Source organism: Musa acuminata, chromosome BXJ2-9 (assembly GCF_036884655.1).
Source record: "Musa acuminata AAA Group cultivar baxijiao chromosome BXJ2-9, Cavendish_Baxijiao_AAA, whole genome shotgun sequence".
Lineage (NCBI taxonomy): Eukaryota > Viridiplantae > Streptophyta > Magnoliopsida > Zingiberales > Musaceae > Musa > Musa acuminata.
In genome coordinates this window covers 46,967,401-47,029,787 of record NC_088346.1, presented here as the reverse complement: position 1 = coordinate 47,029,787, position 62,387 = coordinate 46,967,401, and the positions used below count along the sequence as shown (strand labels likewise).

General features: G+C 36.0%; 5 protein-coding genes and 2 non-coding genes across 9 annotated transcripts in view; 4 read left to right on the top strand and 3 right to left on the bottom strand.

The window, feature by feature from the left end:
- Positions 1–2,535: 2,535 nt before the first annotated feature.
- LOC103999142 (uncharacterized) lies at positions 2,536–7,406 on the top strand. Its single transcript, XM_009420801.3, has 6 exons — positions 2,536–2,876; positions 4,112–4,261; positions 4,526–4,784; positions 5,041–5,259; positions 6,270–6,412; positions 6,885–7,406. Exons 1-6 carry the CDS (start codon positions 2,598–2,600, stop codon positions 7,182–7,184), a joined length of 1,350 nt encoding a protein of 449 aa, XP_009419076.2. The 5' UTR covers positions 2,536–2,597; the 3' UTR covers positions 7,185–7,406.
- Positions 7,407–25,444: 18,038 nt separating this feature from the next.
- On the bottom strand, positions 25,445–28,856 carry LOC135623696 (small ribosomal subunit protein eS19z-like). Its single transcript, XM_065126941.1, has 4 exons — positions 28,681–28,856; positions 26,491–26,581; positions 26,193–26,376; positions 25,445–25,750 (listed from the first exon to the last, which is right to left on the bottom strand). Exons 1-4 carry the CDS (start codon positions 28,777–28,779, stop codon positions 25,678–25,680), a joined length of 447 nt encoding a protein of 148 aa, XP_064983013.1. The 5' UTR covers positions 28,780–28,856; the 3' UTR covers positions 25,445–25,677.
- A 688-nt stretch (positions 28,857–29,544) lies between these two features.
- On the top strand, positions 29,545–33,400 carry LOC103999140 (pentatricopeptide repeat-containing protein At4g18975, chloroplastic). The gene is made up of 6 exons (XM_009420798.3): positions 29,545–29,797; positions 29,891–29,937; positions 30,156–30,249; positions 31,505–31,648; positions 32,285–32,497; positions 32,778–33,400. Exons 1-6 carry the CDS (start codon positions 29,690–29,692, stop codon positions 33,015–33,017), a joined length of 846 nt encoding a protein of 281 aa, XP_009419073.2. The 5' UTR covers positions 29,545–29,689; the 3' UTR covers positions 33,018–33,400.
- A 7,581-nt stretch (positions 33,401–40,981) lies between these two features.
- LOC103999139 (protein CANDIDATE G-PROTEIN COUPLED RECEPTOR 2) lies at positions 40,982–49,510 on the top strand. Of its 2 annotated transcripts, XM_009420797.3 has the most exons (7): positions 40,982–41,452; positions 46,645–46,836; positions 48,300–48,462; positions 48,556–48,658; positions 48,744–48,825; positions 48,957–49,051; positions 49,303–49,510. In XM_009420797.3, exons 1-6 carry the CDS (start codon positions 41,144–41,146, stop codon positions 49,032–49,034), a joined length of 927 nt encoding a protein of 308 aa, XP_009419072.2. In that variant the 5' UTR covers positions 40,982–41,143; the 3' UTR covers positions 49,035–49,051; positions 49,303–49,510. The 2 variants fall into 2 exon arrangements, with proteins under 2 accessions (XP_009419072.2, XP_009419071.2); XM_009420796.3 differs by lacking the exon at positions 49,303–49,510 and having other exon boundaries at positions 48,957–49,208.
- Positions 49,511–54,526: 5,016 nt separating this feature from the next.
- Positions 54,527–54,600, bottom strand: TRNAI-AAU (transfer RNA isoleucine (anticodon AAU)). The gene has a single exon. It is a non-coding gene; the product is annotated as a tRNA-Ile (tRNA).
- A 4,422-nt stretch (positions 54,601–59,022) lies between these two features.
- On the bottom strand, positions 59,023–59,095 carry TRNAR-ACG (transfer RNA arginine (anticodon ACG)). The gene has a single exon. It is a non-coding gene; the product is annotated as a tRNA-Arg (tRNA).
- A 1,061-nt stretch (positions 59,096–60,156) lies between these two features.
- LOC135623693 (transcription initiation factor TFIID subunit 8-like) overlaps positions 60,157–62,387 on the top strand; it is a 7,980-nt gene continuing 5,749 nt past the window's right edge. For both annotated transcript variants that reach the window (XM_065126939.1, XM_065126937.1), the window contains exon 1: positions 60,157–61,843. In XM_065126939.1, the coding sequence (XP_064983011.1) occupies positions 60,645–61,736 (1,092 nt within the window). In that variant the 5' untranslated portion in view covers positions 60,157–60,644 and the 3' untranslated portion in view covers positions 61,737–61,843. The remainder of the gene's footprint in view (positions 61,844–62,387) is intronic.

Here is a 62,387-nt window from a genome sequence, read left to right as displayed (position 1 = left end):
CACATGTCTAGCAAAAAAAAAAAAAAAAAATTTATCCTCAATTTTTTTAATAAAAATAATAATAGTAGATCATAGATATAAATATAAAATGATAATCTTACATTCTCTATATATTTTAATCATCAATCAATCAAAGATCAATCATAAATTTAAACACGAGTTAAATACATGATTGATTTGAGTGTATGATTGAGGAATATCTAAATTTAAACACGAGTTAAATGCATGATTGATTTGAGTGTATGATTGAGAAATATCTTTCCCTCGAGAGTAATTCAAGTATTTCATTTAAATAATGTATGATAAGTTGATTAATCATGAAACATATTTGAAATAAGAAGAGAGGAAGACAAGATCAATTATCATAGTTCAATTTAATCAAATATCTAAATGAAAGAATAATAAGAGTAATAAGAACTTCGAATAAGATACCTCATAAACACATAGATAACACAAAGCTATCATCCTTTGGTATACTATCAACTCTTCCATCATAGTTTTAACTTTAACCCAAACTAACTCAGAAAATAGTTTCAACAATAATCATTACAATTATCAATAGTTTTAATATTTCTATAATAATAATTAATAAAAAATTATTTGTTAGCTCTACGATAAAATTGGATATATAATAAAATTTTATCGGATCTAAATTTACTAATATATTCGATTACACTCAATTAAATATTATAACTATTCTGATTACTTATCCAAGTAATTGGATTGATGACTCTAGTATTTTTCATTATATTACTTTTGATTTATAAAATTTATTCATCTATACTAAATATAATGAAAACATTAATATTGATGATGATAATAGAATCTCTATCAGTTCTATAATACTTAATTCATGCAAAAATGCTTTTACACCTCTCAATACTTAATTCACTCACACTATATCTCTCATTAAAAGAAAATTTATTTTTATCTCTTAATTTTATAAATAAAATAATATATTTATTGATTTTTTTCCGACTCATTATTGGAAAGGATACGAGCAAATAATATCAACTAGAGCAAAGCAAGTGAAGCAATCAACATTGAAATCATCAATATATTATGACATCACTAAAATATCATTAACTAAATTAAGGAATTCATATGGAGTTTTCACCCAAAGAACAGCTGCGTTAATCTCAACATGAATCCTTAGCAATCCCCCTTCTTTTGAATTGGCATAAATGTTTTACTCCTTTTGGATCCTCAGCTTGTTTTTATTGAGTTACCTATTAATACATAGAGTATTGAGGGGTTATATATGTAACATCAATACATATAAGAAATTTTAATAAATAATAATAAAAATAATAAGATTCAGATCTGTATAAAGTAAATAATAAACAAATTTAATAAATTATGATTGTATTTTGAAAATTACATTAGAAATATTGATATATTAAGATAGAACAATAAATTAAAATGTGGATATTGTTAGTCTCATATAGTAATAAAATATTAAGATTCAGATTAGTTGATGGATAAAAGAAAATAATAAATAATTTTTAAAAAATATGATTGTATTTAGAAAGCTGCATTAGAAATTTTTGATATGTTAACATAGAATAATAAATTAAAATATGAATATTATTAGTCTCATATGGAAAGTGGTCTAAGATTTATATTGATATGTATATTAAATTTTCATAAATAGTAATAAAAATATTAAGATTCAGATCAGTTGATGGACACAATGAAACAATAAATAATTTTAACGAATTATGATTGTATTTAGATATATTAATATAGAATAATAAATTAAAATATGAATACTATTAGTCCCATATCGAAAGTGAGGTAAAACTTGTATCGATGTATAATATATTAAATTTTAATACATAGTCATAAAAATATTAATATTCAGATCAATTGATGGATAAAAGTAAATAATAAATAATTTTAACGAATTATGATTGTATTTAGAACGTTGCATTAGAAATTTTAATATTTTAACATAGAATAATGAATTAAAATATGGATATGTGTAAGTTGGATTGCGACTTAATCCAAATAATAAATTGTGTATGGTTGGTAAATGAATAATGCTAAACAAAATTCATAGTCATGCATTTTACATTGATATCGTTACGCATAAGCCCAGTTAGGATCCCATGGCCCATTACACCATCGGCCCATATATAGTTGACTGATGGCAATTAACCCCATATATATATATATATATATATATATATATATATATATATATATATATATATATATATATATATACTGTGTGTCCAATTAGGGCAGCCTGTAACCCTTTGATATCCTTAATCACAGAACTAAGGTAGTGGATAATGATCACATCTCGATCGTCCATTGATCAAATCATCGCATCTCCACCGCTCATCGTTTAATGGTCGGCCAATGGTTGGTCTGGAACATTCTTCGTTGTTGTTTGGCAGCAGAGAAACTTCTGCCCTTCTCCGGCCACCAGTCCGCTCACCATTCTCGATCTATCCACCGATGGATTTGCCACGTGTCGGTCTTCCATCCACCAATTCGGATCCACTTGGCCCAGATAACGTCTTCACCGTAATCGAATCACAACTCGCGAGCAGAGGTCGAGGCGAGAGAGAAGGAGAAAGAGAAGAACGATGGCAGCAGCTGCCGCTGCTACGCTGCATCCCAACACTGCCCTGACGCAGAATTCGCTCTCGTTTCGGAGCCAGAGCCGGCACTCCTTTCTTGGTGGCCTGCCGAAGAATCTGTTCTTGGATCGGAAACCAAGTCGGAGCGGAAGAAAGGGTGCGGCCGGCTTGGTGGTCGCTGCGGCGGGGGAAAACGACGGTGGCTCCGGGAGGTTCTATCTCAACTTCACCGGCTTTCCCTTCCCGCTCGGTCCCTTCCTCAACCGGCGCACCATAAGGACTGAGGTGAGTCTCTTGTCCTCTCATGTACACTCCTCTGTGTGATTAGATTGGACTCTGGAGGACTATGTGTTGGCTTTGAATCTCTGGGTCTGTGTTAAATACCATGTCATCTTTGGATCTTCGATAGATTTAGTGCCTTCTTGGATTGAACCCCTTTCCGAGGACCATAAATTTGCTATGTATTGTATCACTGGTGTGCTGAATCAAGATAAAGTTCTACTATGGCTAATGTAACATGGTATCTTTTCACCATCTCTAATCATTTGGTAACAGGTTCTGGACCATAGACAGAACCTATTTTTCTCCAGTATTGGGCTTGCAAATAATCCCAAGTTATTGAACTCAATAACAATTGGGTCCTGTAATGTTTAGTTTCAAGGATCTCAGCCTGAATGGATTGGAGAAGATTCTCCAATTTCCTAATATTATAATGATCCACTAAATCATGTCTAACGGGAGAAAGCTTGGACCGAGTACTTTAAACTTAATAGTATGGTTACAACACTTATGGAACTTAAAGTGTTTAAATTTGATCTAAGATGACAGCATGCAGTAATTCTGCATTACCTAGGAAAAAAGGAACAAATGTGCATGTCCAATTCAATTGTATTTCTAGAGGTGACATAATGAAGAAAAGAGTTGCTTCAGAGATTATAGTCACACTTCTCAAACTCTTTTAATTATGCCTGATCTATTCAATTACAAGTTCCATTCTCCACCTAAAAATGAGCTGAACAGGAAAGTACAAACCACATTAGCTGCCTCTTTTGTTGTGAGAGTTATAGAGAGAAAAAGCTAGAATGCCAAGTGTTCTGACACCACGTCTTCTTGTGTATAAACATTTGTTTGTTACACACATTCCTACATTTTTCTCTTCCTCCTTCAGAAAACACTCATTCAATGAACCTTCAACTTTTACATGCACAGTGTCCCATTTACTCTAATTCTTGCATGTCATTTTTGAGTTATTACAGGTTAGGTTTGTGTTTCTAACTGCTCTGTATGCACACTTATTATTCAATTGCAATCACATCCTTGTAATGAAAGAAAAATGAAGAGAAGGATGATAAACTCATTTTATACTCTAATCAAGATGCATTTGTTTTCATAGTATAGATTAGCACCTATATATTTGTGCTTCATAAGTATATATGTATCTCTATATAGATGAATGGTTTCTATAAGAGTTATGCTTCTTAGAGAAATATGACTTTGTTGACTATGTTTTATTTTCCAAGGCTGTCAAAGACTGTATATGGCTTTTTGAACAAGAGCAAGCACTGGGTTTCAGTAGTGTCTCAACAAACATTAGGATGACTGTCATCAAATTGAAGTCTGGAGGACTATGGGTTCATGCACCTATTGCGCCAACTAAGGAATGCATTGAGGTTTGTGCATCATACGACTCTCCTCAATCTTTTATTATTTTTGTTGCTGTAGTTTCTTTTTAGGTTCAGTTTTGTTCTGAAATCAAAGTTTAACAATGTTAGACAATTTCTATCTGTTTGTGTTCACCAGATCAAACACTTATTTCCCAGAGTTTCGATTGCTACCCATAGTTTTAATAGATTATTTATTATGTTATTTTAATACGCATGGGTTAGCTAATGAACTTAACATAGATTTTCTATTTCATTTTTTTGCAATCACAGCTCCTAAAAGAGTTGAATGCTCCTGTGGAATACATTATACTCCCAACTTTTGCTTATGAACATAAAATCTTTGTGGGTCCATTTTCAAGGAAGTTCCCACGTGCACAAGTGTGGGTGGCTCCTAGGCAATGGAGTTGGCCAATTAATTTGCCACTTGAATTTTTTGGAATTTTCCGTGCCAAAGCTTTGAGAGATGAGGATACTTCTACTCCATGGGCTGATGAGATCGAACAAAAGACTCTTAGCTCACCTGAAGTAGGTAAAGTCACTATCTTAAGTATATTACTTTCCAAACCTGCATTTCTTTTTATTATATCACTTAATCTGAAAATATATGTTAACTACTAACTCTTGTGATCTTAGTATTCTTGCAAATTTCTAGATATCCTATTGCATCCATGTATTTGCATATCTTATATAATAGTTTATGGTGACCAGAATTATTATACTCTACTTCCTTGATCAGAATAATATTTAGACTGTTTCTTCTGATCATGTGATTTTGCTTCTTATAGGTATTGGTCCCTACGTAGAGGTGGCATTTTATCATAGACGTTCACGAACTTTGCTAGTGACAGATGCTGTCATTTATGTCCCAAGGCAGCCACCAGCATGTATTAGCAAAGACTCTTTGTTAGCATCTGCTAAAAATGGTTTGGCAGTCAAGATCCTCAGCAAAGGAAAAGAAGTTCCTGATGAACCCGTTGTTGATAACAAGTTAAACCGCCAAAAAGGTTAGTACTCATAACACAAAGATAAATGATGTAACTGATCTGTGGAACAAGGGAGAGGAAGTAGGAACCAAAGGGACGATGAATATTACCTTAAGCCACTTAGCTAAAACTGTAAGAAAACAAAGCTCCAAGATTCATCTTTTGACAATGGAATGATTAGAATGAACTTGTCATTATATAGTCCTTCCGTAAGGGAACAAAGTAACAAACAAAAAAGGTAGAAAAGTGAAACAAATTGTCTAAATATTTCTCATTTTTCATATTGTAACAAATTGAACAAGCAAATCCAAATTTATATGTTTGAAGAAGTTATTTTCTAATATTCGATCATCTTCTTTGGAGAGAACTTTGTCATGGTCCTAGATCGAGTATTGTTTTTTGATTCTTCTCTCACATTATAGTCATTGACCATCTACATAGTTATGCTTTTTTGCTATAAAATGTGGTTTCTGTGATAATGCTTCTCATTTTATATACACGTTGCCTCTTCTTGGATAGATTTGTAGCTATTTGTTAATTCTATGTTGAACTATTTATTCTTGATATAACAAAGGTTTCAGATCTTTAAAAAAAAAGATATCTGAGAAGAGCATTCCACAAATAAATAATAGGACACATTTTCATATTCCTGAAATGGAATGTTAATTCAGTGTCAAACTAATTGTGCCTTTCTTTTGATAAAGCAGAATAATTAGTGAACATTAGTAGCTGATGCATCAGAATTTATGCTTTCTACAATATTTGATAGTGGATGGAATGCAAGGCTGTAGAAGCAGCCATTTGGAGAGCAGTTCTAGCTATTAAATTATATTACAGTTGTTATTTACATACATAATGTTGCAGTCATTGAATTTAATATAACAAGCAGAGATTTCTAAATGCTATTATTCATGTGGGCTGCATGATGGATACAATATTTTGCACTTGATGTAGTTATCTTGTGTTTAATCCTTATAATTTTTTCGGGTGACTTGAGTTTTGTAACCTTTATAATGAATTTGTTCTGTCAGGTTGGGAACGGATGGTGCTGCAAATTTTGTTTTTAGGCCCTTCAAATTTGTTGGAACCCACCGCCAGCTTTGCTCAGATGTCGCAGAAGTTGATTGTTTCACCTATTGTTAAGACTTTGGTATTCAGCAAAGTACCAGAAAAGGTGTGTTCTGACAACTAGATGGGTTATTTCTAAAATCTCTAGGTATCAATCAATCTTTTAGGCTGGCATGTGTTCTGGCATCAGTCACTTTTACCAATGAATCTAGGCCTACTCGGACACCTAATCACCTTATAGATTGCATAATGCTGCAGAGGGTAGTAGCTATGAGTTCTTCATGGAAAATACTTCATTATTAGTGAGAGCTCCACCTTTAATTACTGACATCTATTGTGGTCCTTCGAACTAGACAAGGAGCCATGACCTGCTACTGGAAATAATCAGCAAGGTGTCTCTCTCTGTATTTGGCTTGAGAAGCATCTGTTTTTAGCAGCCTCTCTGTTTTCCCTATCCAATTATGCATAAAATAATTTTTAAATTGAAATTAATGAATCTATTTTAATGCTATTGTATATTTTCTCTTCAACAAGCTTTCATCTATAGTGCCATCCTGTTTCCTGTGCATAATTTTCAGGTAAGAGACTGGGTTGATCGGATTGCTAAAGACTGGCCATTCAGACGGATAATTCCTGCCCATTTTGCTGCTCCAATAAATGCCAGTAGGTCAGATTTTTTGGCAGCCTTTGGTTTTCTAGATGAGCTCCTGGGCGATCGCTTCACCACGAGGCCTTCACTGTCTCTTCTCTTTGCATCGGTTATGGGAAAGGCAGCTAGTTACTTTCCACCGGATGATATGAAGACCTTGTCATCCCTTGATCAGTTCTTGGTCTCAGTTGGTGTTGTGAAGAAGACTGTTTCTGGAAGAAAACAGTAATAGTAGGAAAAACTTGTACATTCCCATCTGGCCCCTCAACCCTTCAGTATAGCCAACTGTTTCTTTAGAGTACCAGATCATACAATTACCTTAGCACATATGAAAAGAAGAAAAAAAAAAAAATGAAGGCTGCTTAAATAAAGTTCTATCGTCAGCGGAAATTCTACTATTGTAACGTCCACTGTTTTTTTTCCTGAATATAATGATATTTAAATTAAAGAACTACTGTCTCGTGTGTAATTCCATAAAAAATATGATCTAGTATGTAACTAACTATTGTTTCCATGTATACCATACTAATAATGCAACATATGTTGTTAATCTTGTTCTATACTTATATCAAAATAAAAATTATACGTAGCATATTTTGTAGTAAATTATATTTTCTAGGTGCAAATTTTCTTCATATCCAAATCTCGACCGGTCGATGAATAGAAGTTTAAATTTTACATCTTGATATTGAGGATTCTTGGAACTCTGTGGCATCACTGAGCAGATATGACACATGTGGCACTGTGTGCTAATGTGATCTTAGTGACATGCTGTGTGATCCTACTTGATACTGCTTTGTCCTCTCTATTTCATTACATGGAATTTTCTGTGTTATCATAAGGATGTGCAGCACCTGATTCACAATTTTCCAGTAACAGGAAGAATTTGGGAAAGCCTCTTACAGTTGTGCAAAAGGTTACATAAACCTGTCTCTGGAACAAGATTTAAAATGGTTTCATCATCAATATAGAGGAAATACTTATTTTATCAGTCTGTGTATACATCATCTGTGGGTTGAGAAGAACAACAGGCCATTAAGGAAGCACATTTGTTGATAGGAGATGTATCAAAGGGGAATTATTGATGCAGTTAGAGGCAGGTTTTCAGTTTTGGTGAATGTTGAGGATAAATATACCAGCAGAGAAATGCTTGAATATCAACATTATGGAAGGAGGGATTTTAGAGACAGGCTGATTAATGGTACCCTTTGATCAAATTTCCAAACCCATGATTAGTAACAATTCTCATCATTCATAAGATTTATTTTGTTCTTGACTATTTTGATTGTCTTTCAAGTGCATATATAGAGTTTACACTTATATTACAGGCATACATAAAAGATACATATAGTACATAATCTTAATATTTTTAATAAAAATATTAAAGAATTTGAATTATCTTGATTTATTTATTGTATGTCTCCCTGAGATTATGTGTATGCAGTTCTGTGTTTTGGTCACTTCAGCTTTAGCAACAAAATTGATGTAAGACATGCCAGAATCTTATAATCAAGATTGGGATTGTTTTTGTTGAAGATGCATACAGACATATCTGTCATCAGGATGAACATTGAACAAAGAAATGCTATAATTCTATAAGGTGGATGTATATTGTTACAGATTTTCTATGCAACCTGCTTATTACATGTTTTCTTCCTACCCAATGCAGCATTGGTGACAGAAGAACTGAAGATGAAACATCAAACATGAGTGAGAACAATGAAGATGGAGCTCAGGGAGGGCACGGTCCGCCGTTGCTGCTGGAGCCATTGGTGCAATCTGAAGCAGTAGAAGATCCACCGGAACCTTTTGGGAGGGACTGGAACATGATGTCCAGATTCACCATCTTCCTAAATCGCATTAAGCTCCGTGCTTCCACCACCGGGGATTGGAAGCTGAAGAGCAGCAAGATGAAGACCATGGCTGTCACTTTGAGCAGGTGAATCCTCGCAGAACTCATTGCCATTGCTGATGTTTCTGGGAAGACCAAAGATCGTATAGGTGGATGAGGAAATCTGATACATAGATGAATGGAAAAGTAAATGTATATATAGACTGTCTCTGGCCTCTATACAGTTCAAATCTCTTGAAGTATTTGACCGGGAATGAAATCACTCGCAGACGTTAAGGAAACATCGAGGCAATGAACTCTTTGACTCGTCTGAATTGAATCCAACTTCTCCTTCCACTGGGTTTGGAAATGCTGCATTAAGAATGGAAGTCAATTCAGCTTTCCAGGTTGATTTTTGGAGCTGTACTGGTGGTACTGATCATCCTCATCCCTTGAAAAATGCTTTGTTGTTTCCTATGACCATCTTCAACATTTTGATATGTGATACACGCATCGGATCATGGAAAATCTCTGAGCTGAATCAGCCATTAGTAGAGCTGAATGTTTATGTTTATGATTCAAAGGAAACTTTGAGTGTGCATCAGTAAAACTTAATATTTTTATGCATGGAAAAGGTCATCTCTTTTTTATTTTACACAAGTTTGATAATTGCCTGGAGATCATAGGAGCCACTAAACAAATTATTTCAGTTGCTATTGTCTAGTTTCAAGAACTATTAATTTGCAATATATTTCCATTAGAATATTTTAAATGCTTCTGAAACAATTATCCTCACAGTATTTGTGACACATAATGGACTCACCACTGCTATAAGATATGCCATAAATTCATGCAGCCATAAAATCTGTCTTCAATCTCCATGAGAAGGAGGACCAGAGGTGTAGAAAAGCAGTGAGAACAAATCCCACTTTAGGGTGAACTAAAATTACTTTCTACTTTGATCACAAAACCAGAAGTTAGGTTCTGAGTCAACTCAAAGAATATATGGTTTTGACAAGTAGAACAAGATGCAAGGATTTTAGCTGGTTGACTGGTCATGAAGTCCAAGAACACCACAACAATTTCTAAGTAAAAGTCTTGAGTTTGAATGTGTGAGATGTCTGAAGCTATACAAATCCAGATGAAGAAACTTCCCCAAGATCTGCTGTTAAGATCCCCATAGTTGATTGGAGAATGCAACACAAGCAGACACCAATTTGGACTTTTGCTGTGGTTGGCCTCCAATCCAAGTTGTATGCTGGGAGATTTTTCTGAGAAAGCTTCTTGAAGTTACTAGGAATCATGGCCATGACTAGAATCCTAGTCATCTGAGATAGTCATGCTAAAGACTCAGTGATTGTTGGTGCTGTTCAAACTTCTGCATTTTTCTTTTTTTGCATATAATAAGTAGATTTGTTATTCTCCTATTACTATGTAACACTTAACCAAATGTTAAAATTTGAAGATCTTAGCTGGTTGATAATAAGATTTTAGGATCAAATATCATCTTCACTATTTATTTTTTGAGAAATAATATGATATCTTAAATTCTTCGACAATATCTAGTGTCATTTTTGTGAGCCTATTTTAGTTATGAATTGATAGCAGGATCAATTGCTTGGGTGGATTGGCCTAAAACCGATCTTATCCTAACTCGAATAAGGAAATTAGGTTTTAATAGGAAATATATAATTAGTCGGTCGTTGCCCGCCATGCCAACGCCACGTAACACTAGTGGGAAGAAAAAGACCTAGACAATCCGATACACATTTGCCCACATAGGAGTCAAAGAGACAGTTCAAGTCAGTTATCGAACTGTCTCCCCCGCAAAATATTCCCGAGAGTCCAAAGGGAAGCTCGAGTTTGTTACGAACTGTCTTCTTTGAAAAATATTCATAGAAATATTCTTGAGAGTCTAAGGGCAAGCTCGAGATGATTATGAACTGTCTCATCTCCGAAATATTCATAGGAATATTTTCGAGAGTCCAAGGGGTAACCAAGGTTACAAACCACCTCCTTTACAAAAATCTTTATGAGATATTATGTTTCCTTAAAGTCAAATATAAAAATACACCATCAACTCTGGATGAACTAGACTTAGAGCTAAAGAAATAAACCTCAGTACTTACTTAAACATCGGAGGGATTAGCTCGGGAAGCTCTTCTCGACTTTGATCTTTATGTAGGTAACAACTCGAGAGAAGACACTCTCCACTTTGGATGATTCCACTCATATGAATCAGGACCACATTATGCTGACAAAGATGTCAACGATATTTTTCCCTAACATTTTGGCATTAGAAAGAGGATCTGATGTCACAGGAGCATCCACAAGCTGACCCTGTCAATGAAGACTCGGGTGAGGCTCTACCCTCAACCCATAGCACATTTACTCAAACAAGACAATAGCCACCCTTTCCCCATATAGAGACATCTACCTCGCCACAAGTACTAATGCAACATTAGCATCCATTCAACAACCCTAGACCCTCATCTTCGGGAGTATCGTTGAGCCATCTACTCGTCCCTACTGAGGCATTTTTGAATCTTACTTAGAAAATGCAAGCACTAGCCGCTATGATATAGGTCGTTACCCTGCTTCTACCTCGATTAGACTAATAGGCGATGTCACTACCTCAGCCATCGTCGATAGTTCGACAACCACTAGCATCGGCGTTCGCTAGGGTCCCCCACCCAACAAGTTGCTAGCATCTCAGGGGCATCTAAGGCCTATCGAACCATCGATCGAGGGAGCACCCTGCTCCCCAACCATAGAGTTTAGTAGACTACCCCACCATCGCCTTGCTCCACTCAAATATGAGAGTCACTTAGCTGATTCTCTCACATCTTGGATTTTTTTTTTATCTTTCCATATATTCAGAGCCAAGTAGATAAACATCACTTTATTTATTATTTATAAATATTTATTATAATTCATATATTCATCAAATTACAAGTAGAAAAGTAAACATAGTGATGTTAACTTCAAGAATCATCCAAGTGGCTCTATCTGTCGATAGAGAAAGGTCCGCTCTATAATAGAATCTGATTTAGTACTAGAGAGAGGCTGCTCTAAAAATAAAAAATAAAGAAAACTCAGCAACACTTTGTAGGAACCCCAAAAATCAACTCAAAATAAACATGATCAAAATTCAATCATCCCATTGGCATATATCAAATACCGAAGGAGCACTCCCCCAACAGCATATGGAGAGGCTTTATCCTACGGGATAATTTTGTATTCTCCCAACAGCGGATGGAGACAAACTCATATAGCACTCCTAACAACGGATGAAGTGGTATCCCTCACTCGCCAAAGTAGGGACACATTCCTTCCAACAACGGATGGAGGAACCGTCCAACCGTCACGTCTAAAGGCTCGCTAATCCCCGAAGGGAATTGCCCTACCTGCTCTTGGTAGGGAAATAACATAATCTCACACTGGTATTGTCTATATCGGGATGAAAGAACACATTTAAAACATCTTTTTCAAATATCATCAATATCAAATAATATAAATTAGCCCTCAATTGACTTGATCCCCAATTCAATCGATCCAATTGAACACAATTTACTAGAACTTAACTGAACCAATCTCTAATATTTATTTAACTAGTTTGGAACCACCTTAGACTAGTATAATTTGGATTAGATTAAGCTCAATTTAGGTTAAACTGACTTGAATAAGTCAATCAATTTTGAATTACCTTGAATCGATCTAGACTAATCAAGCTTAGTTCAGTTGAATCAATATTTGGGCTCAAATCCAACAATAATATTGGGCTAGACTAAGTCAGCCCATATACTGGTCACGTGCATTACATATGACTGGGCATGCATCACACCAAGCTAGCTCAGCCTTGGCCCATGGACTGGTCATGTACATTATGACCGCCCATATAGTTGGGCTGGGTTAGCCTACGGGCCAAGGCCTAACCCGTGGGTTGGGCCTGACCTATGAGCAATTTATATCTAATTGGTACCTAATTTCATACCACAACATATATTCACTAACAATTATATAAACAAAAACATAATAACACATTAAAAGATAGATTGAGAGATAAGCTTTAATACAAGAAAATAACTTTCTAAATTCAAATAGAAATCATACTTTTAACACATATATAATTTCAACATATTTTAGTCAAATAAATTTTAAATCATTCAGAATAGCACATTTTAAATTTTAAATCAAAGAATATCAAAATTTTATATAATATATTTTAATCTAATAAAAATTCTTAAAGATATGTTATAATGCTAGGAAATAATATATATTTAATACATAAAATATATAATTTTTTTAACATGTTTAAATCTAAAAATAAAAACCTTAAACAAGGGTAAAAAAAAACTTCAACTAATAGATTTTAATAAAAATTTTGACATTTAAAGAATTGATAATTATTTTTAAACTATAAAAATTTTAAGATTTAAAGAATCAAAATAAAAACTAAAACTTTTATTTTCAAGAAAGGTAGGAAAAACCTACCTCTCGTTAGCAGGGTGTAACTCCTCGTTCCTCCCACTGTTGGGCTCAGCTAGGTGAGGAATGAATGAGAGAAATCTCTCCCCTTAAATAGGAGGAGGTGAGCCTCTATTAAAAAAAAATTATTTTAATTTTTATATTTATTTAATATAAATTATTTCTATTTAATACACTAACAAATATAATATTACCCTATTTAGAATGCTTAATAGTTATTTTCTAATTCGTAGTAGCAAACAAGGAAATAGATTAAGATTTTTCCTAAAGTATAATGGCAAGTAAGGAAAAAAATTAATTTCTAACTTAACTATTTGATTTGATTACATTTCTCCTCTCCTATCGAAAATTTGGTCCCCAAATTTAGTTTACCTTAATAGAATAGATGAGGAAACTACTCTCGCATATCTTCTTCTCTTTCCCATATTACCTCTTGGTCCCCAAAGGTATAATTTTATTCCTTAGAATATGTTCTTTCCTTTCCAAGATCTGGGTTGGTTGTTCTCCAAAAGTGACATCATCTCTTAGTTGTAGAGGTTGATAAGATTTGACATGTGTTAGATCCCTGATATATCTCTGAAGCATAGACACATGAAATACATCATGGATGCTAGCCAAAGCTGGGGGCAAGCCAATCTGTACGCCACAAGCCCGACCTTTTGTAAGATCTTAAATGAGCCAATGAATCTTAGGGCTAATTTTCCCCTTTGACCAAATCTCACAACTCCCTTGGTTGGCGACACTTTTAAGAAGATGTGCTCACCAACTTCGAACTCTAGATCTCTTCGCCTTCGATCTACATAACTTTTCTTACGACTTTGAGCTATTAATAATCTTTGACGTATAATTCGAACATTATCAACATCTTTTTGAATTAATTGAGGTCCTAAAAGCTTTCGTTCTCCTATCCCATCCCAATATACAAGTGATCTGCACTTTATTCCATAAAGAGCTTCAAATGAAACCATCTATATGCTAAAGTGATAACTATTATTATGATAAAACTCAATTAAGTGTAAGTGCATATCCCAACTCTCACCAAAGTCCAAAGCACATGCTCTTAAGAGATCTTCAAGAGTTTATATTGTCCTTTCAGATTAGCCATCAATTTGGGGGTAAAAAGCTGTACTAAACTTTAACTACATGCCCAAAGATTTTTGTAGACTTCCCAAAAACTTAGAGGTGAACCTTGGATCTCTATCTGAGATAATACTAACTAACACCCCATGATATCAAATAATCTCCTTAATATATAAGCTTATCAGTTTATCCAATGAATACTTCTTGTTAACATGGAGGAAGTGAGTAGATTTAGTAAGTCTGTCTACTACTATCTAAATTCTATCATATCCTTTTGCAGTCTTGGGTAATCCTATCACAAAATCCATAGTGATTTGTTCTCACTTCCATTTAGGAATCGAAATCCTTTGTAATTTTCCCGCAGGTAATCGATGTTCTACCTTCACTTGTTGGCATATCAGACATTTAGAAACAAACTATGCTATATCTCTCTTCATACCACACCACAAGTAGTTTTGGCATAAATCTCGATATATCTTAGTAGTCTCGGGATGGATATTAAATTTCAATCTATGTGCCTCTTCCAATAATTGCATCTTTACTGGATGGCTTTCAGGAACACAAAGTCGGTTGTGGAATGTAATAGAACCATCTTCGATTTGGAGGAATTCAAGTTTAGATCCTTGAGCTATCTCCTTAACTATCATATGAAGGAATGTATCTTCTGTTAGGAAAATCTTTAGGGGCGACATCACATACGCAACAAAAGAATAAGAAAACAAAATCCCCGATTCCTAAAGAGATGTTCGTTATCGTGCAAAGATTAGTGCGCAAAATCCACGAAACTGAAAAACTGCGTATATAATAGATTGTGATACCTAGGGAGATCGTATATCCCTATTTTCTTGCAGATCCTTAGGAGAGGGTGAAGGAGGTCAAGCGTCCTCCTCTCTAGCGGTGATCCACACAGCAGGGCTACGACGATCCTCCTCAAAATTCTAGGCCTGCTCTGAGGTGGAGAGGGGAAGGAGAATAGGAGAGGCAAACAAAGGCTTTAGCCTATGAGGCTCTGATTCCCTCCTATTTATAGAGGTCCTTTGTCAAACCCTAATGGATCCTCGCCCAGTGGGTATTGGATCTACATCCAATAACCCAAGCCTTTTAGATTAGTGGATCTCTATCCAATAATCTCTCATGGGCTCTTATTGGATCTCGTTCATAGGATCCAATAATTCAGGGGCTTATTGGATATCCAATAAGACAAGGGTTCCGTCGGATATCTCATATCCGAACCTCTACTCATCGCAATGCCTACCATATGTGTGTGACCCTCTAGGCCCAATATCGAGCTGGTCGTGAGTCATACCTGTCAGAACTCCTTCTAACTCAGTGAATTATTATCTCTGTAATAATTCACTTGACTTATCGACTACGGACGTACTAGGACACTACGCCGTAGTCCCTAGACGATATAGGGGAATCCAATCTATTAGACATGTCTGTCCTCAGTTACCGTGTACCTATAGTCCCTCATCCATCTAATATCCCAAAGACCGTATATCGAGTATGGTGTTGTCAGACCCATATGATTTCTACTCGAGTCTCGCTCTAATCGGATTCTCTTGGAGAACTCTTTCTCTCTCAACCCAAATGACCCTGGCTAGGGATTTGTCTGAGCAAGAACATATGGGATATTCCTCTCATGACGCCGAGAGTGGACGATCCTCTATTGACACTCAATAGCCATCGTAAGGTCGACTACCACTCCCAATGACCAACTATACTAGATTTGGGACAATCAAACCTATAAATCTGGATCAAAGAGTGGAGCACTCATACAGGACATTCTTGGTGTCTCAAGTCTAAGGACCAGATATACCACTAGGACCATGGAATCACTGTCTGATAATAAGGCATAATCAACCATCCAACATTCCGTAAGCGGATCAATTAGTGAACTCATTCTCCAATGAGCACTTGTACTGTATCCCTAGTGTCCCTACACGAGCAGCTATGAGACACGCTACATCTATCATATGGACGGGTATACAGCATACCAGTCTGTCCGGTTATCACGATGTCCCTCTCGAGTAACCTATGACCGAGATTATTTAGGATATATGTTTAAAAGTGAATCGATCTCATTTTCGTGATCTCATCATAATCTGATTCCCATTGCACAAATCCAAGGACATCACAATATATATATATATATATATATATATATATATATATATATATATATATATATATATATATATATATATATAAAATAGTTATAAAGTGATATGTGCTAAAATATAATAAGCAAAAAGATTCTGTATCAAGTCACACGTGTCATTACTCATGTGATTGGCTTGTTGGGCACCTATGACTAGCATCTTCCTTCTGACATTCTTTTACCTTTTCTACCAAATATAATTATGTCATTAGACATGCAAGAAAACTTTTATTTGTCTCCGATAAAAGTTTAAGTTTTAAGTCTGTCAACTCCGTCATCATAGAATTTCTTTGAATATTCATATAGGCTACAAGACTATAGGTATTTCTGCTTAAGGCATCAGCAACTACATTAGCCTTCCCAGGATGATAGTTGATATTAAAATCATAATCCTTTAGAAAGTCCAACCATCTTCTTTGTCTCATATTTAAATTTTTCTGTATGAAAATATATTTAAGACTTATGATTTGTGAAGATTTCAAAAGTCTGTCAATAGAGATAATGCCTCTAAATTTTCAGTGCAAAAATGATAGTTGCTAGCTCTAAGTCATGAGTATGATAGTTCTTCTCATAAGGTTTTAATTGCCTAGATGCATAAGCAACTACCCTCTCATTTTGTATCAAAACACAACCAAGCCCTTATAGTGAGGCGTTGCTATACACTACAAAACCTTCTCCCCAAGAAGGAATCATCAAGATAGGAGCATTGGTTAATTTCTTCTTCAATTCTTGAAAACTTTGTTGACACTTATCATCCCACATGAACTTTATATTCTTTTGTGTGAACCTGGTCAATGGTGCTGTTATTTTTGAAAAGCCTTATATGAATCTTCTATAGTATCCAGCCAAACCCAAGAAGCTTCTAATCTCTGAAACATTAGAAGGTTGCTTCCATTTTAACACAGCTTCAATCTTATGAGGGTCAACAGATATACTAACACTCGAAATTACATGACTGAGAAACATAACTTCATTGAGCCAGAAATTACACTTGCTTAATTTGGCATATAGTTTCTCTTGCTTTAGGACTTTCGAAACTATCTTAAGATGATGTTCATGCTCTGCTATACTTTTAGAGTAGATCAAGATATCATCAATAAACATAATTACAAATTTATTAAGATAAGGGTGAAACACCCTATTCATGAGATCCATGAAGGCAGCTGGTGCATTTGTGAGTCCAAAAGGTATTACTAAGAATTCATAATGACCATATCTTGTTCTAAAAGTAGTTTTCCCTTATCTTCAGTTGATGATACCCGGATCTCAAATTAATCTTCGAGTATACCTGAGTACCTTGAAGTTGATCAAATAGGTCATATATTTGGGGAAGGAGATATTTATTCTTTATGGTCACTTAGTTGAGTTGTCTATAATCGATGTGTAGTCACATAGATCCATCAATTTTCTTCACAAATAGGACAAGGGCACCCTAAGATGATACACTAGGTCGAATAAAACCCTTGTCCAAAAGCTCCTGGATCTATTTCTTTAACTCCTCCAAGTCAATTGGTGCCATTCTATACGGGGGTTTAGAAATAGGTGTAGTGCTAAGTAGAAGATTAATTGTAAATTCAATCTACCTATTTGGTGACAGTGCAAGTAGATCTTCAGGAAAAACATTTGGAAAATCCTAAACAATGGAGATGTCTTTTAATACTGGCTTCTTAGATTCTTCTCTAGTAATAAAGGCCAAGTATCCTTGACATCCTTTCAGTAATAGTTGGGTAGCACTCAAGGCTGAAATAATAGAAGAGAACTTTTCTTGAATCTCAATGAACTTAAAAGGTGGTTGATCTAGGGGTAAGAAAGTAAGTCTTCCAAAAACAATCGACACTTGCATGGTATGCTGAAAGCTGGTCCATACCCAAGATAGTATCAAAATCTTGAAATTCTAGTAGAATAAGATTTACTAGCAAATCGTGACTTTCAATAGTAATAATACAGTTTCTATATATCTGATCAACTATCAAAGAGTTTTTAACTGGTATTACTACCATTAATGCATTACTCATTGTCTCACGATTTCTATGTAGTTTCATAGCAAAATAAGGTGATATAAAAGAATGCGTAGAACCAAAATCTATAAGCACAGATGCTGGCATACCATAAAGTATGATGATACCTTTAATAATAGATCCCGAGGCTTCAGCATCTTGATGAGTCAGTGCGTAGACTCTTGTCTGCCCTCCCTCTCTGGATCCTAGTTGTTGCTGTCCAACTATTTGGGGTGGAGCTCGACGTTGATATTGCTTTCGAGGGCAGTCCTTCGACATGTGCCTCGGTTGTTGATAATAAAAACACACGTTATCCCATAGGGCATAAGATGGAAACATGATTTGTATTCCCATAGAAATATCATTTTATGACGACTTGATTATTAGAAGCTCCTACTTGTCAATGCCCAAACTGTTTGCCTTTGCTTTTATTTAAGGGTCCGGAATATGATCCCACATACGTAGATGGTGTAGCACTAAAAGGTCACTTTCGATCTTTTACTTGTTGTAGTTCATTATCTAATTTATCCACCACTAGAGCTCGATTTAATACTTCAGCATATGTTGGTAAAATCAGTATTGCAACAGACTTTCTAATTGATGATCGAAGTCCCTCTCAAAATGACGAACTCTTTGATTTTCATTTAAGACAATATGTGGAGAGAATTAGGTCAACTTAGTGAAATAATGATTATATTCCATTATGGTTCTACTTCCCTGGTGGATGCTAAGAAACTCTTGTTGCTTCTCAAAGCGAACTGAATCAGGAAAGAATTGCTCATAAAATGCATCCTTAAATTGCTCCCAAGTCACCACATCATCTCCATCCTCTAGCATCCTCTTTTATGAGGTCCACCAAGTAGACGCCTTTCCTTCCAAACTAAAAGAAGCGAAAGGCACCTTCTGATTTTCCCTATGTTCGATAGCTTCGAATGTCTTCTTCACTTGACGAATCCAATGTTCAGCAAAGATTGGATGTGGTTTACCCTAAAAAACTAGTGGTCCCAATCTCTTAAAGTGATCTAAGGTATTATTTCTATCTCGTGAAATTTTATCTCACTCCTCCTGACGCTCAAAGTATCCTCTAATAGCATTGAGGACTCCATGTACGTCATCCGAAGCATTGACGGGTGCTACGACATGAGGTGCATTATGCAAAGTCGGAGAAGCTAGCCCATAATCAGTGATAGGTGTACGTGAGGATTGGGTTTGCTCTACAATGCATAGAACTTCCAAGTTATTGTTTATTCGAACACCTCTTCGAGTGCGTAAACCAGTAGTATTACAGCCATGAGCACCCCGAGTGACAAGACCACTAATCTCTGGAATTGGATCAATTACTACTATAATAGATTAAAGGCAATCATCGATTAGCGTCGATCAATAGACCTAATACACTTACAGCCCCTAGACTATGCTATGATACCATAAAAATGTGTCACACCCTGGATTTTTTTTTTAATCTTTCCATATATTCAAAACCAAGTAGATAAACATCACTTTATTCATCATTTATAAATATTTATTATAATTCATTTATTCATCAAATCATAAATAGAAAAGTAAACATAGTAATGTTAACTTCAAGAATCATCCAAGTGGCGCTCCTACCTAGCGGTAGAGGAAGGTCCGCTCTCCAATAGAATCTGATTTAGTACTAGAGGAAGGCTGCTTTAGAAACAAAAAAAAAAGAAAGTTCAACAACGTTGAGTAGGAATCCCAAAAGTTAACTCAAAATGAATACATGATCAAAATTCAATCATCTAATTAGCATATATCAAATACCCGAAGGAGCACTTCCCCAACAACGAATGAAGAGGCTTTATCATACGGGATGAGTTTGTATTCTCCTAACAGCGGATGGAGACAAACTCATATCGCACTCCTGACAGCGGATGAAATGATGTTCCTCATCCGCCAAAGTAGGGACACATTCCTCCCAATAGCAGATGAAGGAACCGTCCAGCCGCCACGTCTGACGACCCGCTAATCCCTGAAGGGAATCACCCTACCTGCTCTCAGTAGAAAAATAACATAATCTCACACTGGTCATGTCTATATCGGGATGAAATAACACATTTAAAATATCTCTTTCAAATATCATCAATATTAAATAATACAAATTAGCCCTCAATTGACTTAACCCCAAGTTCAATCGATCTAATTGAACTCGATTTACTAGAGCATAACTGAATCGATCTCTAATCCTTATTTAACTAGTATGGAACCACCTTAAACTAGTATAATTTAGACTAGATTAGGTTTAATTTAGGTTATACTGACTTGAATAAGTTAATCAATTCGGAATCACCCTGACTTGAATAATTTAGACTAGATTAGGTTTAATTTAGGTTATACTGACTTGAATAAGTTAATCAATTCCATACTATAACATATATTCACCAATAATTATATAAATAAATACATAATAGCACATTAAAAGATAGATTGAGAGATAAATTTTAATACAAGGAAATAACTTTCTAAATTCAAATAGAAATCATAATTTCAACATATGTATAATTTCAACATATTTTAGTCAAATAAATTTTAAATAATTCAGAATAGTACATTTTTAATTTCAAATCAAATAATATCAAAATTTTAGATAATATATTTTAATCCAACAAAAATTCTTAAAGATAAGTTGTAATGCTAGGAAATATTATATATTTAATACATAAAACATGTATTTTTTTAACATGTTTAAATCTAAAAATAAAAACCTTAAACAGGGTAAAAAAACTTTAACTAATAGATTTTAATAAAAAAATTGATATTTAAAGAATCAAAATTAAAATTAAAACTTTTATTTTCAAGAAAGGTAGAGAAAACCTATCTCTCGTCAACAGGGTGTAACTCCTCATTCCTCTTACTGTTAGGCTCGACTAGGTGAGGAACGAAGAAGAGAAATCCCTCCCCTTAAATAGGAGGAGGTGAGCCTCCATTAAAGAAAATTTATTTTAATTTTCATATTTATTTAATATGAATTATTTATATTTAATATAATAACAAATATGATATCACTATATTTGGAATGCTTAATAGTTGTTTCCTAATTCGTAATAGTAAACAAGGAAATAGATTAAGATTTCCTAAAGTACAATGGCAAGTAAGGAAATAATAATAATTTCTAACTTAGCTATTTGATTTTATTACAGATACAACAAATAACTCTTCGAGGATCCAACTATAACAAATGGACTGATACTTAGAAGAGATACACTAAGACTTTCATCAATCCAGGGGTGATGGGCAGGTCAACCCCATCTTGAGTCGGTCACCATTTATTCAGGATATCCAGGAGGAGCCGATCCGAACAAACTTTTGCCTCCCATCGTCAAAAACCTTGATGATACTACTGACCCGATGGAACATGTTATTGCCTTCCAGACTCATAATAGATAAGAGACTATCTCTCTCCTCTTGCGATTAGCATAAATGTCTCTTTGAGGCCACATCGAAGGGATACTCCCTTGTTCTTAAGGTGTAAATCGAGGAAGATACAAGAAAATCTCTCTCTCTCCCTTATTGTTGAGGTGTTAATCGAGGAAGATACGAGAAAATCTTCCTCTCCTCTATTGCTGAAGTGCTAGTCGAGAAAGATATGAAATTTCTCTCTCCATATGATTGACACAAGTGTCCCTTTGGGACTATGTGGAAGGGATGTCACTTGGGCATCTCTCTCTCTCTCTCTCTCTCTCTCTCTCTTCCATTACCAATTGTGGAGGATGTGAAGAAAATATACTCTCCCAACCCACTACATATGTTGATTAGGGAAAGCAGACTCTCCCCTGCTATAATGAAGCCACCCTTTGCGATTAAGTCAAGTGCCCCCTTGGGATAGGTCCGAAGAGACATGAGTCGAGAAGACCCAAACTCATGTAAAGAGAAATTCGCTACAACGGAGGATTGAGCCAAATGGCACCCGAAGCGCATGAGTCTAAAAAAATCTAGCTCGCGCTAACCGAAATACGGTTGAGACGCGTGAGTCAGGAAGACCAGACCTGCACAAAAGAGAAACCTACTACGATGAAAAATTAGGCCAAATGATGTTCGAGATGTATGAGTCAAGAAAAATCTTACCCGCGCTAAGTAAAATCTACCACGATAAAGATGCAAGACACAATATACCCAAGACACCTAATTCAAAAAAACCCAACTTACAAGAGGAGATCCTAAATGCTCCCATGCCAAAAAAATCAAACAATGTGCTCAAACTCAAGAGCCCGAAGTATGCTTTTAAGGGAGGGGAACAAATGATAGTGAATATATAATTAGTCAGCCATCGCTCGCCACACTAGTGCCACGTGAGACCCATGGGAGGAAAAAGGCCTAGACGGCCTGATACATGCTTGCCCGTGTGGTTAGGATCCTAAGAGATTACTCGAGTCAATTACCGAACTACCTCCCTTGCAAAATATTCACAGGAATATTCTTGGGATTCCAGAGGGTAGCTTGGATTGGTTACGAACTGCCTACCCTATAAAATATTCGTAGGAATATTTTTGGGAGTCCAAGGGGCAGCCCGGGATAGTTACGAACTATCTACCCTGTGAAATATTCATAATAATATTCCCAGAAGTCCAAGGGGCAGCTTGGGTCGATTACAAACTGCCTTCCCTACAAAGTCTTTACAGGATATTTCGTCTTCTCAAGGTCAAGTATAAAAACATACCCTCAACTTTGGATGAAGGGGATTCAAAGTTAAAGAAGTAGACATCGGTACTAACTTAAGCATCGGAGGAATTGACTCGGGAAGCTCCTCCCGACTTTGATCTTTGTGCAGATAAAGATTTGGGAGAAACTACTCTTCACTTTGGACGACTCTATGAATACGGATCAGGATCACATTGTGCTAACAAATATGTCAACGATATTTTTTTTTATAATAAGCCTAATTTTAGGGTTTTCTAAGTTTGATCGATGTCAACATGCAAAAGCCAACCTTAAATTGACCAAAACCTATCTATGTCTAATAATTCCTAGATCAACAGAATAAGAGTAAAGCAGAGCTTCCTATGGTTGTTGGTTCTAAATGGAATTGGCATAACATTTGTAAGATTGTTATCCGTGAGCCTCATGCATTAGTTGTGTCACAAGAGAACACATGAATGCATTTGATATCAAGGACGGTCTGGGTTTGGGAGATGACCTTTAAAGCGACCGTGCAATGACTTCTCCACTACCCATCAATTTAATGAAACCGTGAACCTCTTTTGAGCTGCGATGAGATCAAAGTCGGAACCGTAAAAATAATCTTTCCGAGTTATATTATGTAAATATTGTTCTTCGGTTATTTAGATGACCAAACTAATTTTCTTTTTACTTAGGGAGTAGAATTTGTGCAACAAATCAACCTTCTCTTTATTCAAGTCTCTCTCTCTCTCTCTATATATATATATATATAAAGAAAAGAAAACCTCAAGTAGGAACGCCATACCCAAAGCAACAACAACTAGTAATGACTGAAAGATCGAACATAGCAATTAAAAGTAGAGGACATCCTCCGTTGTGATTCCTTTCCACTCCCCAAAACCAAGAACAGCACTCAGCCTCTTCTTACACAGCACATACTCCAGGAAACACGATGGAAAGAAGGGACCAGAGAGGACGCATGAAGAACTCCTCACACTCGGTATACCGCAGCCGGGGCGAGAGCTCAGTGGTGAAGAGGATTCGGCCCCGCCGGCACAAGCCACTTCTCGACGCCGTATCTTGGATCGATCTCCTCCCCGACTGCCGGCGGCGATGGCGGAGACTGAATGCACCGAGACGGCAGCCTGTGCGCTGAAGAGGAAGAGCTCACAACTCGGTCGCAGAAGTTGGCCTCCTTGGGGAGACGAGTACCTGACGCTGGTGAGAGGAAGAAGGCAACCAAGATGAGAGCCCAGAGCGTGACGTAGGGAAAGCAAGGAAGCTTCATGACTCTCTCGATGGCAGGAGTGCATGAAGAAAGAGAGCTGCTGAGCTATACAAGAGAAGCGTAGGAAAGAGGGAAAAAGGAGGCGGTGGAGTTTAAACGAAAGGCAAGAGACCCATGAACGATATGGCCGCCTTAGTAAATGCAGGCAAGGGAGGAAGGTGTGGAGATGTTTGTGGTAACTCTGTGCTGTTCTTCCCCATGGAGCCATGCATGCAGCTACTCCTCCATGTATATTTCGAAGGACCAGAAACCTCGTCTTTTGTCTAAACTAGATTTATTCATGGAGTATATGGTCATGGGGTCCAACTAACCTCACGGGGAGATGAGTCTCGTGGCTCCGTAAAGGCAGAGACTATGCCTCGAAGGGGAGACCATAGTGAAATGTGTGACTCTCGTAATGGAGAGCCGAGTCAGGGTAGAGACAAACCGTAAAGTTGGCCAGTAAAGTAACTTTGGATTCACAGTGGGTTTAGACACTCGGATTTGATCATCACAGTCGTGAAACTATGAGTGCTGCACTTATAAAATTTATATTAAAATTTTTATAAAAAATTATATTAAAATTTTATAATTATAAAAATAAAATATCTGATTTCATTTACCTAATTACCGAACAATCTTTATCATATAATCTATTACCATCCATTAGAATATTAAAATTGCTTTTAAACTATTATTTTCATACTTCCATCAATAAAATTAAATATGTTATGATAAATAAAATTAGATATTTTATCTCGATAACTATAAAAAATTTAATATAATTTTTTTTAAAATTTAAAAATTGAGATGCCAATAGGTGAGATGAGATAATATGTAATTAACTCGTGCCTCAACATACGCAAAGATCGATCAAATCCAACCTGATAGGAGGGATTTCAAAGCTCATTCCCATTGCCTCAACAAGTGCCAAAATCGAGATTATCTATAGTTTGATATCGCAACCTTCCTCTCCAGATGAAGACTGCAGCTGTTGCATAAAAAGCATCCACTATGGCACCAACAATTAGCTCAAAACTTATATTAGTTGCAGCAAAAGGGTTTCTAAGCAATGAGGCAAACCGACACCATTGAAGTGAAACCTACATTTATCTTAGATTGTAAGATTGGTGGCTAATATAAGAAAACAAATCATGTAGCATGCTCAAAATAATACATCCAACTTTTCACCAAAGTAACTCTGCTGCTGAGGATCTGAACAAAATGTCTCTGAATTGATGCGATGGAATCAGAACACGATCAGGGAAGCACCGATACCCGCCCAGCGACTTGATCGAGATCCCGCTGTCCTTGAGAAGTGATTTTCCTTCCTCTGCTTAAGAAAAAGTGATCAAATTAGCATTGATGTCATATAAAAAAACTGTGGCTGAAACAAATGAAGCAACGAACCCTATTTTACGAGGTTTAACTAAGCAGGCTGTTACATCACATCATCATTTACTTGAAGTTAAACTGAAATGTCCTTAAAGAAGAGTAAGGGGTCCAGACACCACGTTACAAATGCTGCAACTATCAGCTGCTGGTAATATAAGAGAAAGTATGTATCGAGACATGACAAGTAGTCTAAATAAGAATTCAATTTCATCAAAATACCATGACGTAAGATCAAACTAAACATGTTTTCATCTTTCACTTACCGGCTACATACTGATATTCAAGAAAATATCATCTTGATAAATAACAAAAAAATGCATGATCAAAGGAACCAGCAACTCCAGTCAGAGGTGAGAACAATAGATGAATGAAATGCTTACCCTTTTGGGTTGATTTCGATGATATTCATTGTTTCCAACTGCTGCAAAATGTGGCGAGCAATTGCCCCACTGCTCTTACAGAAATGTGGTGGGCGACTTCCATTCCTCTTGCGGCCTCCATAAATCTTCTGAAAGCCACCTACTCCAATTCCCTGCCTCAAGTATATTTTTCTAGCCATTGAAGCTGCAACAGTAATTAAATGGATACATTAGAACCATATGAGAAATGATGCGCCAAACAACTCATCACAATGGTGGCCACTACTTTGAATGACAAAATTATCATGTGTGATATTACCAGCTCTGATGTAGTACCAATCAGGGTCATAAGGAGCAAGTTCCTTAAACCTTCCAGTCTTCACAATGTCTGTCCACTCAGGAAGCTCCATCTGTCCATTGAAGTGGTGAGACAAGAAGAATCAGAACAATGTTGAAGAAGTGTTGACCCAAAGTGTAAGAAAATAAAAGTTTCCGCTTACACAAAGCATGCAAGTACAACCGATATCAACACACGTGATTCGTCCAAAAACTTGACTTTGGCACAATTGATTATTTTATAATTACTCAAAACTCAATCTAACTAACAATGGCAGAAAATTCACTTGAAAACTCCAAAATCAAATGCATCTGGTAAAAAAACTAATAGAACATTACTAGTATAAGAGTTTCTGGGATCTCAATATAAAACAAAGGGGTAAGTCCATAATAATTGCAAAAAGATGTAGGACTTGTCTTACACCCTTCACTAATTAATTACCTAAGCAGCTGCAACTGGTTCAAGCCACTGGCTGAGCCAGCTATGCACACAACCACCGACAACAAGAGTATATAAAAGATTAATAAACGATATCATTGGCAAGCCATAGAAATGCACCTAACACAACCAATTTTGTGATAATCATATAGCCAAGCAAGTTTTATATTTTATTAGATGCCTTGACAAATCATCATTAGATCTTTGCCTTGTTATGGGTAAAAAAGAGAATAAAAAACAAACGAAAAAGAGAACTAATTGAATCCTATATCTTATAATTTTCATAGAAACTACACTTTGCCTTTCTTATCAGCATACCTTTTAACACCCACTATTGTCATCCTAAACTTAGTTGGATCATTTAAATAGAATCCAAACAAAACCACAATTTACAAAGTTTCCTTATTCTTCTATCAATCTCACAAAGAAAATTGTGGTCATGCACCTCGAGAGCGGGAGCTACTCTTCAACATATTACTTTTATAGAACATGAAATGAGATAAAAACAAGCATTCTAAGATGTCCAATTTCATCTTCCTTCTAAACAGTATTGTAGCTGCTATTTTCAGATGTTTACTTGCCTCATCATGCTCCAAAGAAATCTTAGTTCTATGCAAAAGGGAAAGAGTTTAAACATGCAAACAATTCATAGCTCAAGCATGGTCAGGGCAAATCTAGAACTATATCTTAAAATTACAAGCAAGCTTCCAATTTCCTACTTGGTGAGCAACTACTAAAAATAACAAACTTCATATTGCTTCATCACATTTTGTCCTATTTTCTTGGGTACATCATTACTATACGGCTAATAGCACACTCTACAAGGTTCAGAAAGACCATGGTACACCGTTGATAGATACTGCAAAATCTAGATCTTAAAATTACAAACAAACTTCCAATTTCCTACTTGGCTAGGAACTACTAAAAATAACAAACTTCATATTGCTTCATCACATCATCATTACCAAACAGATAATAGCACACTCTACAAGATTCAGAAAGACCATGGTACATCATTGATAGATACTGCAAACTCAAGCATTTCTTACTCAATATATCAACATGACATATACTCAATGGCCTTAAACATATAACCACATAAAAGGGAGGAAATAAAGGTTAATGAGAAAAGGAGGTACATTTCTTTACTAAGGAAGCACAAAAAGGAAACTTATTCACCCAAAAAAAATGTTTCACCCTACGCTCAAAAGATGAGGATAGTACAAGATGATGAATCCAAGTCAAATATTCTTCAAGATACAAGGTGTAAACATAGATAATAATTCCTCCTATCTTTTAGCCTAAACAATTACTACTTGGAAATAGAATTTATAACGATAAAACTTTCTTTATTTGGAAATAAGTGACCAATATAATATACATGATATTTATTGGAAAATTCAATGTGGCAAATTGTGCCTACGAGTGTCATTAGCTTCGATTGCCTCTACTATCATTCAAGTACAACATGAAACTAAAGCTCAAAACAAGAGAAGGCGGGTAACCAGTTGCAGTCAATCAGAAACAGATTGCATAGAGTTACTACAAGATCGCTCTACCTAAGATACCGTTTACTGTCAATAAGTGTCTGATTGGTACACTCTGATCCTAAGAAACCCTGATGCTCGAGAAATTCACTATGCTTTACCAGAAGCATCCCCCAGGACATACACATCTCCTAAAACACTTATTTAATTGGATTTTTTTTGTTTAAGAGGAGAAGATGGATCGAACCTTGCCGGATCTCTTGAGATGGGCGGAGTACGCCTTGACGAACTCGTGGGGTGAGACGTCCTTCACGGTCTTGGCCACGGCATTCTCCACGGTTGCCATCAAAACCGCCGCTGCTGCTTAGTGCGCACGCGAGAAAAGAGACGGCGATCCGAGTGAGGTAGGGTTTCCAGAACAGAGCTGAGCGCCCCTTTTATAGAAAGAGACGGGCATGCGTTGCCCCTCCTCTTAATCTTCGCCTGGCTTGGGCTTGCTGTGGAATTGGCCCATTGGGCATAAAGCCCCATTTACTACTACCGGAGGCCCTTTGCTTAACTGCTCCCCTATCTGCGTTGTCATTGTTGTGGGGTCCACGTGGGACCCATCGGCAACCATACTTGTCCGTGCAAAAAACGACGCCCGTGTAATTACCAATTTCAACGTTTTTTTGTTTACTATTTTATCATAATAAAAATATTATCATTAATACTTCTTTCATAAATAAAAACATAATGTACTCATATGAAAATGAGTGTCGCAAATGAGTTTAAAGAAGAATGATTATATTGAATATTCAAATCAACTCTGATTACATAAATAAATTTAGAAGAACAAAAATATTTATTAAAAATAGAATAATTTAACATAGAATTTTGTTTTGTTTAATTCGTGTTTTGATTTGCTTCTTATCCTATGAATTGTTTGGTCCGTTTCTTATATTGCATTGTATTGAGCCTGACCTGGCTCGTTTGGCAACGTTGATCGCCACTTACCTCACGACTCTGGGTACACCGGCCCAATCGCACTTCTCCCGCTCGCTTGAAGTGTGCCACGTCATCTTGTCGTGCCATGAGCCGTACTTTATTTCATTCCCTCAGTCTCCCCGTCGACCCCTTCTATCTGATTCCGCGTCGTTCCGGCGCTGTGGAGGTACGAAAAGGCACCCGCGCGCCGCCGGAGAAGGCGAGGCTTCGGCAGTGTTGCCTTCTATTGTTCCCTTCATCGTTGCTTCTTACCAATCGATACCACACCCATGGCGAGATGTGCTTGGGGTTTAGGAGAAGTCCCTCCCCTCTGCGATTTATGCCGTCTGACAGACTTGAGAGGCCTCCCTTGCCTCACCTTCATTCCTGCCTCAAAGGTCGGTCATCCACATGCGAATTAGCGGTTGCAAGTTAGTAATTCTTCTGCTTCAGAGTCCAATCAATTCGGGGGTTTGTTCCCTTCTTTGCAGATTAGAGTGAGCCGGTTCGTGCAGTGCTCCAAAAGAGATCCGTCGTTGTATAGTGCCTTTTCCTTCTCAGATTTATATGCCGTGTTTTCTATATCAAGCTTTAATCTTTGATTGAAATCAACTTTGTGCTGCAAATCATATTTATATAGCTAGGGAGGTTTCTTTATTTGTTAGATTATAGTAGGCAGAAGTTCTCTTGAAATGGTTCCTCTAAGAACGTATTCGTTGAATCTACTATAATATTTTACACTGACATGGCTTACAGAAAATTGATGAAGGCCAGCAAAAGGGAGCACCATTTGTGGATGAAGAGAGATTCAACTGGATCTGGACAAAAAGCTCTCAATCTTGTCCGTACTGTAAGATATTGCCTCTTCAAGTGTAACCTATATTACATTTACTTTTGCTTTGATATTTTAGGCAGTTAAAGGTTATGGTATTTTATTAGAAGGTTTTATTGTAATATTTGCATTATTATTTCGGTTTATATCTTTTCTTATGTGAACATTTCAATAATCAATCAGTGAAAAGTGTTGGTCAATCATTTCAAAACAGAGTCATGGGTGTTGTAATCTACTTATATTTTTCCAAAATTGCTGGTGTTGTTGCTACACTAGCTGAAAACATTTGATAACTGGAACCAAGTTTATATCCAATTGTTTTATGAAGGCCAAACTCTGGTGTATATTTCTACGTCATCAACATTATGAAATAGCTTCCTTCATCCCTACATTGTTTTATTATACTAGGAAACATAATGTAATAGCTTTTTCAGATGCTTGTTGCCTTAGTTTCTCATAGGCGCATGGTATTATGTTCTATGGCACCATATTTGAATGCCATAATTGTAATTACATACTTAATTAAATATTGGGTGCCCATGTAGTCTTTGGCTTATACATCCTTTGAGCATGTTAAAGATGGATTTGTCCCCATATTGATGTTTTATGCTATTTATTTAATTTTCCAACTAGCTACATGGGACTGTCTACTTGGGTCCTTGTTCGATGCTTAGCAATGTCACTTGCCATATGTTATTATCCAATGTCTATCGTATCCATGTCCTTTCTAATATTTTCTAAGTAAGCGTCCTTTCATCTAACTCTTTCCCTCCTAAAACCTTTATCTTAAATCTAATTCATTTTTTTATTTTACCATCTGTCTTAACAACATCAAACCAGCCTGCTCAAATGGAAACAAATTAGTAACTAAAGCTTTTAAATCTTAGATTTTTTATTTCTAAATGAAATGTTGGTTCCCACTCTCTTCCTCATTTTCCTCACTGATTTATCTTATTTTCTCTTTTTCTTCAGTTTTTGTTGAATATGAAATGGTAGAAACATGATCTACTCTTTATGGATCTGGAACTTTAGGGTTAAGATCATTGGTTTTTGAGGTTTGTCTTTTGTATTTGGCACATTGATTGAGGTTTTTTTATAAAGTTTTCAATTTTGGGTATCGGACCAGTGCTGGTCCATGGTCAGACTGGTAGGGATCCATTTTGTTCCTGCATACTGATGCATGATATGTTGGAACATATCATGGTACTGTTGTGGAGGGAGAGCGACGTGGGGAGGAAGATTTAAAAATTAGCTTATTGACCATATTTTACAGGTTGAGAAACTTCCTAATGAGAAAGAAGTCATTTATGGTGCATTGGACAAGTGGACTGCTTGGGAAACTGAATTCCCTGTTATTGCTGCAGCAAAAGCATTGGAAATTCTGCGAAAACAAAGGAAGTGGCTCCGAATAATTCAGGTTTGGCTTACTGATGTTTTTCTACCTTAACTTATTGCAGTCATTTATGGTTTTCAAACTTGATAGAAGTAATTACATCAAATGTAGCTTATCTAAATATGGAACTTGATCAGCGAGATTTCAGCTTGTTAGGTTTAATTCTTCCTAAGGTGCACATGAAATCCAACAAAGTTTTACAACAAGCTTTAGCAGTTTCAACACGAACAATTTCTTATTGGATTCCCTAACTGGATTATTTTAAAGATCCTTCTGGTCTATCATTCCTTAAAAATGTCCAAAAAAAGGGGGATCTGTTGGATCAAAAGTCTGGGATTTCTTTTGATTCCGCCTCCACCATCTAAATTCTTTGGGCTCGCACCGTTGAAAGATTTTCTTGTTTGTATCAGGATACGAGAGGAACAATCTCCACCCCTCTTTTTCTTCTTTTTTGCTTTCTTCTCTCTAAGTTCTTTCCTTTTTTTTTGTTTTGTATGGCCTGATTTTTTCTAGATTTTCAATTAAACATCATGTTGGTCACTGGGGACTTTTATATGGTAGCTATAGTGAATAAGATAAGTTTCATAATTCATACTCTTTGACCTCTAACGAAATGGCATGTTAAAAATTATGATATTGGCTGGTCTGTTCTCAAATCAGGTTACCAAATGGATGTTAAGCAAAGGCCAAGTACTTACAATGGGAACATATGACACATTACTTCTGGCATTTGATATGGATGGAAGGGTGGATGAAGCTGAATCCTTTTGGAATGTCATTCTACAAACTCATACTCGTTCAGTATCCAAAAAGTTGTTTTCAAGGATTATTGCTTTGTATGACCATCATCACCACCCTGAGAAGATTTTGGAGGTAAGCAACATTTTCATTGTAACTTTGTAAAAATAGCCAATTGTTCCATTCTTTGCTGCAAATATTGTTTTTCAGCTAGCTTTTATGATCATTTGTTTGATGGACGGCAGTGAAGTTGCACAATATGACCTTCAAAAATATCTTTTTTCTTTGTTTTGCTGCAACTCAACATTTTTGATAACTATTGAAGCTCGTCAAAGACTCTGGTCCTTTTACACCAAGCAGGGTTTGTTAAGTTTTCACAGCTTAAGGTTTGATATTTTCTGGTTGCTAATTTCAGGTTTTCGCGGACATGGAGGAATTAGGAGTGACTCCTGATGAAGATACTGTTACGAGGATAGGAAGAGCATTTACGATATTGGGCCAAGCGGACAAACCGGATCTGTTATTAAAAAAATACAAGAACAAATGGAAGTACCTCCACTTCAATGGTGAACGTGTTAAAGTTCATGCAACAAAACATTGTGCCGAGCAATCAAAGTCATGCAAAGAATTTAAAACCAACAGTACCCCAAGATAAACATGGCAAATTGCAGATTGGTGAACCCGATGTCAGTATGGGGTTAATTGCCCAACAGCTTGGAAGTTGAGGGTTGATTGGAGGCTTTAAGCATACAAATACAGATTATAAATCTGCATTTCTTGTCTTGTAATCCTATGATTGATGGATGCCAATGTTCGACAACAAGATACTCCTCTAGGAATTGTGATGACAAATTTATGATGTATCTTCTGACTTGATGAAGGCCTTAAATCACCGGTATTGTCTCCTCCATCGAACAATAAGTTTGTACCAGTAGATGGACTGTATGAAATTTCAAACCTGAAAGGTCCTAAGTCATTGTGAATTCTACAGTTGCTGTCGGCAAAATCTATGTTCTATGATATACTCGTTTCACTTGACTCAGTGTTATGACATTTCTCATTGTCCTCTACCCAGCTGTTTGGCCTTTCTCATTGCCATCTCGTCCTCTTTCAATGCGCACACTATCAGGAGTTGAAGGACTTCGATCCATGGTAGACTGATCATGGAGAAGTCTCATTTCTATGCTGTCTCTTATTAATATCATTAGTTTTTATGATTGAATGAGTGAATTCCTAGAAAAATCAATCTTTTTGGATTTTTTTTTTCCTGTAAGATGCTTATTTTTCATATTTCTCAAAGGGTGTTTATATCTTTTTATAATCATCGAATTACCACTAACATGACCCAACATAGTTTTTCTAAACCAGTCCATAGGGTGAACTGACTCCAATCCTCCATATATAAGACTTTAGTTACAATGTTTTTATTGCATAAATTTATAGTATTTTTGATACCTCCATCAAAATATTGTAAGACTATACAAAAACTCTATGAAACAAAAGGACTCAAAACCTAATTAAAATAAACTCATATATAAAAATAAAATTTTAAATATGTATTCTTATTAATTTACGATTAAGAAGAAATAGACTTTCGTGTTAGTTATAATACTCTCGAATAGGTTTATAATATTTTAAAAAATATTATAAAATATATTATAATTGAAGAACTAAACTGGTTCATTCTATGAATCAATCCGCTAAAAAAGAGTGCTACAAGATATTTATGAAAGCATGAAAGAAAAATATCGAATAAAAGAAGGAAAATATAATACAAGAAACCTGAACGATTTGAATATAACCTATCCCGCTCGTTCCGTCACGGTGTCATCCCGACACGACTGTGTTCGACGAGAAAGAAGACATTACCATGCAGCTGCAGCTCTTCCTCATTCTTGGCAGCCATATGAATCAAACTACAGTGTTCTTATAACCTTCCCTGATCTCCTTGACTCTTAACCATTTAGTTCTTATATATATATATATATATATATATATCAGGCAATAGAAGCAAAATGATGATGCTCCACGAATGACACTTCTACTGCTGCCACTGCAAACACCACAGCGTTGATCAGTAAATGAGGGGACAGAAACTAATATCATGTCTTCTCGATCGTAGAGATAAAGCTGAGGCGGATTCATCTGCGGTGCACAGGAAGAAAGATAAAATAATGTGAAAAGATAGCCGCATGAATCAACATGTTCCCAGCAGCTGCTTGGACTCTGGTGAAATCTGCGGAATAGCTCCCAAGAAGGAGCTCCTGAGGAGAGCACCTTTTGCAGTCACTCTCAGCCACCCAAGCATGAGTGTTCTTCTTCTTTAGCTTGAAGAAGACCCCCTTCCCCTTTCCAAGGTTTCAGTGTCACTCCATGGAGAATCTAAAGATTGAGAAGCATGAGTGGGCAGTAGGTCAGGGTTTCCACTGTGAACAAAGTACATTTCCCAAAGATTTGGGTGCAATTTCTCGACACTGCTTGTTTCAATCTGATGCCAATATTCCAAGCTTTTCCTCGATGGAAAATGTTGGGGGAGCCAAAGGTTCTTGTTCAACCCTGAGTGAGTGTCAGATTAATGAACATTCTGTAAGTAAAAGTTCCAAAAGGAAGGTTCATGGAGGCAGCAAACCCCTCCATGATAAGTCTCAGGTGGTTTCCTCCAGCTTTGAGCAGCTTGCAGCCTGTACAAATGGGGAGATTATACCAAATGATGATGGAGTTGGAGCCTCTCAAGCTTGCACAAAATCTAGCTTTCGCTTGGATTGCAAGCAGATTTATAATCTTCAGGAGCAAAGAGATGATGAAATTCCGATTGGTGATCTCCAGCAAAGCACCTCATCCTCCTCTATTACCACCATCAACCACTCATCTTCTCCGTTTCAAGATGTCATTGACAAAGACATGACTCATATGCCGCAGAAGCGTAGAAGGGCAATCTCAGACCTCTCACCATGGTACAAAGAGGTGACAGGGGCTGCTCGACAGCATGATAGTATGAGGTAGTTATCAGTGGCATTCAATATTGGGGCATGAACTGTGTGATTGTGCATCATTAATCGCAAGAACTTCATGTTATTCTTTGTCTTTACTTGTAAGTGAAGAAATTTTCACTGTTTGCAGCAGCACAGAATTAGATTGGGCACGAACTACTAACCGACTTACGGAGAAGGTCTGTTCGCGGTTTATAGTGTGTGGTATTATATGCTTGTGACATGTCTTTTAATTTGCTCTATGACTTGTAATTTGGAAGGCATGGACTTTGTTTTGATCCACAGATTGTTGCTGAATGTTTACTAAGGAGCAGCCAGTCAACTGCCCGATCATGGCGAAGGCTGATTTGGACTACTCAGCTGATGCAGCAAATCTTTCCTCCTCTGCCATGCATATCTCTTACTGCTAATGCCTCCACTACATATGAAAACATTGCTTATACTGCTGCTAAGTTAGCATTAACAGATGCATGCTGTCATATCTGCAGCACTGAAGTAAATCGAGTCCAGCATTTGACAGGTGGAGATATGTAAGCTTTGCCCTTGTAATCACAGCTTTGATAGAGAGCATTACCGCATGTTTTTTAAGTGCTTCTACATTGTGATACAAACTCAGACGGTATAGCACATTCGTGCTCTGCATTATCTTCCATTTTTGAGTATTTACAGAATTTTCATGATCACATGTTTTGGATGCTTGTTAATTTTGACGTGTGACTTAGAAAATTTATCCATCTTTGTAAGAATTCTAATTTTCTTAATAAAACATCTTTTCCAGGGTATCTAAAGAAATTAACACGTCTGAGAAGGATGGAGATTGTTCTTTCTCAAATATACTGGAAAATTGCCTTCAGAGATTCAGGAAGCTTGAGACTGGTTTTCTGAGGTACAGTCAATGTTCAAGTCTACTCAGAGATTCCCCTGCCTTTTTTTTTTCTCCTTTACAATTGTTCTCATTCCTTGGTATGCAAATTAATATTATCTATTATGTAATTTGTCTTTTTTCCGTTTTGTGAACAGCGTATTATTATCTCTTATTATTTTAGACTATTTTACATGCTTATATGGTTTAGTGCAGTTTCCCTTGTTGAACATGGTGAAATTCCTTGTTTTTATAGAAGATACTTTATAGAATGAAATTTCATGTTTGACTTGCTCCCCAGAAGACAAATGCCAAATATCTAGCTAGCACTGATCCAGTTTATTGATTCATATAAGGATCATCTTCAAATTGATAATTCATTATACAATTCTGAGATTGACATAGAAATCTCTTAGAACCTTCTTCTTCTTGTTATCTTCTTTCCTTCTGTTGTGATCTGAAAAAAAATACTTTTGCTTCCATGTTAATAAGTTGCAGATGTGTTAATTTTTCATTTACCTTAATGCTATTTATGAAAAATGTAAAAACATCCCTTTAGATTTTGCTTGAAATTCTTTGTACAGAAGTGGAAATTCGTGGATTGACCAGCCAACCAGACATGAACCTGGTTTGAAACTAGTAGGTCCCAGTTTAATTTATCTTGGTCTGGTCATTAACAAGTTCATGTGATTAACCTGAGCATTAAATGGGAATGGTTTAGATTCAGGAATGACCGAAATTGACTTGATCAACAATCAACTTGAATATGGTAGCATGTCATCTTCGAGGAACTGTTAATTGTAATCATGATCTGGTCATATAAATGGGTAAAAGGGAGCCATCCAGGAGTTGATGTGTCGTGTTTGGTTCAAATCCAGAACTCTGGTTACTGCTTTCTGTTATGAAGCTCGATTGGAAAACTTGATTGCTTTGGATTCAGCCTAGGTCCAAGGAGTATATGTTCTATTTGTTTGGTACTGAATGGACAGAAGAAGCTTAAGTATGAAGCTGCAACTTCTGATGGTATATCCAAAATGTCTAACTGCATAAGTTTTAGTTTACGTGTTTTAACTACCTCTACGGAGTTCTTTATTCAACCCTAAATGCACCTCATTTTCAATTTGAATTTATTCTTTTCTGAGAAGCATCTAGAAAATTTTAGACACAAGTTATTGCAAATGCACTCATCAGAAGAGTATACATATTACACACAACTGGGTCAATGGTAAGAGGGGAAATTATACACGGATACATGAGCTTTCTATGGTTTGAAAGTTATAATTGTGCATTAAAATCCCAAGATGAAAGAACCCGAGAAGTGAAGAAGTTAGAATATAATGATGTAAGAAGGATATCCAGAGGCAACTCCGGCAATTGCAAGTATCAAGACTTTGCAACATGTCTTCAGTGCTTTTGTTTATATTTTGTGTGTGAAATTAGCAACCAAATTAGATTTTTGGCATTGTTCTGAGATGAGTACTTTACAGCATATCAATTTACAACATATGATTGACAATTGGGGTCGCTCTTCCACTGACTATTGCACACAGTGGAGCTGATTGGGATAACTGACGATTAAATATTTCATACTGTACATGGAATTACTTTTGCAAAAACATTTCAAACTATAAACTAATAACATGTTACAGCCACATCTAATGGTGCTAATTTATAGGGATTTGACAAAAGCTTGAATAACAAAAAAAGATCATAATGAGTGTTCAGAGAGACAATGTCTCGGGAAAAGGCACAAATAGTAAGACCGAGAATTGTCAGCAAGGTTGCAGGAAATCAATGAAATTTGCATGGCAATTTTAGAAAATAAAGCAATACCTCAGCTATTCACTTCATAAATGCACACTTCAGTGGAGATATATTGTTGAGACTTCTCAAACATATCAGTATCCATGTGCTGGATGGATTACAATGATCATGTACGAACCCCTAGACAAATACCAGAAAAGGTTCCTATGTAAGTTTGTCTAGTGACATTGTTCAAGATTTAAGATATATATGGCTGCAGTTACTAGCATGATGCATTATTTGACATGTATGGTTGTACAAATAGAAAAAGGCCTCTGAGGGCATGAACTAAATGAACTATGGTGATCTTTACTCCTTGTGGATGCATGATATCCACAGATTGTCAATTTGTGGTTTCTTTTATATGTAGAATATACGCATGAGAAGTCAATTTTATGGGAAAACAGTGAGAAGTACTGATATCACTGTAAAGAATGTAGTAGATAATATTAGTGAAGCCTTTATCTGACTTCTTTCATCATTCAATCATTCTTTTTTATTCGTCTAATCAATCTCTTGTCTTAGATGGGAAAAAGGATATTCAACATTGGATTTGAGAATGGAATGCCATGACTTGGAGAAGTACACCACCATCATCCGGTTTGCGAGGTTCCATGTACTAGCCGAGACTGATGGATTAGAGAACTCAATCCAAACTGCAAACTGTGAAGTATTTCTCCAGAGACATGTGACAGCTCTCCGGACCCCTGAAAAGCTTCCTAAGGGCCTCAGCTATCTCTCTCTCTAAATCACCAATTACTCACTAGCCTTTTCTTTTAACTTCATCACCTGCAGGAATGTAGCTGCAAAATGCAATAGATGGAAAAAGCTGATGCAAATATGGTGTGGGTGTTTGTCTTCTGAAATGGACATCATGAGATGCCTTACCTTTGTTTGTCCACAAGCAAAGATTTTTGTATATATGAAAAAGTAGAAATAGTCTATCATATCATTTTGAAATCTTTGAGGTTGAAAGTAAATTATCTCACAGATCCCTTAGTGAAATCAGAGCACGACTTCCCTCCTTCTCAGCATAACACAAGTTTATTGCTTTTCTTTGTACTTTTCAAGTGAACATAACATTTAATATTTTGTGGCACAAAGATGGTACTTAAGTATGATGATTAAACTCACTGGCATTACAATGCTGAATGATATGACAATGCGACTTAATTTGCATTCATGAAAGCCATCTATTATCTCATAATTCAAAGAATATTTTTCTTCCAGCAGTTACAAGGATTACATCAGAGAGTAGGCCTAATGATAGAGTTTGTCCTGCTGCTGCTTGAGAGTATCATGGATTTCAATTGTGAAGATACTCTCATCCTCTTGCAGGAGAACAAGTTGCATTGCTTTCCTCAGATTATAGAATTGACACTTTGCTGATATTCTCTAATAACAAGATTATAGGCAATATATTTTGCATGGCAACATCCTGCATTCTGCCATACTTGTCTATTTGGAATGCATAACTGGGGGCACTGGGAATCCCATTCGGGTGAAAGTAAAGAGGAAAAGAGAGAGAAGGGGCACTGGGAATCCCATTCGGGTGAAAGTAAAGAGGAAAAGAGAGAGAAAGAAAGGAAAACAAAGAATATAAAAGAAACATTAACAAAGAAAAAAAAAAAGTAAAATTACACTTGCATTTCAAAAGACCAACATCCAAATAAAATTAACATCATATGATGCCTCCTGTTTCTGGAATTGAAATGGGATTGCAATACTCACAAGTCTCTAGTTTCCAGTGTATTGAAATGCCTACTATCTGCTGCTGTTTACAAGATATGGTAGGAGAGAAACTGCAGAATTTTCTGAATAAAGCTTCCCTGTTGAGACCATGGTGTTTCAATTTAAAGAGTCGGATAATATAAACAATAAATCCAGCTTCAGGCTGGAGAAAACAGTAAGTTATTACAGCGGAAAGAGATTAGAACTCCACAACCATCCTCCTTAAGATTCCAAAAATAAGGAACCCAAGAAGCCCCAAGAAAGACAAGGAATGATTACTTCCACCAGCTGATAGAAGTATTCCCATTATCTTCATCAATGGAGGAGGCATCCAAGAGATTGTCTTCATTCAAATCCAAGTTTTTATCTTAGGAGGAGGGGTTTTTTTAAAGGGATGAATCAAAGCCTGTCCATGACATTAACCACTTCCTTTTCAACTCAACATGAAAATGAATGAAGAAAGGAGGCAACCCTGTCTTAGACAAACATCATCATTAATCAAAATATTTGACATTCCAAAGAAATTACCACATCCCTTTTGACATTCTTTAATATCTAGATATGTTTTCGTGTGCAACAATATAATGGATTTCATAATGGTTTGATTTCCTAATCTCTTTACCTCTCACTAATACATGAGTGTAGGCAATAGGAGGATTGGGGAAGGAAAAAAAAAGGTAACATATTAAATTACGAATAAAATTGACAAACATTTAACTTATTATCATATCCAAAACATTCTAAATATCATAAGCCACATCGTGTAGAAATATAATCAATGGTTCTGCGGCTCCCTGTTTGCTGGTTTCTCACCGGCTTAGCGCGCGAACCGGAACGAAAAGATCACCCAACCGGTTTAATCCTTACTTTTACCCTCTTTTTCACCTTCTACGTAATTGCTGAATTTTGATGTGGGTCCGACAAAATCCCATCGACGTCACCATGCAGGTAAATCCGTAGGGTATTTAACGAGTATGAAATGTTTTATCGGATTAGCACGAGAACCGGAACCACAAGATCACCGAACCGGTCTAATATTGAATACTTTTACGGACGGTACCCATTTTTGTACCGTCTCTACAACTGGTGAAATTTGATGTGGGTCTGACGAAAGCCCATTGATGTCACCAATGCAGGTAGACATTGGGTATTTTTAAGTGTAAACTAAATTTTCCGACTTGGAGTCCTTTGCGCTCGCATAGATATAAAGAGAAAACAAGTAAAATGGTCTTCGTAGCGATTCCAAGATAGAGACTACAATTAGGGCTCTGAGAATTCCCCTCCGATCTCCCGATCTCCCCTAATTTCTAGCGTTTCCGTCGCGATTTCGATCGGCTTCGGTTCGAGGGGAAGCCCTCGGTGCTGACGATCTCCGCCTAATATTGGCTGGAGGATATGAGAGCTTCGGAGGAACTCCTGGCCGCGATGTCCCTCGCCGGCGCGCCGGCGGAGTCTGCGGATGAATTTCCGGAGGGTTCATCGTCTCGGAGCGCACTGATCTCGTCCTCGTGGATCGTGGGTTGCCACGGGCTCCCGTACAACCTCGCGTTGATCGTCCCCTCGGCCCTCTTCGTCGTCTATCTCGCCTCGAAGGCACGGAAGAGCTTTGCGAAGCTCACATATGGCCATTCTTACGTCATGATGGCCTATTACGCCCTCCTGTGGGTCGTCACCGTTCTCAATCTCTCTTGGTGCCTCGTGCAGGTGCGGCAATCCCACTATTAAGAGCGTTTGGATGTTATAAATGTTATTTCAGCCAGTTGCTGTTATTTTGTTGATAATATGAAATTTAGTTAGATATTTATTGCCCATTATTACAATTTTTATTTTAGTGAATAATTTGTAGATGTGATTAATAAAGAAAAAGATATTAATTCTTGATACCTTATTAATAGTTACTTGGTTGTTGCATCTACTTATTGTAAATTAGTTGTAATGTGTATTCAATGCTAAATTTGTATGTATTATTATAGGAGAAGTTTGATGTAAATGAGCTTAGGAGGATATTGAATTCACCATCTTTATGTTAAAAAAAGTCAAATTTTTGGCATAAACAAACTCTTCTCTCGATCTACAACGCTGTTGTATATTATAAATATTAGTTGTTTTTCTAGTTCCTTGTGCATATGGAGTATCTTATAAGGTTTTAATTGATATCACAATTCTTGTTCCATGGAGTGGGAGTTAAAATTACTATTTATTTACTAATATATAAGTTGATTCATAAATTTAGAAAAGTCAGGGACTTGTACAATGGGCTATCAATGAACTCCAGTAATGTCACAGACTTATCTAATTTTGCTTAAGTCATGCGGCACTCTTGCATGTCTATCTGCAAACTGTCAACTTCCCTCAAACATCTTATAGTCTCTTAAGGACCTGCAAAAGAGAAGATGAGCTAAATGAATTGTTTAATTTGGGATCTCACAAGTAGACATTTCAACAAATGCTTGATAGACAATACAAATTACAAATATAAACTTCGCAAGCTCTGAACGATCACGCTACAAAGGGTCCAAGGTGATCTATCGTGATCAAAAGTCCCCCATAAATGCCCACATGATACTATTGTAGAACAAGGCAACGAACCAACCTTAGACAATACCCCAAAGGCTCACCCAGCTATGTGTCACTCAGGTAGCTCTAGAGTGTTATGCTAGTTGACACTCCGTACCACTATGCAGATATAGAAAACCCCCAAAATGGCTACTTAGATGGTTTGTTTTTGGATAATTTTGCCTCTGTGCGATTATTGCACACAATCTGCATTTGCAAGATTAAAATAGCCACAAAAGCCAATCAAAATAGGGCTATCAAGCCTACTGCAAATCCTATACATACTGTGCAAAGCATGAACAAAATTGAAAGACGCAGATATACATAAACATTACATCGAACACCCTTGGTATAGATTTGTCCATGATAGTAATTATGTTTTGCTGATTTAGAACATTACACATGAAAATAGCAAGATGCTTGCTAGATACTGCTAAGTTTATGAAACATTGGGGTGCAAGCAAACTATTATTATAATTTTGAGGAGGAAAGCTGGATAATATATGAAACAATACATGGTTCCATTTCTCTGTACCATAAATCTTGATGACAGATAAATGATGTTTATGAACTGGAGACAATCATGATTATTGAATTTTGGTATCCGGATTCATCATGGTGGACAGTTGTCTCTGTTTCAGTGTTTTTTTACATTTAATTTATGCGACAATTATGTTATTGTAGTATCTTTAAGGTGGAATTACTTCCATGAGCTGGCTTACCTATATATGATCCAGACTTTAGTTTCTACTAGTAATCCGATCAAGTTGTGTGTTTTGATTTCTTTTCTAATCCCAACTATTGGGGTGTCACAGTCTATCTCATTCAAATGATGACCATTGTCATCAGTGAATGACTGTGTAGAACAGAATCCATTTTCTGGGTTCTGTATAGAATTGAATCTAGATGGGTTTCAATACATTATTGCTCATTTCTTAATGTTCCTGCTTGCCTTAAGATCAAGAAAAACCACATTTTAGATGCCAACTTGGTTTAAAATAGGCTTAAACCAAGAGTCAATACAGTTATTGGCCTCATAACTCAAATGAAGTGGACTTAGGTATGTGAAGCAACATGCTTTAACCAAAGTTACTGCTAGCAGATTAGTCAGGTCATAATATGTATCCTTCCTTAAAACTTTATGATAATACTCATGGTGATAGCCACAGTTTCAAAATTTGTTTGATCCTTACCTGCATTGGACATTTGAATTGGGATCGACTGGAGCTCCATTGTAATATCCCAAAAAAAGGCTTCTCTAAATTAATGTCATATACCTTCATGTCAGCTAAGATCTCCAGTCTAGATCCTTCCAGAGGAAGGAGAAGAAGAAAAGATGAAAATAGAAAATGGTGGAGGGAATGAACAGGTGGGAAGTTGTCAGCATTGGTGGTATGTCTAGTAGAAATTGAAACTAACAATAATCTAATACGAACAATTTATCTTCTCGAACTCAGACTTGATCATGACAATTAAGTCTTTGTGCTCTTGATCCTCAGCCATAGGTTGGAAAATTAATCTTTGTATGATTGTTGGCCAATGGTGAAGACTCTACATCTGCTATCAGATTGGCTAGATTAGAATCGGCTAAAAAAATGTAAATTAAAACAACATAAAAAGGAAAAATGTTATTACAAAATATTATAAACATACAACAACTTGTGTTATAATTGCTAAAGAAAAATAAGCAAATGCATGACACTGAACAAAACCTTAGTCATAAGATTTTTTATTTTATATTTTTAGTATTATATTACATCATTAATTTTGTTTATTAGTAAATGTTAATAAGCATGCAAGTCACCTGATCAATTTCTAGTTGTTTGTCTAAATAAAAAAAAATATTCCATATTATATAATATTTTTAGAAACAATATTTTAGCACATTTTATTTTTAATTATTTTAGTATATGATATTTTTTTGAATATTTTTAACATATATGTGATGGACCTAACCTGGGCCTTCAGTTGTTGGAGAGGCACTGCTTGATTGTGTTCATCTCCCACTTAATCAATGGTCTGAGAGTCCGACTCAGTTTCCAAATCTCAAAAGACCTAATAGAGATGAAGATGCTGGGAATGCAGTTTATGAGATCTTCCTTCGGTGCTGAGTCAAACTGTCAAACTTTGTTTCTTGAAGAAGTTGAACTGTTAGGCGAGAGAATAAATGAAAAGAGAATCTTGATCTAATAGCTGTAGTGGAAGTCTCCTTTTTTAGCCTCTTCCTTGGAGAGGGATTATCCTTATGATCAGTAACTTTAGTCACACAAAACAAAGATTTCAGGTTCTGTGGCTCCATGTGGCTGTAGGGTGATTCCAATTGATAGGTATCTGATACATGACCTACAAAAGGCATGACTCCTCATCTGTCAGAAGGGCTGTTCTCAACTATGTTCAACCATTAAAATGATAGTATTGGAGGCTGCTGACATATAGCATTAAGCTCCATGATCAATAAAGATTCGGCAGGTGTTGTCAAAGCATCAGTTGACTCACTATTAAAATGATGATCGAGACAAAACTTAAAAAGTGTTGGTTTGACTCACTTGGAGGGTCCAATTGCATTAGTTTTATCTATTATTTGTAATTATTTTTCATTTTTAAAATATCATCTTATAAGTTATATAAAAATAAACTATGCTTTATACTAAACATATTTATGATATATTATATTATAATCACAAATTTAAAGTAGCATATATTTTTATGTTTGTATATTATATGACATGTAGTTGAATGTATAATGCAGGGTTTTAAATTTCGAATGATATCGCCCGTACCGGGTGGTGCATACCAGTTCACCAATAGATCGATACGCGGACTGATTTTTTAACTTTTATTTTTTTTAAATTATATTTATATATATATATATATATATATATATGTGTATATATGTATATATGTGTATATATGTATATATGTGTATATATGTGTATATATGTATATATGTGTATATATGTGTATATATATATATGTGTATATATGTATATATATATATATGTATATATATCAAGCGGTACGCTAGAGCATACCACTCGGTATACTCGTATCGTACTGTACCGAGCTGAACTTGATACTCCGGTACGATATGAAATTACGAACCTTGTTAAGATATACAATTGTATATATCATATATTATAATATATACATGTATATGCCTATGTTGTATATACATGCAAAATAGACATACACTTTCCCTTTCCCTCTACCTCCCCCTCTCGGTTTTTGGGTGCCCGGCTTCCCTCTCTCAGTTAGCATTTGAATTCTTTTTAATGTTTGTACATGGCGAGGTGGGTAGGCAACTCAGGTGGACAGTGATGATTGAAGCAGGTCTTACAATCCCTTGTAATTCTAGGCTGTTAGTGTCACAACATAACATTGTACTCCAACAGAACTAATCTTTGGTTTAATTCCCAATTACATAATGATAATTTTTAGCTATAGTAATTGCTAACAGTGCCATAGAACCAGAAGTATTGCGAGACTACATTAAGCCACAGTAACTCTGAGATATATTTGCTATGGTCATTTAGGTTCAACTGCATAAGCATTATATAGCTAACCTTGATTCTCCATGGTTCAATCATCATTTCATGGTATATGACATGGAAGACTATTTACCATTTCTATGCAGAAATTATATCTTAAGTAGGGATGTTTCAGCCATTAAAGCAAAACAGTTTAGAAAATATTTTATAATGTAATGTCTCTCTAGCCTTTCTCAATTAAAAACGAATTAACAGAAGGGCTTTTTTCATTGTTTTTTAGATGGACTGGATTAATTCGGTTGAGAGTTGATTGAATTGAACTGTTATAGATTTTATCTTAATAACTAGGTTTAGATTGATCTTCTCTAAATCGATTCAATGCCTTAGTTCATTGGGTCACAACCCTTATCTTTTGAGAATGCCAGCCGTAGCTTGCCATGGTGGTGTCTGTCAAGGAGAGAAGAGGACATAGAGGAGAGGAGCAACCTGCAAAGAAGAGCTGTACTTTTTAAATTTTGATACCCTCTTTATATGTTTTTTTTTTGCACCATTGGCACACCAAAGTATGCTTACTATCTGCATTGCTTGCACACCAACATATGCCATTCTAATGGTTGGCCACGTGATGCCTGCTGATGAAATTTAAATCCTTGTTTTGTGGTTAACCTTGGAGCCTGTTTCCAGCAAGATGGTGCCATATTTACTCTTTATTAAGTTCTGTGGGATGCCAGTTTCTGTTATAGCTTTTTTTTTTTCGCAATCTTCTTATTTCTTTTATTTTTTTTCCTTTTCCATAATGTATATAACTATAGATTATCTCAATGTTAGCTCATCTGTTCATTTGGAGTGCAGGCATGGGAATGTACTACTGCTAAGGAATTATCTTGGAACATGTTGTCATTGTTTACAGAATCTGGGATGTTGCTTTTGGAAGTTAGCTTGCTGGCCTTTCTACTCCAAGGAAATCATGCAGGTGGATTGGAAGTTTTAACGCGTACTTTTGTTGTCTCAGGAGTAATCGTCGCTGCTGATACATTACTGAAGGTAATCAATGTTGTTATACCTAAGCGTAAATGTTTTGGAATGATGTGCTCCCACAGTTCATTTGCATTTCTTGACAACCTTTTTGGTCTATGATTGGAAAAAAATAGTTTTCTTGTTTTTAGTTTCATAATATTTTATTTGAAAGGAGCTTTAAGTAATAATGCTTGCTGGTGTTAGTAAAGAATGATATTGGACAACCTCGAAGGGTGTTATGGCTCAAGGGAATTGGATATGAAAAGGCAATTACAAAACAAAGAAAAATAATTGGTGAAAGCATGTTTGATTCTTAGAAAAAAAGTTTCACTGACGGAAAATACAAATTCTGACATATACCAAAACTTGACAAAAGAATATGGACCATTGATATCAACACTATCAATATCCATTGGTTATTGAAGTATATTTGTTTGCTTCCAACATTATAGGAAACATCATCACTGGAACTTTTGACGTCAGATGGGTTGTTTAAGGTTAAAGGAAGGTGTTGGGTAGCTAAGATATTATGTGGGTGTTAGTATTATGCTTGTAAAAGTTTTGGTCAATCATCTTTTAACAACACAATTGACATGATGACCATTGACATGAACAACAATCATTCACAAAATTACTTCAAACTTGTACTGTTGTACACTAAATATCAAGATTTTCTATATTCATACAAGAAGATCAAAGTATAAACATAGTTTCTGTATATAATGTTGTCAAGAAACTTATGATCATGGTATATGTGTCTAGTCTTATATCTCACCACCACATATGATGATGTTTACTACAAAAGGAGATCAATTAGATTATAGCCAATTGATACAGCTTCATGACCTATTACTTTTGTATGTAATGTAATCTATATACGCATTCCCATATTTTGTGGAGGGTAGGTCTTGGTAATCATGAAAATGACCCCTTTATTTATATGGGTAAATTTCAAACATTGACCCTCACCAGACCTGCATTACTAGGAATCTTTTGCACTAGGTTTGCCCTTTTAACTATGTACTACTGCTCAACGTGTGATTTAATCGCATTTATGTATATGTGTAAATTGTATATGCTTGTGCATATTCATGCATGCATCAATTCACGTGTCCTTGTCATTTTGCATGTGTATGGATGTGTATGCCATATTCGATGCATATGTATGTCTTCTACATATGATCGTGAATGCTTGTATGTTCATAAGCATGCACATCTGCTGTGTGTCCTTGTTATGGCCGATATCAATACCAAATCGAGATTTTAAACCTTGATCCATGCATCATTACGTTAAGTCAGCCTGTACGTATGGCAGAGGTTTGCAGGTAGCTTAACTGACCTTACATGGAGTAGGAAGTTCATGTCTCTGGCGATTATTATACTATTAAGGCATTATGAATTTCCACCTAGTAGTTCTTCCTATCGTGGATAGGCTGTCATTATCGCCCTACTACATAAAAGTTTAACCTGAAGTTTCGTATGTTCATCAGGCCATCTATATATTTGGTTTTGGAGTTCCATTATTCGCAGACAAGAACAAAACAGCAAATGGTGGAAGATGGGGATTGTGGATTATCCACAAGATGTTGCTTACTGCTGTCTATGGTTTCATTTTCTTCATGCACCACTCAAAGTGGAGAGAAAGGTTACCAGGTAATCCTCATATTTTTTCTTTTTTTTTCTAGTTTATTGTTGCTTGTATATTCGTTTGTATTTCTTCAGAATTTTTACTTTGCCCATTAACAGCAAGACCGGCATTCTACAAATACGTTTGTGCAATGTTGTTGTTAAATACAATGTCCCTATTTGGCTGTCTGCTTGCTGGAAATGGAGCTGGATTTGGGATCTGGTATCAATCATATGCTTTTTGAAACCATAGCTATGGTAGCTTTTTTTTCTCTTTCTGTAAAAGACTAATCCTCTTTCTGTTACAGGCTGTTCAATCTGACAATGATATGCTACCACTCTCTTTATCTTCCACTTCTATACATGGTCTTCCTAGCAGATTTTTTCCAGGTCTGGTTCCATGTTTTTGTCCCTAGAATTTTCTTGGTTTGAGCTAGTTTTTGTAATAGGCTCATATTTCTACAATGACTACACATCACAAATCCTTTATGGTCTCCTTTTGGTGGCTTTTTTGCATACAGGAAGAAGATTTGCGTTTGGAGAACGTGTACTACTCGGAAATGAAAGATGCTGGTTTCTTTGATGACGATTGGGAATAAGAACATCAGCTTAATAGGTTATATGGCGACTCACTATACCTTTGTAAATAAATGCATTACAGGATCTGTGTTTAAGAGTACAGATTTAGCTTTTGTATCAATTCCAAGCGTCGTTATCACAATTTGATTTTTGACACAAACATTAGTAGAACGATCAGCCTTGTTGTGCCTTGATATTGTGCTATTCTATGATTCCTCCATGATAAGTTGCCCAGCTTGCAATTTAGAATTCTTCTCGCGTCTGATGATTGGAAATCTCTGCTTGTAGGCTGCCGTGATTGCAGGCTACTGATCGTGTCATTCTGCCATCAAACTCTACTGTAAATGATGGCAAAGTGTGTTCTTACTTGATTCGGGATAGAAGAGAGAAGATGACATTTTCATTTGAATCTGGAATCACATTTTGATGGTGTCTCGACCGTTTCTTGGGTTTGTTAGCTGTTTCAATTACCAGAATCGTTAGGAGATGTTTTTGACTTCTCTTCTATAGCTGCGTGGATAGCTGTCCTCACAGATTATTTTAATCCTCTTTCAAGATAATCTTTTGTCGTTGCCTTTAAACAAAAATAACGAATATTATGTTAATGTTAAAAAAAGAATTTTTTAAATTAAAATTTGTTTTATTTTTATTTTATTCTAACGTAGCATCTCTTATTTTTTAAATGGTTAAGATCCATTTTAATCTCTATAATTTTGACTATAGATTTTTTCAAGTTTTTATGATTTACTCGTATTTAAGATAATTTATATATTTTTAAAAGTATAATGTCTGAGTTAATAAACATTAGAGTTTCATACTCATAATAAATTATTAATATAATTAATATAAATAATATAATAATATATATAATTTAAATTATTAATATTATATATATATATGTAATTTAAGTTTTTTTTAATTAAGATTTTTATCAATGGCGGGAGGAGGTGTCGTTATGGAAGCGACCACCAACAATAACAATGAGTTGTTGCTTAGCAGGGTATTGTACGTATGCAGCCTCTCTCACGCCGACGACGAGCTCATGAGCTTCCGATTCTACCTTAAGTAGATATGCATCGACTAGTCCGACATTAGGCATGTAATGGCCCCGCATGAGAGCAATGCATTTATTGAATGCATTACGAGGTCAAGTAGAGGAGAACATAAAGATGAAGCCATAAAAAGTTGGGAATAATAAGTTGATGTATATGGACATTAAGCCAAATGGTCGTACAACCTTTGCAATGGTGGACACGGGCACTACCCATAATTTCATTATCGACCCAGAAACAAGAAGACCTAGGCAAAACCTAGAGATGCAAGTTGAAGGAAGGTTATGAACTCGAAGGCTTAGATATTCGAACTAGCAAAAGGGGTCCCCATTAAGATTGAGATCCTTAGAATGAAGTTCATGATGAATTTGGTGACCATGCCATTCCTATACTCTTTATGCTTGATGGGTGGTAATGACCTATATGTGGTTCTTGTTTTTTAAGGAGGAACTAAGAGCATATGATAAATATATGCTCTACAACTAAAGAAAGGGGTATGAAAGGGTGAACTAACTTTTGTGACTATAATGAAGCTAAAACCACTTGATGTATAGGCCATTCATGAACCTACTATGGTGGCAGACGTATTGAAGAAGTTCACTAATATTATACCACCCATGTTACTAAAAACTCGACCATTATGTAGAGGCGTGGATCATTGCATTGAGTTAGAGCCGGGAGTGAAGCCTCAAATGGGATCACCGTACTACACGACCCCTCCAGAGTTGGCAGAGCTCTTTGGCTTAACCAATACTTTAGCCACATTCTGCACTCTCATGAATCAACTAGTCATAGAGTATCTCGATAAGTTTGTGGTCGTCTACTTGAATGATATCATCGTTTATATCTAAATACTTGATGAGCATGTAGAGCACCTTAGAACAATTTTCAAGATTCTCAAAGAGAACTTTTTATGTGAAAAGAGAGAAGCACTACTTTGCTCAAATGAAGATTTTATTCTTAGGGTATCGAATCGACAAAGTTTACATTCAGATAGACAAAAAAAAGGTGCAAGTTATGGCGAAGTGATGAACACCAAAGAAAGTACCAGAGATGAGATCCTTCCTTGGTTTTGTTAACTATTATCGGTGCTTTATAGTTGGGCACTCGAAGTACACAACTTCACTGATAAGAGTTGTTGAACAAGGAGCAGTCTTACGCGATGGTCAGACAAATGTGAAGCAGTATTCCAAGACATAAATGCTACTATGTTAGAAGAATTGGTACTCAATTTGTCAGACTATAGGAAGCCTTTCGAAGTCTATACAAATGCTTCAAACTTCACTATTAGGGGAGTACTTATACAAGAGGGTTACTCGGTAGCCTATAAGAGTTTCAAGCTCAATAACACCAAGCGATGGTATCCAGTGCATGAGGAGATAAAAATAGTGGTCCACTATCTACGAGTTTGATATCATTATCTTCTCGAAATGTGATTAGTGTTAAGGACAAGCAACAGCGTATTGTGTTACTTCTAAACTCAAAAGAATCTCTTTCCAAAACAAGCACAATGGAATGACTTCTTAGTTGAATTTGATTGACAATAAAATACAAACCCAAAAGAGTAAATGTCACGACCAATGTATTAAGTAGGAAAGTGGAGCTATCAAATGTTCTGCAATTGGAAGGTGGAGACTAAGCAAGTTAGCTACACTCTTTCATTTCCAATATTAAGGATGGACTATATAGTGATCCCCAAGCAGTAACTCTGATGTAATTAATCAAAGAGGACAAGATACGACAATTTTGGGTCTAGGAGGGACTCACATACACTAAAGGGAATAAAGTTTATATTCTTCGAGCAAATAATTTGAGACATGAACTCTTAAGAGAGTGTCACGATTTCCTTTAGGTTGGATATCTAGGTATTCATCGAACGTTGACTCTCATAGAGAATGTCTTCTATTGGCCAAAGATAGAGTTTGATGTGTAGGAATATATTCGAAAATGTCTTACTTGCCAACAAAATAAGGTAGAGCAATAGAAGTCGATGAGACTTTTGGAGTCGTTGCCCATACCAAAACGACTATGAGAGAGCATTTCCTTGGACTTCATATCAAACTTACTAGCAGCTAAGGGACTCAAATCGATGCTCACGACAGTTGATCAATTTCAAAGTATGCAACATTCATTGGTGCACCCCTATACTTCTCAATGGAGGAGGCAGCCAACTTGATGATGAAGAATATAGTAAAGTATTGGAGAATCTTGCATAATATCATAAGTGATCGAGACGCACAATTCTTGGGATAATTTTGGATCAAGTTATTTAAATTATTGGGATATAAGTTATACTTCTTCATAAGCCTCCACCTTTAGATGGATGGCTAAACTAAAAAAATAAATTAGCTCATAGAGCAATATCTTTGGCACTACATGAGTGCCAATGAATGAGATTAGGTGAAGTTATTGAATAAAGCCCAATTTTCCTATAACTTGTAGTAGAGCTTTACATCTAACAAGAACCCCATCGAGATCATTACGGGACAACAATTGTCGACTCATCACACATTAGCGATCGATTATACTGAGAGTAGTCCATCATCCTATCATTTTGTAAAGGAATAATATCGAAACATAAATATTGTATGGGTTTACTTGGAGAAGGTAACTAAAAAGATAAAATAGATAAATTTGGAAATGAACCATAGGAGTTTAAAATTGGTGACTTAGTGTTAGTAAAGCATCAACTATAGCATCATTCTAGTTCTTTAGGTATAAAATACATAAGGAACTGGTGCACAAGTATAAAATTCATAATGTCTTCCATGCAAGCAATTTGAAATGCTACCATTCAGATTCGCAAGATGCTTCTCGAAATGTTCCAACTCAGCCACCTCCCACCAAAGTCTCATACAAAAAGTGAGTTGAAACCATTTTAGCATATCACAAAACACAACTACCCAACAAAATAGAACAAATCAAGTACTTAGTGAAGTGGTGAAAGCTTCTTCGAATAGAAGTCTGTTGGGAGCCTAAAGATGCCTTGTAATACAAAGAAACAGTCATCAAAGCCTACCAGCAAGCATCAATGAGGGCGTCGATAGTTTGAGGGAGAATGTCATGGACGGTCATTGCAAACCCGCAACACCTTTGTCAACAGACCATTCGTTACTTTTATTTGCTTGTATATATTTTTAAGCAACATATTTTACCTCGTTTTTATATGTTTTGTTTGAAAACTATAAGCAAGAAAAGTTTACAAGGTTGTTAAGTAAACTCTCACCAAAATGACTTAGTTTTCACGTGTCATGGCCTATTTTCTGTCGGTTGTGATATAAAAAAAATGTCAATCATTTCAGCACCCCAAAACACCTAGAGTGGCACCTAGAGGGATGAGGGTTTGGGATAGTGTTGGTCATTGATTAGATTCACAAGTTCGCACGTTAAGCCTACAGGAACTTACCAACATACTCGACACGCGGTGAGTAATCGTTTATGAACTTATGACTGTTGGTTTGCCTTCTAAAGTTATTATTTTTTCCTTTCTCTCTTATAAACCAAGTTTTTGCTCAATTGCTTGTAAAATTATCCTCTTCGCGAGATGTTAGGACTTTTTTGTTGCTTGCTTTTGAATTAATCAAAATTTCTTTTATGGATCCTTCGGCACCTAAGCAAGATTGTAACTAAGCTGACATTTTACAGATGAATAATGCAAGGGTAACCTCACAACTTACGCAATCCCAGCAAAGTCCATGATATTGATAACTTGACGAAGGTAACGAAGATGACGATGAAAGTCTCACAATAATAGAGGTGACTTACAACTTAACACAATAAGGTAGTGAGATGAAGGCAACCACAACAAGACAAATGTAATAATCGACTATATAGTGGGTGAAGGTGGTGACGATGAAAGAAAGACGTGAAGATAATGGTAATCTTATCATTTGAAAAATAAAGGGCATTCTATTGGAAAAATACAAAACTTAAGGTTTTTTTAAGGAATTTACTAAAAAAAAATCATATAGTGAATAATAATCTTTATCACTACAAATAACTATCCTATCTAACGTATATTAAAACATCTCACAACAATTTAATTAGAGATTATTATCTACTTAATCAATTAAAAAGATATAAATCAACTTAATTCCATAAGGACACTCATTTTCTGAAAATGAAACTCATCGATGAATGTTATTTTAATGCCTATAAAAAAAATATTTCTTGCCAACAAAAATCAATTAGTGAATATAAATCTGCAACGCTAAAAAAAAAAGGAAAAAGACCCACATGGATCGGATAACAATCTTTATCGCTCAAATAAATATGTTACATCATATATATATTAAATAAAACATTTAAACAAATTTCTTAGGAAGCCATATCAATATTTTAGGTGTGCTCTTAACAAATTTCATTAGAGATATCTACCAACTTTTGTCTATTAATAAAGTAATATAAATGCTGTAAAATTATACATATATTATTATGTTGTAAAAATGTGATATATTATTTGGCCCATGCAGGTTTCGAACCTGCGACCTTCGCGTTATTAGCACGACGCTCTAACCAACTGAGCTAATAGGCCCTGTGTAAATTTATCTCTAATATTCTTAAATATATCTATTAAAAAGAATTAAAAATTCCCAACCTCAACATTTGGATCGAACATTAAACCTTCCAATAATACACAATACAGATATCAAAGAGAATCATTCATGCTTTAGTATATAATAATATCATGAGGTTAGTATATGATTATACTATAGCAGATGATCCAATCGCAAAATAATTAACTTTATTGTAGGAGAGTGAAAATTATAATGGCAAGACAATTTTGTTAGTAGATAATATGAAAAAATACATAGCCTTGTTAGAAGATTAAAAAAATCAACTTCGAAAAGAAATTAGGAAACAAAACAAGATTTTTAACATATCAAAACAATTTCAATAGTAATCTACATCTCAAGGTTTGATCAACTAAAAATAAAATGTATCATTAAACCACTAAACCAAATAAATAATGAACAAGAACTACATGAATTTGATGCTTGACTCATATTTCATTTAAGGATTTAAATTTTTGCCTAATATCGGTTTTGATAAATGGTCGGACCTATGACACAAGTATACTAGAGTCTATATGGTCCTATACATAAGAAAAAAATTACATCATATCTAGAATACATGAGATACAAGCAATAAGAGGTACATGCCAAATATAATACCCATTATATAGAAGATGAATGTAATACAAGTATATAGCACATAGGTTCGTCATACAATAACATACCGCTCGATACGAGCGGTACATATCAATCCGATAGGAAATCAATATGGACGGTACATATTGATTTGTCGGTATGCCCCATCGTATCATGAATCGATATGTCAGTATATATCATACTGACGGTCGATCAGTATACCGATATCTCAACATAAGAGTTGACTTTATAAGACTGAATTATAAATGGTTGCTACTATCAATTTGTAGACACCAATAAAAGGAGAAAAATAGTAGTGACACTGAAGATAAAAAATCAACTAAGTTAGGAAACAAAACAACATTTTTAACATGTCAGAGCAATTTCAAGAATGGTTTACATCTGATTAACTAATGATCAAATGTATCCTTTTCATTTTTTTATTTGAAATTTCTTATTTTTTTATCATAAATAAATCTGATCTGAACATATCTATTGATCCTAGACATATTTTTCTTATTTGATATGATCCCTGGTACAATCTTGTGAACAAAAACTGCTTAATATGTTCAAAATTGCAATTTGACTATATTGTATGCGTATGTTTCACAAATTTCGTTTTAGATTTTTCTAATGTGTTGCTATTTATGGGGTTTTTATTTTTATTTTCATAAATTATATATTTCTTTACCAGAAAAATCATCCAATCTGACCAATTCTATTGATCCTAGTCATTTTTTTCTTATTTGGTCATGGTCCTGTTACATTCTTGTGAACAACTGCTGCTTAATATGTTTAAAATTGCAATCTATAGGTAAACTGAGCATGTATTATTATTTTTTCGTATAATTTTCTTTCACAAACTTCATTTTAGATTTTTGTAATCTTTAGCTATTAATGGAAGTTTATCTTATTATTTTCTAAAAATATTGTATTCATGCATACATACATACATCTATCTAAACTTCAAACCTTCAACCTTCGTGTTATTAGCAGTTTAGCACAATGCTCTAACTACTCAGCTAATAAATCAGTTTATACAAAAAAACAAACAAATACTATTAATGTTGAAAAATGGCCTTTAAAACCAAACCAACCTATGTATGGGATTTTTCTATGGGAGTTATTTTCCACATTTAAGTTCAAACTTTAGAACTTCTAGTGAAATATGAATGTGCAAGGTACCAGTTCAGACAAACACCAAACAAAATCATTCGAGTATTAACAATATCATAAGGTTGGTGAGCAACTTGTTGTGAAGAGATGATTACAATTGCATAATAATGGAATGAACTTTAGAGAGCCAATATTATAAAGATGATAATTACCAATCACAAGGCAATCAGCCAGTAGATTGTACTAAAAGGGACATAAGACAAAAAACAAAAAATAATAATTGTTCAAAGAAACCAAGGAAGTAACATTTTTTGCATGTCAGAATACTTTCACTAATGGTCTATATCTGATCAACTAAGGAAAAAATGCACCCTCAATTAACTAAACCGAATAAACAATGAAAAGAACCACGGACATATGACATTGTTCATATTTTAATCGATAGTTTAAATCTCATACAATACCATTTTCAGGAATCAGTAATCATATATGTATCAGAATATGCCATTAGTCAAACCAGTACACATTAGTCAATAAAACAGATCCAACTAGTATTTGAGACCTTGATTTTACTAATGCTCGGTTACTTCTACTCTAACATAAATAAAAAAAACACTAATAAGTTAGCATAGCAAAAATGTCAAAATAAAAGAAAATTGTTCACCGAAGTCATCATAAACTCAACAAGATTACTTAAATATTGAACAGATTCATTCTTTCACAGGTAAAGTAAAAAAAAGAAGATAATATAGATGTAGCTTCCAACATGTAAATGCCAAATATACTGCTCAATATATAACAGTCAATGGACAAATATAGTTTCAGAAAGCATTTCATGCAACCCAAAGACTGCACAATACTATGAATATGGCACACACATGTGTGGTCCCAACATATGTAAAATGAATCGATCCACCTGCAAATATTAGCAATTATTACTCTGCATGATTTACAATTTCTAAAAGCATGGTTAGATTATGAGATTTCTTCAAATGATTTCTTTATTATGGCAAAAAATGGATTGTTTGATATCATGACACAAGATATGGATAACACAAGCAAGAAAATTGTAATCATCATGACATGGTATGTAAAAAATAGCAGTTCATGACATGGTATGTTTTATTTAATATTATTTCAGTTTCTACAATTTAGATACATTGTAATCATCATACAAATCCATGAGAAGCATAACCATTACAAGAAACATTAACAAGTAGTCCACTGCCAAATCTACAGGCAAATTGCCAATAAATTAGATGTTTTGAAGGCTTATAAAATGTGATACATGCATGCAATACATTGAACATATATGTATTAGTGAAATAATTGTCCTCACATGTTTTTAAGTATCTTGCCAAGAAGTATCTCAGAAGTGTCAAGATATAGACATGACAAGTATTTTGAAATGTTCATTTCAGTAGACTCAAAATTCCAAGAGTCATTCATTTCCAACATTATTAGTTTGATCACCAATACCCTATTTAGAATCTCACTTTTTTCACATCACATTCAAGTACAACAACCTGGCTTGATTTCACTAATGGCTATGGACAAATTGTCCAGTCAATTAGCATTATTATAAGTTATATTCCTGTTATTCACTCAAAGGTTCAAGACACAGAAAGCCTCTCCACTTGCATAGAATAGAACAGAACACATTGACCCTCCTCAGACCATGTATGAGTGAGAGCCCCATATTCAGGATCATTCTTTGTTAGTATGGCTAAACTATGCTTTTAGAAATTGTTTATTTATACGATAATCAAAGTTCCCTCTTCCCTTTTCGCTTCTTATTTTATTTCTAAATCCTTCACCTGTAGCTGTTTGGGAGAGCTTGTCAATTTGGTCAGCAATTCTGATTTTCCAAAACATCAATGTTTCTCATATTCTAGATATGTGATTTATTCTTTCTTCTTTGGTTTTTGAAGTAAGTGTGCTCTGAAGATGAGGTGTATCCACTACAGATCCATTGACCATTTACTGAGGAGGAAGTCATTTTAAAAATACTAATGGCAGGTCAACGAGCAGTGGAATTGGGCAGTTAGTAAGACAACAAGGCTGATGATTCAGTCAATCTATAGCCAAGAGAGACCACAAATGTTACCAACATTATGAAAGAAGAAGCGCCAAATCCCAGTGATTGACAGTCTTCAGAAAAAAAAAACAGGGCACTTGCTTTATCCCAGAGAAATATTCATTTTATACTTCATTGAAATACTCGAAGCTGGTGAAAGTCACTATGATAATTTTATACTTTCTCAATCCAAGCAATAATAGAAATAGCAAATTAGATGATGTTTGGGGCTTCGGAGACCAAATATCTACTTCCCCGAATAGAGGGAAATTTAGGTATAACTACAATTTCTTGTATCTGAACAAGCCCCACAAAGATTTGCTCAAGGCGCCCAGATAATTACAAGAACCAGATCACTAAGGGGAGAAGAACAAGTCTGAACTAAAAACTCGCAGGAGATTTCTATGGTCTATAGCATCTGATGGATATGGAGACTAAAAAGGAGGGCAGCCAGAAAAGATCTACCGAGTTGAGAATCCACAACCGCTCGCCGCTCGTCGTTGATCTGAGAAGCTCCAGACGTCATTATATGCCAAAGATTAGAGCATTCAATAGGCTCGAAGTTAGGGTTTCGACTCCTTTTTAAACCATCGCGATTAGCGGCAAAAACTTACGACTCCACTGGGGATCGAACCCAGAATCTCTGGTTCCGTAGACCAGCGCCTTATCCATTGGGCCATGGAGTCGTTACGTGTAACCTTAAAATATAATTAATATATATTTTATAATAGATGATTTTAGCAACTATTTAAGTCTTAATTTGTTTCATTTTGAAGTTGATTCTTCATATGAGTATAGATCAGTATAAAGTTCGTATAGCTCAGCTCAATCCTTTAACATAGTACGCAAATATGATAGAAATAATTATTCAATTTGTTTTATCTTTTGTAGTGATTCAACGTAAGTAGCGATTCCATTGGTTTCCTTTTTAATTTTTTCAGTGATTTTAAAGGTTTTTACTCAGAAAAATACGACTTTTGTTTGGTATTAGAAACAGCGCCGAGCTCTTCTAACAATAGTTTGATGAGGGAATCCCACTGCTCTCGAGATTCGTGTTTCTCGAAATCCAAGGGCGGAAAGGTCCCTATCTACTTAAATCTTATCTCGTCTTTGATATTGCCCTCGCACGAGCGCACGTGGTGAGCAAAGACACGGTAAGAATACCAGACACCAATGCGATCAACTCAAACGACGTAACGTGGCCGAAACACACTGTTTAAGGGACACGGGGGATTACTCGAAGAGTGGCGAATGGTCCGTTGAAGTTTTCCGGGGTGACGTGGTCTCTCATAGTGGGGCCCAACTAAATCGCGTTATCCATGACTTTCTCGTTCCACTAGTAAGTCTTGAGAGGACGTGTCAGCCGGAGTATTTTTCAAGGGTGATCCCGTTAGTGTTTGCGGGCGGATGACCACATATGACATACGTGATTTGACCCACAGATGGGTCCACATGAACCCAACCACTACGGCACGCGGAATAGTCTTAAGAGATGGGCTCCACGTGACAGAGATGTTGTGGCCCATTTGCGTTATCTGTTCCTCTATGGTTTGCGAGGCGGAGCCTGTTCTCTGTGGCCCTCGAAACAGGTAGGCAGCCGCATCGGCCGCGGTTTGCTGCTCCGCAGGAACTCTACAACCCCGTGTTCCACACGCCTGCTTGCTCGCCACGTATGTCACTTGGAGCACGCCTCCTCCACCCAACCCCGGATCTCACACCCTCCTCTTCCTCTACAAATAACCCACCCACCCTTGCGTTCTTGCTCTCGATCACTCTCCCTCTCTTCTTCACTTTCGAAATTTTAGGGTTTATCGCGGGTTTCTTGATCTATTTCTTGTTCCCAACTACCTTTTCTCTGGAACCGTTGATTCTTTTGTCCCATTTCTTGCTCCGTCGCTATCAATTCCTCTTGACCCCAAACCCTAGATCTTGCTGTTCTTGGGTTAGACCTTCTACCGATTTCAGGCATTTAAGAACCGGATTGCTGCCCCGGCGACCACCTGTCCCCCACCGGCTTCAGGAACTCCTTAGCGCTCTATGTAGTGGATATTGGTACGAATGATACTGCAATCTAGGGTTTTCCTAAAGGATCCTTGTTGAAACCCCATCCCAGGATCGCGCACACTTTTGCCCTTTGAGCTTCGGAGGTCCAGCGGATCGGCAGAGAGTGGTGGTGATTGGCCAAGCCCCTGATTCTGGCGCCGATTTTGGCGCCGATAATATGATCAGTTGAACATGAGCGATGGTGGCAAGGAGAGTGAAAGTGATCAGCAGAGCAGCTTGAAGAAGAGTCTGCCGTCATCGGCAACTGACGAGTTCGGCCGTGCCGTTGTGAAGATTGCCGTCGCCCAGATTTGTGAGACCGTCGGGTTTCAGGGATCGCATTACTCTGCCGTCGACGCCCTCACGGAGGTCACGGTCCGGTACATATGTGATCTAGGCAAAAGTGCGAGTTTCTATGCTCATTTGGCTGGTAGAACGAGTTGCAATGTTTTTGATATCATCCAGAGCTTAGAAGATTTGAGTTCGCAAGCAGGTTTTTCTGGCGCATCTGATGTTCACCATTGCTTAGTTGGTTCAGGTGTTGTTCGAGAGATCACTCATTTTGTTAGCACTAAAGAGGAAGTCCCGTTTGCTCAGCCCATTCCTAGATTCCCTATTCCTCGTGTACCTAAGGCTACACCTAGCTTTGCTCAGGTTAACAAAGAACCACCGGGAAAGCACATACCTGATTGGCTTCCAAGGCTCCCTGATCCTCATACCTATGTCCACACGCCTGTTTGGAACAAGAGGACCACTGATGCCAAAACAGACAAGGTCGAACAAGCAAGGCAGCGGAGGAAGGCAGAAAGGTCTTTGTTAAGCTTACAGAAGCGACTTGCCTCCAGTGAAGCAGCTGGGTTTCAACCAACTGGTGATGGTGATGTTGGGAAGGGGAAGCAGGTAGTCGGTAGCAACCCATTTCTGGCCCCACCTTTACCATATAAAGAAAAAGCAGTATCTGAAAATGCTCGTCTACATGAGGCAGATGCTGGCAAAAGGTTATCGGTGCTTGAGACCTTTGCTCCTGTCTTTGAGGCTGCAAAGGTGGGTTCTCTTGACTATAGTGCTAGTGACAAGAAGGTTGTTCTTAGAAGCAGGCCTACAGTGCATTTCAAGATTGGAGTTGACAAGAAATCTATAGCTGCATCATTATCTTCTAATGCTTTGGATGCAAGAAAAGACTCGTGGCCTTTGAGGGATGATGAGAAGGATGACAAGAAGAGGAGAGCAGAAATGATACTTAGAGAAGCTATGGAGAAGCCACATGATCTTGCTCAGCTGTAAAGCTCATTTAAACAGGCTTGCAGTGAGGAATTGTAACAGTATTTCTTGGCATATCAAATTTGGTGGAAATTCTGTTCCCAATTGTTGAGCTATGTGAAAAACCTTAGGTATGAAACATGTCATCTGAAAGTCCATTTCTTGAATATTTTTTTTGCTTTTTTCTTTGCAAGAGTAAAGAGCAAACATTTAGTATGGTCAGTGTTGTGAATGCTTGAGTTTTGTTTGGTTCAAAGCAACTCGAAATGGATCAGCTCCCCCTTGAGCCATCTACGGTTTGTTTGAAGAAACTTGCACCAGTAGGTTACCCTTTTATGGGGTTAATAACAAGCAACTTGTCAAACTGTTTCTTGGAGAAAATGGTCGTTACCAGCCGGAAATATATAATAGAGTTTAAGAACGTTAGGATTCACCTACTTTGAAACTTCATGTATTTCGTAATATATCTATATTTTTTTGAAACGAAAAAAACATAAGGGTTTTTTTATTTTTTTAGAAAGTTTGTTTGATGGTTACAACTTATAGCTATTTTTGAAATAAAAAATGAGTGATGTTTGGTAAATACAAAATTAGAAGATAGATGAATATTTTGTTAATATAATGTTAATATCATTAATGTTAACTAACAGTTGGAAGTACATAATTGAAACTCAT

Bases quoted from the DNA above. Each gene is read 5' to 3' on its own strand.
- LOC103999142 (XM_009420801.3), top strand. From the start codon at position 2,598: ATGGCAGCAGCTGCCGCTGCTACGCTGCATCCCAACACTGCCCTGACG. The intron at 5,260-6,269 runs GTTAGTACTCAT...TTGTTCTGTCAG, and splicing joins CAAGTTAAACCGCCAAAAAG to GTTGGGAACGGATGGTGCTG. The intron at 6,413-6,884 runs GTGTGTTCTGAC...CATAATTTTCAG, and splicing joins TCAGCAAAGTACCAGAAAAG to GTAAGAGACTGGGTTGATCG.
- LOC135623696 (XM_065126941.1), bottom strand. From the start codon at position 28,779: ATGGCAACCGTGGAGAATGCCGTGGCCAAGACCGTGAAGGACGTCTCA. The intron at 26,377-26,490 runs GTAATATCACAC...TTACTGTTGCAG, and splicing joins TTGGTACTACATCAGAGCTG to CTTCAATGGCTAGAAAAATA. The intron at 25,751-26,192 runs GTAAGCATTTCA...TTTCTTAAGCAG, and splicing joins ATCGAAATCAACCCAAAAGG to AGGAAGGAAAATCACTTCTC.
- LOC103999140 (XM_009420798.3), top strand. From the start codon at position 29,690: ATGGCGAGATGTGCTTGGGGTTTAGGAGAAGTCCCTCCCCTCTGCGAT. The intron at 30,250-31,504 runs GTAAGATATTGC...CATATTTTACAG, and splicing joins CTCTCAATCTTGTCCGTACT to GTTGAGAAACTTCCTAATGA. The intron at 31,649-32,284 runs GTTTGGCTTACT...TTCTCAAATCAG, and splicing joins AGTGGCTCCGAATAATTCAG to GTTACCAAATGGATGTTAAG.
- LOC103999139 (XM_009420797.3), top strand. From the start codon at position 41,144: ATGAGAGCTTCGGAGGAACTCCTGGCCGCGATGTCCCTCGCCGGCGCG. The intron at 41,453-46,644 runs GTGCGGCAATCC...TTTGGAGTGCAG, and splicing joins TCTCTTGGTGCCTCGTGCAG to GCATGGGAATGTACTACTGC. The intron at 48,659-48,743 runs GTATCAATCATA...TTTCTGTTACAG, and splicing joins GGAGCTGGATTTGGGATCTG to GCTGTTCAATCTGACAATGA.